Consider the following 60,948-nt stretch of genomic DNA (forward strand, 5'->3'; position numbering starts at 1 on the left):
AATCCTTTATAAAAGTTATATAATTAACCTTCCGTCGGTTGCAACTTACTCTTGTATAAAAGCTGTCGCAATGTATCAAAATGATACATCTAACTTTGACTTAAAATTACAGTAGCAGCAATAGTTTTTGGATCAAGCGTAGTTGTAGATTACATCCAATAATTCATTATGTTCCTCCTTTTTTGTTTGTGTAAATATATTATGATAACAAAAAAACTATTTGTGTATGTAAATCCGAAGACGTGACTTACAGGTAAAAAGCTATTGACAGCAACGGTCGCAATGTATCTGTTTGATACGTGATTATAAAATTGACTACCACGCAGTCAGATATATATATATATATATATATATATATATATATATATATATATACATATATATATATATATATATATATATATATATATATATATATATTAATTTATAGTATCAGCAATCGGTGGAAATAAAACTCTATTTGTTCAGTCTCAATATCTCGTCACGATTTTGTGACTTCTTCAGGAGAAAACTGTAAATTTATTAGAATAATTAATTATTATATGTAAACAAAGTGAATATTTTAATACTTACAACTATAAGAATAAAAATTTAAATTTTTTTAGCATATCTAAATAAATGACATTTTTGTTTGATTTTATTTAGGAGTTATGACAACCGCAATATTTTATAGAGTGAATTCCCATTGTACAATTTTTAGTGAGTAGGTTAAAATAACAATGACGGACCGAGAAACAAAACAGGCACAGAACAGGGACATGAGCAGATCTAGAGATAATAACACAAACGGAAGTAAAAACAAATTGAAGTACAACTTAAACACAGAAAAGAACAAAACAATTTGGAAAATGGCATCATGGAATGTGAGAGGTATAAATGGGAAGGAAATAGAACTGGGGGAAGAAATTAGAGATAAGAACATTGAAATAGTAGCTATAACAGAGACAAAGAAAAGGAGACAAAAGAAAAAGGAAAAGGATCAATAATATTAGAAAACGGAATGTTACTAATATACAGTGGAGTGGAAGAAACGAAGAGAGCTCAGGCAGGAGTAGCGTGCATGATAAAGAAGGAGAGTATCAACAAAATAAAAAATTGGATATATTACAATGAACGTATACTAAGAGTAGACATAGATATGGATACAGAGGAAACCAATACAAACCTAATCATATGTTATGGACCAGATGAAGACGCAACAAAAAACGAAAAGAATGAATTCTGGGACAAATTACAAGAAGTGATAAATGATTGTACAGAGAAAATTGTTATCACAGGAGACATGAACAGCAGAGTGGGAAAAGAAACAGAAAAATGGAACAATGTCATCGGACCTTATGGGGAGGACAAACTAAACAAAAATGGAAAATTACTACTCGAATTCTGTCTAGACAATAACCTGGTGATTATGAACACACACTTCCAACATAAAAGGATATACAAGATCACAAGAGAAGTCAAATCAAGAGACGAACAATCAATTATAGACTATACTATAGTGCAAAAAACAGAGAAGAACTGGATAAGAGACGTAAGGGTAAAAAGGAGTTACGAAATTGGTAGTGACCACTATCTACTAGAAACCACATTCAAAAGCAAAAGAAAAGAAATAAAAAGAAATGAGAACATAAACAGAAAACACAAAGAAATAATAAAAATTTATAAACTTAGGGAAGAAACAACGAGAATAAGATACTCAGAAGGACTAGAGAAAGAGATGGACAATGAACATGAAATAACAGAAACAATAGAAGAAGAATGGGGAAAATTTAAAAATGCGATGATAAAAACAGCTAAATCAATATGTGGAACCACAAGAAATAACAACAGAGGGAAACGAACATCTTGGTGGAACGATGAAGTGAAAAGAGAAATAAAAGAAAAAAAGAAATTATGGAAAGAATACATCCAAGACAAAACACAACAAAAATATGAAAATTATAAGAGACAAAGAACAAAAGTTAAAGAGATAGTTAAGAAAGAGAAAAAGAAAAGTTGGGAAAAATTCGGGGAAAAAATGGAAGAAAACAGCAAAGAAAACGTAAAATTATTTTACAGAACACTGAAAAACCTAAGAAGCAACAAAGAAACGAAACTGAAACAAATAATGAACAAGGAAGGAACAATAATAAACGACGATAAGACAATAATGGAAAGATGGAGGGAACATTTTCAGCTGATACTGAATGGAAATCAAGCGAATACAATGGAGAAGGAAAGCCACAACAGGAGAGTATCCATGAGAAACACGGAAAATCCAGAAACTATAGAAAAAGAAGAACTGGAAGAAGCAATAAGAAAGATAAAGATTGGAAAAGCACCAGGAAGCGATGAAGTAGCACCAGAAATGATAAAATATATGGGAGTAAAAGCAAAAGAAAAATTGTTATACATATACAACCTAATATGGAAGAGAAAAGTAATACCCAGAGAATGGACAAATGCAGTAATTATACCTATATACAAGAAAGGAAACACAAGATACTGTAGGAACTATAGAGGTATATGACTACTATGTGTAGCAGCAAAAGTATACGAAACCATAATAGAAAGGAAAATTAGAAAAGAAATAGAACATAAATTAGAGGATGTACAAAGTGGATTCAGAAAAGAACACAACACACAAGACCATATATTCACCATGCAACAAGTAATAGAAAAAGCCTTAAAGAAAAATAAAGAAATACATCTGAGCTTTATAGACATTGAAAAAGCATTCGACTCAGTCAAAAGAAAAGATATATGGGAAAGCCTAAAGAAGAAACAAGTAAGTGAAGAACTGATAGAAGCAACAAAGAGTATATACATGAAAATAACAAATACAGTAAGAATGTTAAATATACAGTCAGAACCATTTGAAACAACCCAAGGAGTTAGACAAGGGGGAAGTCTCAGCCCAGTACTATTCATAAATGTAATAGATGAGATAGTGAAATAATGTAAGAAAACATTCAAAAAATACTGCATCGGTTGGAACAAAATGCAAATGATAAATGCTGAGATGTGTATATTTGCAGACGACATAGTATTAATTGCGGAAACTGCAGAAAAACTGAAATACAACTTAGAGAAATGAAACCTAGAAGCAAGCAAATACAACTTAAACATAAACAAAGAGAAGACTCAAATAATGAAAATATCAAGGAAACAAGGGACGGACGATCAAATAGAAGTAATGATAGACCAACAAAAAATAATACAGACAAATTCATACAAATACTTAGGAACAGTAATCAACAACAAAGGAGACATCGAGGATGATCTTAACAACAGAATGGAAAACACAGGAAAACTATTCCAAGCACTAAATAGAGGATTCCTTAATAACAAAGAAATATCAACAAAGACCAAGATGACAATATACAAAACAATATATAGACCTACAGTGACATATGGAGCAGAAAATTGGATATTAAACAAAAGACATCAGAGCAGAATTCAGGCAGCAGAGATGAAATACCTCAGAAGAACGATAGGAGTAAAAAGAACTGATAGAATCAGAAATGAAGAAATAAGAGAAAGACTCAAAATCAAACCGATACTCGAGTCAATCAAAGAGAAAAATTGGCATGGTTCGGACATCTAACCCGGATGGACAATAATAGATAAGTAAAAAGAGTGTGGGACGCCAAACCAATAGGGAAGAACAGAAGAGGAAGACCCATTAAAGAATGGAACAGTGACATCTCGCAGATACTGCAGAGTAAAGGTAAGACTTGGCAGGAAGCAACACAGATGGCATCCAATAGGAAGGAATGGAGAAAGTTCGTTAAGAGCTAGGACACCTCAGAAGACTGTCAAATATTGTAATTTAATGAATTGTATTGTAAACGGCCCAACACCGAAAGGTACAAATGGGTTCTACTGATTAAGTAAGTTAAGTAAGTAAGGTTAAAATAAACAATTACTATGACAGTATTATCCATATTATAAAGTGGAAAGATGAAATTAATAGTACAATATATAATATGATATATCTTAACCTTTAAAAACAAACTTAGTAATTCTCTAGTAACTGTACCTATAATTTTATTACATTACTAAATATCAGTATTACAATAACTGACTACATACCATCAATGACATTTTATAGATCCATTTATCATGTTCCTGATTCTTTCCTATCCAAATTGGCCTGTGTAAATGTCCATGTCTGTGCACCGGTATTATACAGGAGTTATATACCTTGCTTCGTAAGTATAGAGGGATTGTTTGATTTTTTAAAACGTAACAAAGTTTGCCGAACGCTGATATATATATATATATATATATATATATATATATATATATATATATATATATATATATATATATATATATATATATATATATACATATATATATAAATGTATATATATATATATATATATATATATATATATATTGAGTCTTTCTCTTATTTCTTCATTTCTGATTCTATCAGTTCTTTTTACTCCTATCGTTCTTCTGAGGTATTTCATCTCTGCTGCCTGAATTCTGCTCTGATGTCTTTTGTTTAATATCCAATTTTCTGCTCCATATGTCACTGTAGGTCTATATATTGTTTTGTATATTGTCATCTTGGTCTTTGTTGATATTTCTTTGTTATTAAGGAATCCTCTATTTAGTGCTTGGAATAGTTTTCCTGTGTTTTCCATTCTGTTGTTAAGATCATCCTCGATGTCTCCTTTGTTGTTGATTACTGTTCCTAAGTATTTGTATGAATTTGTCTGTATTATTTTTTGTTGGTCTATCATTACTTCTATTTGATCTTCCGTCCCTTGTTTCCTTGATATTTTCATTATTTGAGTCTTCTCTTTGTTTATGTTTAAGTTGTATTTGCTTGCTTCTAGGTTCCATTTCTCTAAGTTGTATTTCAGTTTTTCTGCAGTTTCCGCATATATATATATATATATATATATATATATATATATATATATATATATCCCGCTATCATTTAGAGCTCTTTTCACGTTGCAGTAATTTAGCATCACCAAGAAATGCTATCATTTTCTATTTATAAGTCGTGTATGTTCGTTTAGTGCACCTTTGTAGGCTTGGCACCGTTGTCGGTTTTTCAATAATCCGATTTTTTTATATATTAAATTTTTTACATCAAACCCAGAGAGTTGTGTAGGGGAATATTTTACATATTTCAATTTCCAAGCTGTTTAATCGAAGCTATCAGTGAATAGTTTAAGATAAATATTAGGTTTTTATGGGACAATTATTTAATGTTTGACATTTTGATTTCCATTCAGGAAATCGTTCTCAAAATACGTTTTTTGTACAAAATGTGTATACACATTTTTACATAATTTGTACAATAAACAAGGTTAAATATTGGAAATTGTATCGTTAAATATTAGTTAATTAAAAATGAAATTTTCATCTCAATATCGACCAATAATTGTGGCTTAATCACATAAAAAAATAATATTTGACTTTGACCATGCCATAAGAAAGTAGTTCACGGAACCTCGCTAAATAGTTAAAAAAAAATCTTATACAGAAATTTAAATTCTAAATAGTATGAGGGGTAGCCGACGAAAAATTCGTAAAGACGTACAGTTGATTTTGCTTTGTTTTTTTAAACAATCTTAAAAGGCAAAAAAAAAATATTTTTTTGCTTATAAAACGTTTTGTATACATTCTAAAGAAAAATAATTCAAATAAAAGTTGTAGACCATAAAAAGTTTTTTATGTAGAGAAATACCAAATTTAAATATATAAATAATTGAGATAATTCCAAAAAACCGTAAACTCTAAGATATTATGTTTGTAGTAATTTATAAATGTTGCCTAACGACAGGTAATATAGCTACTTGAAATTATGGCAATTGATGAGTTATTAAAGTGTGCTAAATATCAAGCAGATCAAAAAATATTTTACAATTTATTCAATTTGTTTATCACAGAAAGCGATTATTTCAACAACTGTACTTGTCCAAGCAGTATGACTCTACAAGTATTTTGTAACTTTTGCGCTTTCAGTTTTAGGGTATATTAAAAAAACTTTAACATATTAAATTTTTTATTAAAAACCAGTTTGAATAGGGGACTTTTTAGTTTTTAGACCACTTCACGTTTTTTTAGTTTCTTTGACAAGTGAGGATTGTCTATTCGGTTATTTCTTAATATGGGCTATGAGCAATTATCTAGTCAAGTCAACACTATTATAGAAGTTACCCATACTTTTCCAGTAGTCATTCAGACGGTTCATCTTAATTGTCCCCATATGGAACATAAGCCCGAGAAAAGTCTTAAATTCTGTTTGTGTTGTCTCTTTCCAAAACGCAATCCTCGATTTTTCTGAACGACTTTGTGCAAATATTTCGTCAGAGTCACTTCCACCATTAATTTAATCTACATCGTCCTCGCCAGATGCTTCTAACAATGATTGTAATTCAGCAGTGGTCAATCTACGTTTATGTCCACATCTAGTTTTTTAGATGTCGAAGGCATATTATCTACATCCATTTTTTTATAAATACTATAACTCACTTTTACGGAGGTAATTAACAATAAAAACGTTCTACTAGAAACTATTAACTTACAACTTCCAATACTATAAGGCCACTTGAGGCACAATACGTTTTTACTCAATAATAGTTCCTGTATAAGTAAAATTGTTTTTTAATTTGCTTCATTGAAGCACACTAGACATATTGCAGTTTTGCCATCACATTCTTCAGAGTATTTTTTAACTTTTTTATCGGCCTTTCTACTAGTCATGCATCTTCTTAAAATTTTGTAACATCTTGTACACTTTCTTCTATTTGTATTATCTACATCGCTTTGCCTGAGATGGTATTTTTGGGTGTAACTGGTCGTGAGGGTTACAACATTTCTTTATTTGCAAATGCCTTCGCGAACTCCAGTCTGAACTCAAGGATAGGTTGTCGCTTTTTTTACGTTTTCTATTATTTAGCAACTAAGCATTGACTACTGCGGTATTAAATATTAATTCCACTGCCACTTTCCGGTACCATTTCAGAATTTTGCGTATTGGGCTTTGGTAAGAAGCTACTTGATCACTAAAATCAACACTCTTTTTCACCAAGTTATAATCGAGAATAGTTTGTGGTTTTAGTACTTGTGTATAATTTTTCTTTTCATTTGATTAAACCAAGATACAACTATTATGTTTAAATGTTGTAAGGATTAAAACTGGTCTTTTGTCGACCCATTTTATCACTTGTAAAATCAATAATGGGGTTAAGTTTCATCGTGAGTAACTGGTTGCAACTTTTTTAATCGAGATTTTGGTTTTACATGTTTTTATAGTAAAACATCTGCACATGAATAATTCGTTTCTTGAACAATGATTTCAATTCATCGACCAATATTCTAAAATAAGGTGTTATTACGTCGTCCGGAATATTAAAAACTGGTTCTCTTTCACAAAGCATTGGAAATATGGTTTAGATTCTATATTTAGAAAAATCTTTTACTGCAACTCTTGTTCGACTAAACTAAACTAAACTAAATTAATACACAAAACAAACTAATCTATTTCTTTTTTAAGAAAATGCAGATTCCTGTCGGATTTTTATCAGTGCGGCATGAGTCACTGGTGTCTCGTATATCCGGACCTCTTATCGCATTACAAACATAATTCTCAATTAGCAGTGCGGTACAAGATACATTTAGGTCGTATAATCTTAAAGCCGTAATAAGACCATAAGACCGTATGTTATAAATAAATATATCCCTATAAGAATTATCTTAAAAGATGAAAAAAATACAATAAAAAAGTGCAAAAGTGTTATTTAAAAAATGGTCATTCACGGGCGTACAGTTAAAAACAAAAGTTTTCAGTGTTCTATTGCTTGAATATTATTATCTGGTATTCTGAAAATTTTTCCCTGGTCTGATCTTCCTCAACTAACGTCATCTTTCTTAATTGGTGGGTTGTGTTGTTCAGGTCTCTTTAAATGTTTTTGTTGCTATCCATACTGAATGATCTTCTTTAGACAATGTACTAATGTAGTGTTCAAATGTGGCATTGCGTGCATCATGTAGCGCTGATCTTAATTGTCTGATTAGTCGATTATATTTGTGTTCGTCATTAATCTTGGTCATTTACCTCTTGCTCTTCATTTTACTCTCGACTGCTCTCGACTATTAGTTGTATAATATAATTCGGAGTGTTATTTGTGTTTTCTTGATTTGGAATTGTTAATCGTGTAGCTCCATATGAAATAGTAGAAGATGAAAACGGCAGCATATTCATCCATAAAAAAAAGGAAACGCGATAAAGATAATCTGAAACAACTGTTTTGTGTTATAAGAGATGAAATAGTCCGAAATTACCAAAACAGGTGAACAGGGCACTATAAAGAGGAAGTAGAATTATCTATGAAACAGCTTGAATGGGGAAATGAAGTAAGCTTAGACCAAATACCAGCAGGAATTATTCAACTAAGGAAAAAAATTTAATGGATAACAATATTCACTCCATTTACAGAAAAGAAGGTGACCCGCAAAAGAAATTCTTTAATAGCCTCCAAAAATTACAAACCACCAACTGGTAAGTACCAATCTAAGGAGAATCAAGGTAAAACTAATAATCTTTTATTTACTGCTACCTCTATGTTACCTCTCTGTCTATGTTTGTAAGTTCTCCAAATTCTAAAGATTTGTATCTTGATAGTTGTGCTAGTGCTAGCATATACCAAAACACATATACCAAAACGCAACAGCCAGTGTTAGAGTGGGTGATCGTCAAACCCAGAAATTCCCGATACAACGTGGAGTGCGCCAGGGGGACACCATATCGCCGAAACTGTTCACTACGCTTTTGGAATATATAAGTAAAAGGGCAAAACTGACCGACAAGGGCATAAACATAAACGGAGAAAAGCTTAGCCATCTAAGGTTTGCAGATAATATTGTACTAATAGCTGATAGGATAGATGAGGCCAAAGAACTTTTAAATCAGCTCTACCTTTCCTCGCTAGAAGGGGGATTGAAAATAAATATATCTAAAACCCAGATGATAACAAATCTTGTAGTCAGCGAAGATATATGCGTAGGAACAAGATCCATAGACCAGGTAATGGCCTATAAATACCTAGGTCATGAGATTCGCATAGGAAAAGATAACCAAACCGTTGAGCTTCTCCGTCGTATAAGACTGACTTGGGCAGCCTTCGGCAAGCTGAACCATATTTTCAAATCGTCTGATATACCAATATGCCTTAAAAGAAAAACGTTTAATCAGTGTGTTTTGCCAGTGTTAACTTACGGTTCGGAAACGTTGACCATGACAAGGAGAACAGTTCAAAAGATCCGTGTGTGTCAAAGGGCGATGGAGTGTGCTATGTTGGGCGTTTCACTACGAGACAAGATCCCAAATCGCCAGCTACGACAAAGAACAGGAGTGGCTGATGCAGTAGAGAGAGTAGCAACACTGAAATGGAACTGGACAGGTCACGTGGCTCGAATGACAGATAATAGATGGACAAAGCGGATACTGGAATGGAGACCAAGAGATAATGCCTACCGAAGCAGAGGTCGTCCACCAACACGTTGGACTGACGATCTAAAACGTTGTCATAGGAATTGGATGCAAGAGGCACAAGATCGAAATAGATGGAAAATTATGAGGGAGATCTATGTCCAGCAGTGGATAAGCGAAGATTGAATGATGAGTTGTGCTAGTAAACATGTATCTAATAATAGAGAGTGGATGGTAGAGTTTGATCCAGACAAAAATTCTAAATTTTGTACAGCTGATAAGGGTATGATAGAAAGATGGGCTGAATATTTTGATGAGCTCCTGAATATCCAAAATTTCACTGATGAAAACAATGAAAATGATGGAAACAACGGAGAACATGAGTATCTAACGGTCGAATTAGAAATACCCCCACCAAGCATGGAAGAAATTACGTATGCCATAAAAACGCTTAAAAACGATAAATCCCCAGGTCTGGACAATATTGATGCCGAGCTAATTAAAACAGGCGGTCATGAACTCATAAGTAAAATCCATCAATTAATAGAAACGGCCTGGCAACAAGAAATAATGCCGAAGGAATGGTGTGGTATTATTGTACCAATACACAAGAAAAGAAAAAAGTAATCATGCATGAATTACAGAGGAGTCTCACTAATCAACACTACATATAAAATATTGGCTTCGATATTATTAAAAAGATTAGTACCATACGCCGAAGAAATAGTTGGTGACTACCAGTGTGGTTTCAGGCCTGGCAGATCGGCTATTGATCAAATATTTACAATAAGACAAATGCTTGAAAAGTATTGGGAATATAATCACGACGTGCATCAGATTTTTATAGACTTCAAACAGGCTTATAATTCAATTAATCGTGCAACATTATGGAAGGCAATGATCGAGCTCGGCGTACCCAAGAAACTAGCTGCGGTAACACAAATGTGTGTAAGTAACTCTTTTGCACAAGTTAGAATAGGGGGAAAATATCAAATGCTTTCGGCGTAAATTCTGGATTGAGACAGGGAGATCCGTTGTCCCCATTGTTGTTTAACCTGGCCTTAGAATATGTCATGCGAAAAATATATCCAAAAATCAAACCAGACATAACCGCTCGGGGAGCAAAAATCATACTCGCCTTTGCCGATGACGTAGACGCAGTAGCACAATCAACATTAGAAGTTAAGGATATTTTCTCGAGCTTTGAAGAAGCTGCATTAAACATCGGTCTAAAAATAAATTAAGACAAAACAAAATACATGCCGTCTCAAAACAAGAACGACAGCGAATAAGGCAAAACATTACTATAAATAATCACAACTTCGAAGTGGTTAAAGAATTTAAATATCTAGGAGCAACAATCACAAATGACAACAAATTAGAGCGAGAAGTTGAAACGAGAATAATGGCAGGAAACAGATCTTTCTTTGCAATGCAACATCTAATGAAGTCAAAACTTCTTTCACGAGGTACAAAAATCCGGATATATAAGACCATAATACGAAGAGCAGTCGCGTATGGAAGCCAAACATGCTAACAAAAAGAGAAATAAATAAATTGCTGGTGTAGGAACGTAAAATTCTTCGAATGATATATGGCCCTTGCAGAGACAGCGTGACAAACGAATGGAGGGGCAGATACAATAACGAGCTAGAGTCTCTATTCGGAAAAGAAAATCTAGTCAGATATATAAAGGCCAATAGACTCAGATGGGCAGGGCATGTGATACGCAGTAACGATAATCGCCTTATAAACAATGTGTTCTGGGAAAGGCCAGAGGGAAGAAGGTCTGTAGGGCGGCCTAGAAAAAGGTGGAAAGATTCAGTCAAAGAAGATCTAGAGAAAATGGGAGTGCGACAATGGGAATTACTGGCACAGGACCGACAAACATGGAAGGCAATAGTAAACGCGGCAAAGACTCACGAAGAGTTGTAGCGCCATTGATGATGATGATGATAAGGGTACCTTATTGGCCACAGGAGTTGGAAACATTCCAATTGATTTAGTTAATTCACACAATAATTCTATTAGTTCTGGTACAATAACTAATGTTATGTATGCACCCAATGCGGCTGCAAATTTATTATCAGTTAGTCAAATAGCATCTAAAGGTCATATCATTGTGTTTAGTCAAAAAGGTTTTGATGTATATGACCAGGATAAAATTAATATTAACGGGACTGTAAAATTTACAGGATCTGAATTTGGAGGAATTTATAAATTGAAGACTGTTTCTAATACAGAAAATTTTGATAATGAGAATTTTCCTAGTACATCTAAAGAAACTGTTAATAATTATAACAATATTGTTGGAGATAATTTAATATCTGTTACTACTAAGAGTAATAATGTTTCTTTATGCCATAAACGCTTAGGGCACTTGTGCATAAAGAGTCTGAATTTGTTAACTAGTATGGCTAGTGGTATTGATTACAAAAATACTAAAATGCTTCCCTGTACTACATGTATAGAAGCAAAGCAGACCAGAAAAAGTTTTCCGAAAGGTCAAGCTAGACGTGCTATCTCCAAGATAGAGTTAGTGCATGGAGACTTGGTAGGTCCCATGTCTGAAAAAAGCTGGTGAGGAGCAAGATTTGTTTTTATGTTAACTGATGATTATACTCGTAAAACTTTTGGATATATGCTCAAATCTAAGAGTGAAACCTTTTTGAAGTTTCAAGAATTTAAAATACTTGTTGAAAATCAAAGAGGGCTTAAAATAAAACGCTACAGGAGCGATAACGGTTTAGAATTTTGTAATGCTCAATTTAGAGCTCTATTTAAAGATTCAGGAATAATACATTAAACTACAGTGCTATACACTCCTGAACAAAATGGTGTGCAGGAGCGTGCCAATCGCAGATTGGCAGAAGCAGTGGCTACTGCAATATATTTAAAAAATCGTAACCCTACTACAGCTGTTAATGGGACTCTTCCTGAAGAATTATGGACTGGTTCCAAGGTCGATTTGAGCCACTTAAGAGTATTTGGATGTCAAGCTTATGCCCATATACCTAAGAATTTTAGAAGTAAATTTGATGTTAAATCTAAACCCATGATTATGGTAGGGAATTGTGAACATACTAAGGGTTATAGATTGGTTGATCCCAATATATAATAATATTGGTTGAATTGTAGAGGAAAAATAGAAAAATTCAGAGATGTTGTATTTTTTGAACACATAATGTATGGAAAGAATTCAATTTCGACTCAACCTGAGGTTATAATAGAATCAACTCCTTTTATTGAGGAATTTAATGGAAATATTGGTGATGAGTCTATAAACGATGAATCATTTACCATCACTCATGATTATTCAAATGATTCTGAAAATCAAGAATCAATTGATGCATACGTTACACCTTTCTCTGATTCAGATGTAGATTATATTGATGAATTGGAGGATAGGAAAAGGCCACTCAGGGAGAGGCGTCCACCGGATTGGTTAACAGATTATGTTACCTATCAATTAGTTAGTTCTGATGAGGAACCTGTTACAGTAGAACAAGCTTTAAAGGGTAACAATCGTGAACAATGGTTTCAAGCCATGCAGTCTGAATATAATTCACTTATAGATAATGAGGTTTGGACTTTAGTAAATAATCCAAGTAATAAGAATATTATTTCGTCTAAATGGGTTTTTAAGTTGAAAACAGATGCACAAGGCAATATTCGATATAACGCTAGATTAGCAGCTAGAGGTTTTTCTCAATCTTACGGAATAGACTATTTCGACACATTTTCCCCTGTGGCTAGAACCTTAACCCTAAGGTTATTATTTGCTTTATCAGCTCAGTTAAATCTGTTTGTTGAACATTTTGATGTAACTGCTTTTTTGAATGGGGAGTTAAAAGAAGAGGTCTATATGATGCAACCTGAGGGTTTTATCAGAGAGAGGAAGAAAAAGTGTGTTTCCTCAAACGATCAATCTATGGATTGAAACAGGCTTCTAGGGCCTGGAATGTTAAGATTAATCAAGAACTATGTAAGTCTGGTTTTCAAAGATCAAAAAATGAACCTTGTTTATTTTTTAAAATTGAAGGAAAGTATATTATTATAATAATTTTGTATGTTGATGATTTCTTTGTAATTCATAATAATGTATCTATGAAACAAGAATTGTTTAATGATCTGCAATGCAAATTTAAAATAAAGGACTTAGGAGAAGCTAAACAGGTTTTAGACATTCAGATATCTAGATATAATGATACAATTTATCTAAGTCAAAGTAAGGACATTCACAATTTTTTGAAGAGATTTTCATTCTTAGATGTCAAAGAAGTATCCACTCCATTGGAACAAAATGTAAAATTAAGCAAATGTAAAGATACCAAATCTCATTTAAATAATGTTCCATATCAAAGTATTATTGGTTGTCTTATGTATTTGGCTGTGACCACAAGACCCAATATTTCTCATGCCGTCAGCATGTTGAGTTAATTTAATAATGGTCATACCATTGAACATTGGCATCAATTAAAGCGATTAGTTCGTTATGTAAAAAATACAGCGAACTTGGGAGTTTCTTTTACAAAAACTGATTATTTTAATCTTAAAGGTTTCTCTGATGCTTCTTTGGGTGATGATCCTAAAGATAGAAAATCTTATACCGGTTTTGTGTTTAAATTAGCCTCAGGACGAATATCTTGGCAAAGTAGAAAGCAAAGAACTGTTGCTCTTTCATCTTCAGAAGCTGAGCATATCGCAGCATCAGATGCTTGTAAGGAAGCTGTATATTTAAATCGCTTACTACATGAAATTTGTAAAGATTACAAAAATAATGTTACTTTGTTGACAATCAGAGTGCAATTAAAATTGCAGAGAATCCAATGTTCCATGGTCGGACCAAGCATATTGGTATCAGGTACCATTTCATTAGAGAGGTGGTAGCTGAAGATACAGTTGAACTATTGTATAAGCCAACTGATGAGATGGCTGTCGATGTATTAACCAAGGGTTTGCCTAGAGTTAAGCATGAAAAATGCATTTCTGACATTGGCATGCAGATAATCAGAAACTAAACAATTTGTTATATATAATATGCATCTGTGTATTTCAATTTTTTGTTTAATTTCTTGATGTTCTAACTTTACAGTTTAAGGGAGAGTGTTGGAATAAGTAAATTTACTAATAATATTGAAACTGTAAGGTTCAGAAACATTTTTTGTATTATAAGAATATATATACTATATTCTTTGGTAATATGTTGGATAGACGGTTTTAATTTTTAAGTTCACGCGCACTGTGTGCGTATGTTGTTGTTAGATTTTAAGCGCCATGTTGACATGTTGTATGTTTTTTATTAAACTCATTAATATAAATAAATAAAAACGTTTGTGATTTTATTTATATATTAAATTTAAAATCCTAATACAACCTAATGCTTGAAACATCAGATATTTCTCCTTTAGTTATATTAGCAACATTTCCAATAAAATATCTAAACTTTTTACTAATACAATTGACAACATCAAAATTTCCTTCAAGTCACACAACACTTTAGGTTCCTTTTTAATCAACACCAAAGATAGGATGAACACACTTGACAAAAGTGGTATTTATAAATTAAAGTGTGCTGCCTCTTATGTAGGTAGAACCATTAGAAAGTTATCTACTAGCATTTCAGAACATTTGAAAAGACCAAACTCTTCCAGTTTTGGTCAACACTTATTATCTAGTATATACAATTTTAACATCAATACTGGTTCGTCTATTTTACATGACATTAGTAGAAAGAAAAACTATTTGGAGTTGGATTTATTGGAATATTTGGAGATTACAAAGGAAACAAATGGAAACTCTCACTGTCTTAATACTCAAATTAATTTAAATTGTACTAAATTTAAACCTATTTTTTAAAATTTTATTGCAGCTTCAGCTCGTAGTGGACCCAGCTCGACTGTTTAGACTTCCTGCACTGAGTATACCCATTAAGAATATATTAATTTCATACTTTGTTCAACATTACTATTTTATTCTTCAACAATTTACAAAACTAGCTTGCTCAGGTTCAATTGATCTATAGTTGGCGTTAATTACACTCTCCATACCTCTGCGTAATTTAGATATACCATCTCCACAGTTGTATATTTCAACATCTCCCACTGTTGGTCAGTTGGTCTTGAGTAACGCTTTTACATATTAATTTTATAGTTCTCCCAATGACTGGGGGTTTAACTGAATCATTGATTATAAACCACACCCTAGATAGCTCACCTCGTGGTAACCGAAAGACGTATCAACAACTAGATGGCGCCATTCGAAAACCGTATCGAGATTTCTCATTCTCTCTCTGACTTGCGAGGAGATAGGAGTAGTGTCAGGGCCGAACTTACCCTATGGGTGTATTATCTGTGATTAGTGTTGTGAGAAGTTATAGCGGAATTTTATCAAAAAAAGGATTTTAAATAAAATGGCCTCTGTAACGCAAAAGTGTGTTTACGCGGGATGTTTTGAAAGAAACGATGGAACAAATAATAATATATCTTTCTTTAAATTTCCCCTGAAAGATGTAGAGCGCACAAAAATTTGGCAAAGAAATTGCGGGAATATTGATATTTTATTGATGGATATCAGTGACCTGAAACAGAGGGTAATTTGCCAGCATCATTTTGCAGTGGAACATATTTACCAAAGTGGCCAAAGAAAATTATTAAGGAAAAATGCAGTTCCTCTAAAATTTATACAGTTAGCAACTGATTTAGGTGAGTACTCAACTTTGGAAATATTTTTATGTTTGCCTAATGCGCTTTGTCAATGAGAATAATACTGTTAAAATATATTTTATATAAAATCAGTTAATATTGAGTGATTTATATATTTTTTATACAATTAAATCAAAAGAGATTTTTTTAATATGAATGCGTTATTAGTATCATCATCATCATCATCATCATCACTGGCTCGACAACCCTTTTTGGGTCCTGGCCTGTTCCAGGATTCTTCTCCATTCTGATCTGTTTCGTGCTTTTTTTCTCCAGTTTTTTATTTTTAAGGTTGTTATATCATTTTCTATTTGTTCTAAGTATCTCAGCTTCGGTCTTCCTCTTGTTCTTTTTCCTACTGGCATCTGTTTGAATATTTTGTTTGGTATTTCGCCTTCTTCCATTCTTTCTACATGTCCTATCCAATGCAGCCGTCATATTTCCTTATCTCTACACATCGTTGTTCTCGGTTTGAAGTCCTTTCTGCTTTTGTTTAGTCTCTGATAAAATTTTCTTGTCTCTGTTGATTTACTTAGTTCTTGTAGTTCTTGAAGTTCTTTGTTCATATGTTCTCTCTTTTCTTCGGTGAGTTTTCTTTTTTCTTTGTGTAGTCGTTAGTATCACTCCAGAAATAATGGAGATGCTTGTTTTGCTTTAATTAAAATTACACATACATTTCAATGATTACCTATTTTAGGTGATACCCCACCAGTATGCTCTACATACGTTTATTGCGGTACGAAACGTAAAAGATCTACAAGTGGCGATTATATGGTTAGGTCAACTCCATCGCCTAAGAGATCAAGTAGTAGTCTCAGTGATATTTCCAGTTTTGAAATTAATTTGACCACAAAACTTAAAACTGAATTGACGGAGAAGGTAAAAAAATTGGAGTATCAAGTAAATGTTTAAAAGAAGAGGTGCCGTCAGAAGAACAGTCAGCGTTGTAGAAGAACAACAAAAAACAGAAAATCGGCAACCAAATTCATGTTACAGGTACTGTTAGAAAATAAAAGCAAATACGTGCACACTTATGTTAATATGCAGTTTTCACACAAAACTCGTTCACAATGGAGTCACAATGAAAAGGATTTAGCTCTGGCTATTTATTATAAGTCTCCTAATTGTTACAAATTTTTAATTAGATCTCTTAACTTTGTATTACCTTCAGTAAAAACAATTCAAACTTGGTTAAGTGTCATAAAATTAAGAACTGGTTTAAACACTTCCTTAATTGACAAGTTGAAGAAAAAAGCAGAGACAATGGACGAGTGGGAAAAAATTTGTGTGTTAATGTTTGATGAAATTTCTTTGAAAAAACAATTGGAGTACAATAAATTAGATGACATTATAGAAGGGTTTCAAGATTTAGGTGCTTTAGGAAGAACAAACAAACTTGCCAACACAGGTCTGGTTTTCATGATGCGCGGCTTGCTACATGACTGGAAGATTCCTATTTGTTATTTTGTTACAGGTGGTTCAATACATAGCGACAACTTAAAAAGCCTTGTAGTTGAAGTTGTTTTAAAATTAAAAAATATTGGGTATATACCAAAAGTGTTAGTGTGTGATCAAGCATCTAATAATAGAGCTTTATTTAAGCATGTAAGGATCAGCCTGCAATAGAAATAGGAAATCAGAGGATTTTCACTGTATTTGATACACCCCACTTATTAAAAAGTCTAAGAAATAATTTTCTTAACAAAAAGTTGACGTTCATATAAACCCTAATAATTTTCAAAAAATGCGTGTAAAATTAGCAGCACAAATTTTTTCCAACTCAGTTGCCTCAGCAATATCAACAGCTATAGCTGTAGGGCAGTTACACACCAAAACGGCTCCTCATACTGCTGAATTTTTGAAAATTATAAATAATATTTTTGATTTTTGATGGTCTTAACAGCAAATATTGTAGTGATAGTAATCCAAACAGAAAACCAATGTCAACTTTAAGCAAGTCAACTCAAAACTTAAAAGCAGGTTTAGAATATTTTAAAAAAATTAAAGTTTTTGAAAATCAGAAAGAGAGAAATAATATTCACTGTCTACACGGCTTTCAGTGGACAATTTTGTCAGTTTTATGTTTGTGGGAGGAACTTCAAAAATATAATGTGTCATATCTTTTAACATCTTTTCTGAACCAAGATCCTCTAGAAAAATTTTTCTCGATTGTCCGCAATAGGGGTGGTTACAATCCAACACCTAGTGTTAGTCAGTTAAGAATTGCCATTAAGCATAACACAAATATTAAACTAAAAATTGCTTTAGACAATGGAAATTGTGAAATAGCACAAACTGATAATTTCGATTTAACCCACGAAGTAACCAGCGTCGAAATGTCTGACAAGTCCATTGAAACCCAAACAGTTCATGTAGAAAAATCTTTAGACAAGCAAAAGGAAAATAATGACAACCAAATTTTAAGCACGGCAAATTCCAGCAAATCTAGCATAACAAATTTAGAAACGTGTGCTGTTACATATGTCGCTGGTTATATTTACTATAAGATTATAAAGAATTTGAATTGTATTAAATGCCAGGAAGATTTGCTAAAAGACAATAAAATTCTATTACAGAAACACGAACTAATGTTACTTTTCAGAGATTATGGCGCAAACGAAGAAATAAAGTTTCTTCAGAGGCCATCAAATTTGTTTGTTACTATTACTCCAATATTGTTAGAAAAGTTTGACGAGGCTTTTGATTTATTTAAAGTAGATAATATAGTTTTTGAAAAAATTTAAACCTATGTGACTAAGCATATTTTATTAACTACTAATTGGCTTGAAAGCTGTGAAGACCATAAAAGAAAAATTATAAAATTCTTGGTAAAAATCAAACTTTTAAAAACTTGTCAGTGGTATAACGTTAATGAAAGTAAACAAAAAACTAAAAGGGAAAAGATTCACAGAAAATTACTTATTTTCGATAAAAGTAAAGGTAAATAAACTTCAAAATGTAAAAATTTGACAAATAAACATCAAAAAATTCAACAGACTGACAGCCACAAAAGTAAACAAACCAGAAACATCACAAATTGTACTTAAAATAAATATGAAAACGTCTTTTTTCTAACTATATCTTTGATACATGTAAATCTAAACTATATCAATGTACTGAGTCTAGGGCGTTCATAAAAATAACATGTGTTTTTACTTAATTATAGCTGATTTTTCTTTAGTTTTATGCGTGCAAGAGAATGATGCTAGATCAAAAGTATGTGTTTTATCTACAATAAGATATTAACAAGATATAATATAAGATATTAACAAGTATTTTATAATATCAGTATATCTTAAAACCTTGGAATCATATGGAAAACTTTTTTATTCAGTTTAGGGAAAAATGTATTATTGATAAAAACTTGCATGTCCTAAAACTCAAAATGAAAGAATCAGATGTCAAATATTATGAGTCGTATACCAAGTTTGTTAAAGAATATTAATTCTTCTCAAGAGTAATATACCTTTATTTTTATAGCACTTTCATATAAATATGAACGTGGTTTTTAATTGTTCTCGACTTTTAATAATAAATTGTTTCGATATTGTCAATAATGAAAGTACTTCTTGAGAACAAGAAATAATAAATATTTTTTTTCCTAAAATTTTATTTTACAATCTTAGTTTGAAAAGAATTGACATTCAAATATATTTATTTACTTTGTTTTGAAATATGAACTAATTAGTGACGCTTTAAACTTTCTAATCCTGTCCGTTTATCAGCTTTTACCTATTGTTCCTAGGCAGATGGCCCTCAACTATTTATATGTTGGAAATTCCCTGTCATTTAATCAAGATAAGCACTTGCATTATTCATTTTTAACGTTGGTATTTTGTGGTATTTTGTCAAAGTTAAAATTGCATTTGGTACTCAATACTACTTGCTTTTAAAACCTCGATGACGTAATTCCAGATAGTCCTCAGAAAATTTTTAAATGTAAAAAGTATTTGATCGAACAGTAAATCATATTTATTTTAGTTCACCTCTATACAATTTCTTATTTTGTACAGAATATAATTGACTTCTATATTGCCATTTCTAGATAAATTGTCAATTTTTTATAGTACAATGTTACTATCAGAACAAAATTTATATCCTCTTCTTCTTGTCGAAGTTCCTTCTGCTATCGAAGGTTGGGCATCACCACAGCTATCCGTACTTTATTGGCGGCTGCTCTGAAAAGATCTATTGAGCTGCAACTATATCACTCTCTTAAGTTTTTCAGCCAGGAAATTCTTCTTCTACCTATGGATCTTTTACCCTTAATTTTACCTTGTATTATGAGCCTAATATCTCCTTCGGTAATGTGACCTAAATATTCCAGCTTTCTTGTGTTGATGTTCTTTATCACCTCGCAATCCTTTTGTAACATTGTAACCTTCTTAACGCTTTTGCATTTGTAACTCGTTAGATCCGTTAGATCTCGTTAAATCGTGAATAGACTAAATCTGGAAATAAATTCTGTATATTAGCTTGAAATATTTTAATTTGCATCAATTCTCGAAATTAATTTGTTTGAAAAGTTACAAAAAAGTAATTTACATGAGATGTAATTTATCACTGCTAATTGTATTATGTATTTTATATTTTGTTATTTTTTTTTGTAGTGTATTGATAAATAAATAATTTTTAGAAAACCTCTACTGTTTTCATTAATCAATTTTTAGCGTTTTTTCTGAAGTAAAATCGGAATTCAATAATATAGATTACAAGCACGTTAAAATTCTTTGTGAAAATGGTGAATGCCATCCTTATATTGTCATCTATTGCACTAGACGATTACCGGAGCAGGTAACTCAAATGTATTTTTCAATCTTGGCAAAGATTTAAATTAATGTCGCCACCATACAGTCTGGTAGTACTTAGGCGTGACGGGCAAAGAGTTGTAAGTGGGCGGAGTTTAACACTGAATTCGTTTTTACCTTAGAGTGAGGTATCTATGTGTGGTTTATAATCAATGACTGAACTACTTGAATTATACTCCATTTATACATTGCTTTCAATTTTGGTTTTTTAATATTTAGTATTTTAATTTCATAGTCAGATTTCTTCTTTTCTACAATATCGATAGTGCCTGGCAGACCCTTTTATTGTAGTCAACCACCCACTGTCTAATAGATTGTTTAGTCTATTCCGTGCATTCATACTTTAATTCCAGTTTAATTGCTCTCAAACTAACACCCTAATTATTATAGAGAGGTTTAAGTGTGAGATCTGGATTATGCAAAATAGTTATAATATTCTATATGTCATATTTCATCAGTTGATTTCCTATAGTAGTATCAGTTGGACCTTTGGTCAATGCTTAGCTACATAGAATTTTGAAATGTGCAGATCACATCTACATGATTGTGACTGCCCATCCAAGCTGTCCCATTTCCCTTAATACCGGGAGCCGTTCTCTCTCCTGTTGCCGACCAGAATGTAGCTTCGCCTTTTTAAATAATTTAACTGTTTGTCCTTGTTTAGTGTAGTGTTATGTTCAACTATATATTTATTTTTATGTTTATGACATTCTGGGATTGTCGGATAGCCCAAAATTGACGAAGTTATTCTAAAACGTTAATCACAAAAAACTTTTATCATCCATTAACTTCGAGTTTTTATCGAGGTTAATTAATTTCTTCATTTAAAAAAACGTTTTTTCGCTTATTTCAGATGCCCCTGAAGATGCTCTAGTGAGCGAAAGTACTTAAGCAAGATTTAATTAATAAAACTGTGCTCGATATCTGCCTTTATTTTATCAAAGTTTATATATATATATATATATATATATATATATATATATATATACAGTAAGCGCCACGCGACTAGACACACGGTCACCTAATTGTTTGGCTTATTTGATCCACTGAGCTAATCCGGCCCGCTCTCACATGTGACTTCAGCCGTCGTCGATCACAGATAGGGGCGCATGGCATTTCATTTATGACTGATTTCTGCAGAGAATCAAGTGGGTAGCGAAACTACTCAGAATTGTTTTTCCATTTAAAAAAAAAATACATTTTTAATTATGGAATATTCAGCTGCGGAAAAAGTTCAAATTGTCAAATGGTATTACCAAGGTAATACGCTTCGACAAATTCAGGAATTATTTGCCGGTACATTTGAAGACCGTCCAACTCCTGCATTAAAAACGGTATCGCGTGTAGTAAATAATTTTGAAAGGCAGGGAAGCGTCAACCCTCGCAGTCACAAGCGTGATCCTGTTTTTGATGAAAATCAGGAACAGAAACAAGTGATGAGTTGTGCGTTTGTTAATGAAAATCCTACCATGTCCTGCAATGAAGTTGCTGCGGTAGTATGCACAAGTGCTACTACAGTTAGAAGAGTTTTGAAGAAAAATGGTTATCGATCATATGAAATCAAAAAAAAGTCATGAAATATTTCCTGAGGACAATATTCGACGCATGTTGTTTTGTGAAACGGTAATGGAAAAGGCTAACCATGACGATAATTTTCTCAAAAATATTGTTTTTACGGATGAATCGACATTTCCAGTACTAAATCGTCATAATTCATCCCGCGTACGTTATTGGTCTCGGGAAAATCTACATCGTTTTTTCGAAGTGCGAACACAGTATCCCCGAAAGTTAAATGTATGGGGTGGAATTTTGGGAGATAATATGATTGGACCATTCTTTATAGACGGAAACCTAACTGGACTGGAAAGTATTTGGACCTACTACAGCAGCAAATTGTTCCTGAAATTCGTAGAATCGCTGGCGACAGATTTGATGACATCTGGTTCCAACATGACGGGTGCCCTGCACATAACAATGCTTTGGTGCGGCGATATTTAGATATTACCTTCCCAAATTGTCTAATATGCGGAAGACAAGGAATTATCTTGTTGCCGGCGAGATCACCGGAATAGTCACCCAATGATTTTTTCTTATGGGGACACGTCAAATCATCCATTTATGGTCATGACAGAGCTACTAATTTGGAAGAACTTAAATTAAAAATTGAACGTGCGTTCCAAAATATTAGCCCTAACACGCTTGCTAATGTACGGTCAAGTTTTTATGACCGTTTGGGTTGCTGCCTTGCCCAGGAGGGTGTACTTTTTGAGCATATTTTGTAAATATTTTGTTTGTATTATTTATTTATATTTATGTATTATTTTATATTTCTTAAATTATATTTTTTGTTTGGAAGAATTTCGTTGTTTTTGTTTCAAAAAATAAACTTATCAGAAAGCTCATTTTCATATTTTTTTGATTAATTACTTGTAATTTAGTATAAAATAAATCACCTCGAAAATATTTTTTTTTATTAAAATAGTATAAAGTACACATATTTTACAATACACAATTTTGAAGTATCATTAATAAACTCCTGGACAAAATTAACGCACCACTCATATTTTTCTCAATAATTTTTATTTATCGATAATTTACTGTACGACAAGTTGCCTATGGACCTTGTTTGACAGTGACAGTTGTTATGTAAGTTAATAATAGTCTTGTTTTAACAATAATTTGTATTAAACTTCGTTTTAGACTAAAAGTGAGTTAAATTTTTCATTAAAAGTGCCGATTAAATCAAAGTGCTTGTGACAAACAAGCTTTTTATTGTGATGTTTTTCATCATATGCATGTTTGGAAGTTCATTTGCATAAAAATCAAATAAAAAAATGAACCAAAGAAATTTGTCAATGGAGGAGGCAGTGCGAGCATCGACTCTCCTAGATGAAGGATATTCAATGCGATACGTTGCAGGTTTGTTAGGAAGACATCATTCCAGCATCAGTCGCAAGGTGAGGCGATATAATCAAACAAGGTCGTACCATCGAAGACCAGGGCAAGGGCGAAAACGTTGCACTAATCAAATTGATGATCGTTTTTTGAGACAACGTGCTCTCAGAGATAGGAGAGTCACCAGCAATTTGCTAAAAAATGAACTAGCAGATGTTCGAAATGTCGCGATATCATCTCGAACAGTTAGAAGACGTTTACATGAAGTAGAATTGAGCAACAGGAAACCGGCCAAAAAACCCTTGCTTACCAGAGAACACAGAGTTCAGAGATTGAATTTTGCAAGATTGCATCAAAATTGGACCATTGACGATTGGAAACGAGTTCTTTTCTCCGATGAGACTAGAGTAAGCCTAAAAGCTCCAGATGGTCGTGAGCGTGTCTGGCGAAGGCGAAGAGAAAGGTTTGCCAGCTGCAATATCTCTCCTAAAGTACCTTTTGGTGGTGGCTCTAAAATGTTTTGGGGGGGAATTTGCTTTGAAGCTCGTAAGGAGTTAGTCCCCATACGTACGAGGTCTATGAATGCACATTATTACTTAGACAACATTATTATCGAACATGTAATGCCTTTTGCTCCGTTTCTTGGACCTAATTTTTTATTCATGCAAGACAACGCTCGTCCTCATGTGGCCCGACAGGTTATTGACTACCTAAATGATGTTGATATTCCATTATTAGAGTGGCCACCTAACAGTCCGGACATGAATCCTGTAGAGCATCTATGGGACTATCTCAAAAAAAAGATTCGAAGTCGTAGACCCCCTATTGCCAATCACAACCAACTCATTGAGGCCGTTATTAAAGAATGGGAGAATATTCCGCAAGCTTTTGTTGAACATTTGATATCAAGCATGCCTCGACGCATAAATGCAGTCATAAGAAGTTGAGGAGGGCCTACACGGAATTAGTATAGATCCAGATGCATTTTATGGTGTTACTTTACTATTTTTTTTCTTTTTGTAATTTGGAGTTATGCTTACTTATTTACGCATTTCTGGCAAAAACAAATTTTTAAAGAAACAATAAGGCAAATTAAGGTCATGATGGACTGATTTAAGTCATGTTGGACTTATTTGTAGGTGTTTATTATTATTTCAATGTAACTTAGTTCTATTTTGTGTTCATATTGTAAATATTTAGATTAATTAAAGTGGTGCGTTAATTTTGTCCAGGAGTTTATTTGACGCATTTTGTTAAATTGACATAAATAATTATATTAAATTAGAATTGTTTTTCTGATAGGTTTTAGGAGTAAAATAATATCAAAACATATTCATAGCACTTTTTTTACAAATACTCGACCTGCATTGAACTGAATTAAACTAACTAAACAAGTTTTGCTAGTCTCATTGTTTACTTTTATCATCTGTCCCCTTTTCGGCATAAACAGTGCAACAAGTGTTTCGGCCCAGGATTGTATCAGCTCAATGTGCCCGTGTGATATATATATATATATATATATATATATATATATATATATATATATATATATATATATATATATATATATATATATATATAGAAATGTTTCTTCAACGTCGATATTCCCAAAAAAAATCTTTATTTCGAAAATAAGTTACAATTTTTGAGAAATTCTACAAACTACTACATTTAATGATTTAAACTTGACTATTGAAACATAATAATTACAATAATAATAAAAATATTGATTTCTTCCTATTTATAACGTCGGATATCGGAATCTGCTGATTCTTAATAGTAAGGGAGCTTATGGCTACATTTCTCCTCCCTCCATTGGTTGGGACTTCGTCCTCGAAGTTTTGGTTACTTCGGCTATCAGCTCGTCTAGTATCTGGATCTGGGCAGGATGCAATTTTTCTCCAAATAGGATTTTGGAAATTCGTTTTCTTTTCCTAATTAGGAAGATTATTAGGAAAGCTAAAATAGTTAAAAAATATTATAACAGAAGTGGTGCTCAGTCCTATGGATAATCGGGGTAGTACTTCTATGGTATCTATTGGTTGAATTTGGCCATGTGTCTCTGGGATTGTTAATTTTTCAATTTTCATCTCATGGTTTGGTATTAATTTTATTGGAACAATTTTTGGAATGGAAATATCTTGAGACGTCTTTTTATTAAATTGGATACCTTCAATCATTATTGGTACATCTGTCGTCAAGAGGCTGGTTGAATTAATTTCTATCTGCTGGATTCTCATTGGGTGAACTATTCCTAGCAATATGACTTTGCTGGTTTCTTGGAAAAAGTTCTCTGTGATTAATGTTTTTGTGCAATTATCTACATTGGGTATGTTACATTTGGATTGTACATAGTTGGAACAAACTATGTTATCGCCTTGTCCTATACAAGTGTTGAACCATTTATTATTTGTATAGTAGCTTGCAGGTGGCAGAATCATAACATGATCTTTGTTTGGAATGGGATAGATTTTATAGGTAGTGTAAGGAGTTTCATGGAGTATAGGGATTTTAATTATTATGAGCATTGTATTTGAAGTTACACAAACTAAAGTTTTTGTTGATTCTATAAGTTCATAAGGGTGTTCATTACTATTGGGAATTGAATTTCTGGGATAAATTTTGAGAAGGTTCTCTTTAAGATCTATTATTTCCTTTAAAGTGAATAATTCTATATTAGAGATATTAAGTTCAGATAAAGTAATGGTTCTTATAAGTTTCATTAGAAATTCGTTTATATTTTGGAGATTTATTATCTCATTGTGTAGAATGATATAGCTGTCAAAATCAGCTGATAATTTGTTGAGTGCAGATATGAGAATTGAATTATCAGAATTCAGTTTTTCTAAAAGTTTATCGAATCTCGTGTTAAAAGAGTTTCCATAAGATATTTGGTTATTAAATTTTTTTATGATTTCGTTTTGTTTATTTTCTAAAGAGATTATGTGTGATTTTAACAAGTCTAAGTCAGAGTCGTCTGGATTTCCATCACGTATTTGATGGCTGTACCTAGAAAATTAAAAAGTCCGCGTTTCTGTTTTCGCGTAATCTTGTGTAGATCGTCTTTTGTTTGTTCTTGTATGTGGGTGTATTGGGAGTACAGTAGCGAGAGAGGTGCATTTTTGAAGTGATCTTTGAAATAGCTTGTCGGACTAGCGTCAATACTGTCGGATAATTTGTCTAGTGGAATGTGAAGAAAATGTCTGTGATAGTGGGAGATTTCTCTTGATTTGCCTATCTCTTCAGCATCTTCTTCTTAAGGTGCCATGCATTTCTGCGTAGGCGTCCACCGTACATCGTCTTGTCAGGTGAGATGTTAAATAGTCAGGATTAAATAATTCTGTTTTTGGCAGCATTGCGAAGCATTTCATAGCTGTGGATTCCTGTCCATTGTCGAATATTGCGCAGCCATGACATTTTTTTACGTCCGAGACCTCTCCATTAGTAACCACAGCATAGTAACCATTATTCGGAATCTCCTGAATATTGAGTGGATGGACCAGGGCGAGGATTGTCCTGTGAAAAATTTGGGTCTTGAGTAGGTTTATCTACATGTTTTCGTATTCGTTTTACATATTTAAGGTGAGTGCTTGTTAAATTTTGTTTATCTGTTTTACCGATTATTTTTGTTTTGTCTTGCGTTTCTGGATGAATAGTGGAGAAAGGGGCTTGTAATTTGGACTTATGTTTTTTCTTAGAAACATATAGGGATTTTGTAAGGTCTATTTCCGGAATATCTTCGGCATTTTCGTTTTGTCTATCTAAAAGTTGTTGTCTTTTTTGTTTTTGTTTATTATATAGTTCTGCAATAAAGGGTTGGAGTTCTTCTTTATGTCTTTGATTATATGTTTCGTATATCGGAAGATCAAAGTCGAAATGTATTTCTTCTGCATAGGGTCCGTACAGAATTGAGAACGGGGAATAATCTGTGGAACTGTGGATTGATTGGTTGTAAATAAGAATGGCGTGTGTTAGAATGTCATCTAACGAATCATTTGGATTTTGGGCTTGTAAGGTCCTAAGTTTTTCAATAAGAGTTGAATGAAAGCGCTCTACTGGAGAGTTTGAGGAAGAATTGTTTACTGTTGTAAAATGTATTTCGATTTTGTGGATATTTAGGAATTCTTTAATGACTGCGGAATTAAATTCGGTGCCGCTGTCGCATACAATCTTTTTTGGGTAATTGTGGTGCGAAAAGTAGTGTCTTAATTTATTTAGTATCGAAATGGAAGTTTTGTCGGTGAGCTTATAGCATTGACCGTATTTGGAAAAAGAATCTATTATTGTGAGATACAGGTTTTTATTGCAGTGGAATAGATCGATATGTAATATATCAAAAGGTTTTTGACCTAACAACGGTCCTAATTGGGGAAGTTTATAAGGGCGTCGTTCGTATTTATTTTTTAGGCAAATTTCGCATTTATTGATAAAATTAGAAATAGTTGTCTGCATTGAGGGCCAATAAAATTTTTGTTTTAAATGTTTGTAGGTTTCAATTATTCCGTTGTGATTTTCTACGTGATATTTCTTTATGCATTCTATTTGTTGGTTTTCTTCTTCTATGTCCTGAAGTAGTATATTGCAAAATATTGCTTTGACTGTGGAATTTATTTTTTCTTTAAAATAGTTACAGATAAAAGGTCTAAATTCGTGAGGGATTGTTATTGCAAATTTTTGATTTGGTCTAAGGATATTTTGGAAGGTATTTGCTATTTCTGTTTTCCAATTATTTGTCAAAGTGACAGTGTAACGGTGTTTGTTAAAAATTCTTTTGTATTTAATTTCAAAATTATTTGACTCTGGTTTAAAAATAATTTGGTTTGAGGATAAATTAATTGGTTCAGGTGAAATCTCTATTCCAGTGATAGGGTTCTCAACTGATGTATGTTGTGTGTTAGTACTGTTTTGTAAGTTGTCAAAATCGGCAAGGAAATCGTCTATGTCGAAATTGTCGGGTGGTTCAGCACATTCTGAATTCGGGGGTTCAGCACATTCTGAACTCGAGCTTAGGGCATTTATTTGGACTCGGCTAAGAGCATCAGCAACTTGATTCTCTTTGCTTTTTTTATATTTAACTTCAAAATCATATTCTTCTAGTTTAAGTCTCCATCGGGCTAATCTAGAAGTGGGGTCTTTAATTTTGTAGATCCATACGAGAGGATTGTGATCTGTTTCTACAGTGAATTTTTGGTTGTATAAATACATACGGAAGTGTTTACAAGAATCTAGTATGGCTAAAAGTTCTTTTTCAATAGTGGAGTAGTTTCGTTCTGCGGAATTTAGAGTTCGGGAATAGTAGGCAATAGGGTGATTATTTTGAGATAATACTGATCCTATAGCTATATTAGAGGCGTCTGTAGTCAGTACAAAAGGCTTTTCGAAGTCTGGATATTGTAAGACTGGAGAATTAGTTAACAATTGTTTGCATTTTGCAAAACATTCTAAATAATTTGGATTTGTGGGGTCGATAGTTGCTCCTTTTCGAGTACATCTCGAAAATGGGGACGTTATTTTTGCAAAGTTGGGTATGAATCTTCGGTAGTAACCGATTAAACCAAGAAATGATTTAATTTCTTTTACTGTTTTTGGTAGAGGATATTTTTGTATAGCTTCGATTTTTGCTGGGTTAGGTTTGATTCCTTCGGTTGTCACTACGTGACCTAAGAAAGAAACTTCTTTCGTGAGAAATTCAGATTTGTCTAACTGAATTTTTAAATTATTTTTTCTGAAAGTGTCAAAAATAGTCGCAATATGAACTAAGTGTTCTTGCAGTGACTTGGAAAAAATAATGACATCGTCCATGTAGACGAAGCAAAACTTATGAATAAAGGGCCTAAGAATATTGTCCATTAACCTTTCGAATGTTGCTGGGCTATTCTTTAAACCAAAGGGCATACGTAAAAATTCAAAGTGACCATGCGGAACTGAAAAGGCTGTTTTCCGAATAGAATCCGGATGAACTTCAATCTGATGGTAACCTTGAGCTAAATCTAATGTTGTGAAATAACTGGCTTTTCCTAAGTTATCCAGTATCTCATCTATCTGAGGAAGTGGGTAGCGATCACTTTCAGTATGATCATTGAGCTTCCTATAATCAATTACTAATCTAAATTTTTTCTGACCTGAGGCATCAGCTTTTTTTGGTACTATCCAAACTGGAGCTGAGTACGGTGAAATTGACGGTCGAATTATCTTATTATCTAATAAATTATTTATTTGTTTTTTTATTTCTTCCTGCATTGCTTTGGGATGCCGAAATCCCTTTACATAAATTGGATTTTCATCCGTAGTTTTAATTTCGTGTCTAACAGCTGACGTGAAAGTTAAATTTTTATTTTCGTCGTAAAATACGTCTTTAAATTTTTTGCAAAGACTTATAATTTTATATTTTTCTTCGTTATTTAAGTGCGAAGTACGGATTTTGTTTTCGTTAAAATGCGTCGTTGGAATTTTTGCTATATTATAATTACAAAAGTTCTCAACTTCAATTTTCTTATTAAATTTCATAGGCATAGGTAAGTCGAAAGTGTCTAGAAAGCCGTTTTTTGCAACGTGAATAGAATGGGGAATTTTGATACCTTGAAAGTGTCTTTCGCGCAATAAGACTTCGCCATTATGAACGCTTACTGGAATTTTTTGGTATAAAGTTTCAAATGGAATGCTAACGTGAGGATTCTCAAAGGTTAAAGTATGAGTTGCGTAGCTAATTGTGGCGTGGAATCTTTTCAGATCGTAAGTTCCAAGGAGGAGGTCAAAGAATTGACTAAAGTCGGCAATTTTTACGTCGAATGTTTGTGGAATTCCATATTCTAGGAATAGTGGCGTCTTAATATTTAAGTCGTGCTTGGAAGTAATTTTCATTGACGTTAGCGAAAAAGGTTTTCGATAAATATGATTTTTATCAAATAGTTTGAGAGCTCGCGGATTTAAAATTGAATGGGAACCGCCGGTATCGATTAAAACGCGTAGATGTGTTTTGGGTGTAACGAAACAGGGTAACCCAGGGGAACTTTCAATATTATGTAGGTTTATACAGGGGGTGGATGATCGTCTAACGGGATGGCTTGAAAATCCTGATGATTTTCATCGTGCAAATCGGGCTCTTGTTCGGATTCGTAATTTTCGAAATCATTTTCGAAATATTGGGTATCATTTGAGTCTATGTGAAAATTGTGGCTTCTATTAGTTGTAATTGTCATGGGCTGATGGTTTCTGGTTGTGGTAGTTTGAACACCGCTCATTGGAGTAGCAAAATTTGGTTGGGGTCGAGGAGCTTTATATTTATTTAGTCTTTGTTAGTTGTTTTTCGGAACATTGTTTCGTTGGAAGGATTGATTTTGTTCGTGAGAACTGAAATTTTGTCTCTGAGGAAAATTATAGTTCTGTTGTGGAGTAAAGTTAAAATTGGGCTCTGTGTTGTGAGTTGAAGGTCTCACATAATTCGAATGCGTGGGTTGGAAGTTTGAGTATGTGGGTTGGAAGTTTGAGTGTGTGGGTTGGAAGTTTGTGGATCTTTGATTATTCGAAGATTGATAGGGTTTATTTTTGAGTGGGGCCTTTTTGTTTTGTTGGCTCTTAAGGAAGTTCATGTATTGTTGTTGATTTTTGTGGTTATCGTAGGCAATACACTTTTGAAGGGCTTCTTCTAGGGAATTTAATTCAAAATGCGATAAGTATTCGCAATAAGGCTCGTTGATTCCGGTACAGAAAGTTTTGAGGGCAATGTTTTTGAAATATGGAGTTTTAAATGTTACTGTCGCGGGATTATCGTTTAGGGTGATGTGTTGGAGTAAGTCGTTCAAATTTGTAGTTATTCTCTGATGATAATTGTCGTAGGATTCACTATGTTTTTGGACGGTAGTGGATAGTTGTGTTACTAATATGTCTTCGGAACGTCTGTCTCCGTATTTAGTTAATAATGCTGGACGAATTTCTGTCCAATTGGTTTTATTAGAATAGTTTAAGAAATTTCTAGGTTCTCCTTTAACTCGAGATACGATATGGGAATTTAAGATAAATTCTTGGGACGGATTTAAATCTTGGGTGCCTAAGAAAACTATTAAATTATCTACTGCTTTGATAAAGGTGGAGAGGTTGTCTCCAGAAGAGAATTCGGGCAGAGTTGAGCAAAGGCTAGCAATATCGCTATTGGTCATCGGCATTTTGGAACGTAATTTAGATGCAGGCTTAGATTTAGAGGTTTGTAGATTTCTTTTTATTTTTAGATTTAAACTGTCGAATAGTAAACTTAAATTTTCGATACTATTTTGGGAAATATCATTCAATGTACTCATAAAATATATGCAAAAATATAAATGCAAGTATATATAAAAATTCGTTGAAGTAAAATGTTATAAATAATATAAATTCAATAAACAATAAATAATAAATTCAATGTAAATGTTTAAGAATTCAATTAAAATAATAAATGCTCATAAACAATGGTAAAGAAAGGAAAAACTTACGCAAGGATGATCGTGTTTGATTTCCAATACATTTTTCTCTTTTACCAGGTTCTTCAGGATTTCATTAAACTAATGTAGACCAGGAAACGACTATGTTTCTGTATGAAATATCCTGTGGTTCGCAGCGCCAGAAATGTTTCTTCAACGTCGATATTCCCAAAAAAAATCTTTATTTCGAAATAAAAGTTACAATTTTTGAGAAATTCTACAAACTACTACATTTAATGATTTAAACTTGACTATTGAAACATAATAATTACAATAATAATAAAAATATTGATTTCTTCCTATTTATAACGTCGGATATCGGAATCTGCTGATTCTTAATAGTAAGGGAGCTTATGGCTACATTTCTATATATATATATATATATATATATATATATATATATATATATATATATATATATATATATATATATACATCCCGCTATCATTTAGAGCTCTTTTCACGTTGCAGTAATTTAGCATCACCAAGAAATGCTATCATTTTCTATTTATAAGTCGTGTATGTTCGTTTAGTGTACCTTTGTAGGCTTGGCACCGTTGTCGGTTTTTCAATAATCCGATTTTTTTATATATTAAATTTTTTACTTCAAACCATCACTGTAACCTCGGGAGGTAAAATTACTGTATTTGGTATCATTTTAAAGCCGATAGATGTTGCCATTGTTAATACTTAGAATAATATTTGAAAACATAAAAATATCGATCCGTTTGGGTCAAGTTCAAATGAAGACATTGAATCTACCTGCCTGCCGGCTGGTTTCAGGTGGCTGGGGTCAACCAACAAGTTTTTTTATATCAACGTTCAGTTGTTTTTATTCAATTTAGATATTTTTTCCCAGAGAGGTGTATAGGGGAATATTTTACATATTTCAATTTCCAAGCTGTTTAATCGAAGCTATCAGTGAATAGTTTAAGATAAATATTAGGTTTTTATGGGATTAAGTCAAAAATATTGGTCGTGATTGTAATGAGAATCACATTTTTAATTATTTAATGTTTGACATTTTGATTTCTATTCAGGAAATCGTTCTCAAAAAACGTTTTTTGTACAAAATGTGTATACACATTTTTAAATAATTTGTACAATAAACAAGGTTAAATATTGGAAATCGTATCGTTAAATATTAGTTAATTAAAAATGTAATTTTCATCTCAATATCGACCAATAATTGTAGCTTAATCACATAAAAAAATAATATTTGACTTTGACCATGACATAAGAAAATAGTTCACGGAACCTCGCTAAATAGTTTAAAACAATCTTATACAGAAATTTAAATTCTAAATAGTATGAGGGGTAGCCGACGAAAAATTCGTAAAGACATACAGTCGATTTTGCTTTGTTTTTTTTAAACAATCTTAAAAGGCAAAAAAAAATTTTTTTTGCTTATAAAACGTTTTGTATACATTCCAAAGAAAAATAATTCAAATAAAAGTTGTAGACCATAAAAAAAATGTTATGTAGATAAATACCAAATTTAAATACATAAATAATTGAGATAATTCCAAAAAAACCGTAAACTCTAAGATATTATGTTTGTAGTAATTTATAATGTTAATAACTTTGTTTTTGCCTAACGACAGGTAATATAGCTACTTGAAATTATGGCAATTGATGAGTTATTAAAGTGTGCTAAATATCAAGCAGATCAAAAAATATTTTACAATTTATTCAATTTGTTTATCACAGAAAGCGATTATTTAAACAACTGTACTTGTCCAAACAGTATGACTCTACAAGTATTTTGAAACTTGCAATCGATTCTTTGCACTTTCAGTTTTAGGGTATATTAAAAAAACTTTAACATATTATTAAATTTTTTATTAAAAACCAGTTTGAATAGGGGACTTTTTAGTTTTTAGACCACTTCACGTTTTTTTAGTTTCTTTGACAAGTGAGGATTGTCTATTCGGTTATTTCTTAATATGGGCTATGAGCAATTGTCTAGTCAAGTCAACACTATTGTAGAAGTTGCCCATACTTTTCCAGTAGTCATTCAGACGGTTCATCTTAATTGTCCCCATATGGAACATAAGCCCGAGAAAAGTCTTAAATTTTGTTTGTGTTGTCTCTTTCCAAAACGCAATCCTCTATTTTTCTGAACGACTTTGTGCAAATATTTCGTCAGAGTCAATCAGAGTCACTTCCACCATTCACTTAATCTACATCGTCCTCGCCAGATGCTTCTAACAATGATTGTAATTCAGCAGTGGTCAATCTACGTTTATGTTCACATCTAGCTTTTTTAGATGTCGAAGGCATATTATTTACATCCATTTTTTTATAAATACTATAACTCACTTTTACGGAGGTAATTAACAATAAAAACGTTCTACTAGAAACTATATCAACTTACGACTTCCAATACTGTAAGGCCACTTGAGGAACAATACGTTTTTACTCAATAATAGTTCCTGTATAAGTAAAATTGTTTTTTATTGTGTTTCATTGAAGCACACTAGACATATTGCAGTTTTGCCATCACATTCTTCACAGTATGTTTTAACTTTTCTATCGGCCTTTCTACTAGTCATGCTTCTTCTTAAAATTTTGTAACATCTTGTACACTTTCTTCTCTTTATATTATCTACATCGCTTTGCCTGAGATGGTATTTTTGGGTGTAACTGGTCGTGAGGGTTACAACATTGCTTTATTTGCAAATGCCTTCGCGAACTCCAGTCTGAACTCAAGGATAGGTTGTCGCTTTTTTTACGTTTTCTATTATTTAGCAACTAAGCATTGACTACTGTGGTATTAAATATTAATTCCACTGGCACTTTCCGGTACCACTTCAGAATTTTGCGTATTGGGCTTTGGTAAGAAGCCACTTGATCACTAAAATCAACACTCTTTTTCACCAAGTTATAATCGAGAATAGTTTGTGGTTTTAGTACTTGTGTATAATTTTTCTTTTCATTTGATTAAACCAAGATACAACTATTATGTTTAAATGTTGTAAAGATTAAAACTGGTCTTTTGTCGACCCATTTTATCACTTGTAAAATCAATAATGGGGTTAAGTTTCATCGTGAGTAACTGGTTGCAACTTTTTTAATCGAGATTTTGGTTTTACATGTTTTTATAGTAAACCATCTGCACATGAATAATTCGTTTCTTGAACAATGATTTCAATTCATCGACCAATATTCTAAAATAAGGTGTTATTACGTCGTCCGGAATTTTATAAACTGGTTCTCTTTCACAAAGCATTGGAAATATGGTTTACATTCTATATTTAGAAAAATCTTTTACTGCAACTCTTGTTCGACTAAACTAAACTAAATTAACACACAAAACAAATTAATCTATTTTTTATAGAAATTCAGTCACTGGTGTCTCGTATATCCGGACCTCTTATCGCATTACAAACATAATTCTCAATTAGCAGTGCAGTACAAGATACATTTAGGTCGTATAGTCTTAAAGCCGTAATAAGACCATAAGACCCGTATGTTTATAAATAAATATATCCCTATAAGAATTATCTTGAAAGATGAAAAAAATACAATAAAAAAGTGCAATATTAAGTGTTATTTAAAAAATGTTAAGTCATTCACGGGCGTACAGTTAAAAACAAAAGTTTTCAGTGTTCTATTGCTTGAATATTATTATCTGGTATTCTGAAAATTTTTTCCTGGTCTGATCTTCCTCAACTAACGTCATCTTTCTTAATTGGTGGGTTGTGTTGTTCAGGTCTCTTTAAGTGTTTTTGTTGCTATCCATACTGAATGATCTTCTTTAGACAATGTACTAATGTAGTGTTCAAATGTGGCATTGCGTGCATCATGTAGCGCTGATCTTAATTGTCTGATTAGTCGATTATATTTGTATTCGTCATTAAGATTTCGGCTTCTTGGTCATTTACCTCTTGCTCTTCATTTTTCGACTATTAGTTGTATAATATAATTCGGAGTGTTATTTGTGTTTTCTTGATTTGGAATTGTTAATCGTGTAGCTCCATATGAAATAGTAGAAGATGAAAACTACAGCATATTCATCCATAAAAAAAGGAAACGCGATGAAGATATCTGAAACAACTGTTTTATGTTATAAGAGATGAAATAGTCCGAAATTACTAAAACAGGTGAACAGGGCACTATAAAGAGGAAGTAGCTATGAAACAGCTTGAATGGGGAAAAGAAGTAAGCTTAGACCAAATACCAGCAGGAATTATTCAACCGAGGAAAAAAATTAAATGATAACAATATTCACTCCATTTACAGAATAGAAGGTGACCCGCAAAAATTTTAAGAACTTCTTTAACAGCCTCCAGTCAACAATGTCCTAATAATGTTTGAAACATGTACGGAATGCACTGTATATACTAACCCAAATCGTCAACATACTTGTTGTTGCAGTTATGTATTACGATCAACTTAAAGGTTATGCACGGCTCCCCTTGTATAGGTATATAGGTATGCACCCATGCGGGAGAAAAAAGATTTGTCATACCGTTACATTATGTCACATTTTAACGTTGAATATTTTATGGTCCCCTTTGGGTTATAAAACGAATGATCGACTTTTCTCGCACATATCCCGCCTATGTTACTTTACAAAGCGAGTCGTTTGCTGGTTATTAAAGAACCGTCTATGGCCATCATATAATTTTACGCTAATATTTCACGTTCTACGACGCATTCCACGTTTGACACACTGTCTTGTTTAGTTTTCTGTCATTCTATTTGTTAAATCCTATCTCATTCTCGTCACAGCATCAAGGAGCAGTAAATGTGTGCACTGAACGGGAGACATATGTCTAACAGTGAACGTTAGAAATTTTTCGAGTTTATCATATCTTCTTCTTTGAGTGTCTCTCCTATCGGAGATTGGATATCATTATGGCGGTTCTAATTTTATTTACTGCTGTTTTGAATAATTCGTTAGTGGTACAGCCAAACCACTCTCTTAAATTTCTTATCCAGGACATTCTTCTATGGCCTGGATTTCTGCGTCCTTGGATTTTTCCTTGCATTATATTTTGTAGGAATGTGTACTTTTCTCCTATCATCTGGTGGCCAAAGTATTCAAGTTTTCTCTTTTTTATATTCAGTATAACTTCTGGATCGTTATTTATTCTGCGTATTACCTCTTCATTTGTAATTTTATCCACCCAACTTATTTTTAGTATACGGCGATAGCACCACATCTCAAAGCTTTCAAGATTTTTAACATTCTTCTATTTAAGAGTCCATGTCTCAACACCGTAAAGCAAAGTACTGAATACATACTAAGTAGTTAACTAAAAGTGAACGTATGCAAAGAGATGTACGACGTAATCGTATGGTATTCGCTAAATCCTGTCAAGTAATATGCCACACACCTCTCTGGGTTAATTCGTTTTATTGCTGCCAGTTTAAGGTGTTATTAGATGCCGCCATGTTTAATGTCTCTCCACCATCGTATTATCTCCGTTAAATCCTATCAGTTTAGGCTCCATATGTCATGATTAGACCTTTAGGACCGGAGATACGCAACTAAGGCTCTTTTGACATAACATATATAGGAGTTTGCTCCTATATATACCTAAGGTCCTTTTGACGTGTTAATGTATTTGATTTCTACGTCGTAGTATTCTATTGGTTAAATGGTACCATTTGAGGTACTGTACGTCACGATTGGACTAATAGGATCGAAGATACATAACTAAGGCCCTTTTACCAGGCTACTCTATTCAATTTTTATATCTCATTGTATTCTATTAGTTAAATTCTATCATTTGAGGTACGAAACGTCACGATTGGACTAATAGGACCGCAGATACATAAATAAGGCCATTTTGACAAGCTGATGTATTTTATTTTTCTATCTTATTGTATTCAATTGGTTAAATCCTATCATTTAAGGTACTGTACGTCACGATTGGGCCACTAAAAACGAAGATACGTAACTAAGGCCCTTTTGACGTGATGTTGTATTTGATTTCTATGGCATTGTATTCTATTGGTTAAGTGCTATCATTTGAGGTATCGCACGTCACGATTGGACTAATAGGACAGAAGATACATAACTAAGGCCATTTTGACATGCTACTCCATTTAATTTTTATACCTCATTGTATTTTAATTGTTAAATCCTTTCATTTGAGGTACAGCACGTCATGATTGGACTAATAGAACCAAAGAGGTACACAACTAAGGCCCTTTTGACATTGTTCTGCATTTCATTTTTCTATCTCATTGTATTCTTTATGTTAAATCCTATCATTAGAGGTACTATACGTCACGATTGGACTAATGGGACCGAAGATACGTGACTTCGGCCCTTTTGACATGTTTCTGTATTTAATTTTTTTATTTCATTGTTTTCAATTGGTTAAATCCTGTCATTTGAGATACTGTACGTCACGATTGGACTTATAGAAACAAAGATATATAATTAAGGCCTTTTTGACATGCTGCTATATTTGATTTTTCTGTCTTATTGTATTTTATTGGTTAAATCCTATCATTTGAGGGGCTGTACGTCGCGACTAGACCAATTGGAGCGAAGATACAATAGGTAGTTGCAATATATCATAACCCGTTACTTTTAACCAAACATGATGCCAGAATGATTTGTGGATGAAAAAAATATATATATATTCTTAAATTTACTATTTCGTTGTGGGTAATATTATATTCAACAACGATGCCAAATTTCTGATGCTAAAATGATTGATAATGAAAGTGGGATATACATTTTCATGTATATAATGGCAGCGAGGAAACGGTAAAACCCTGAACTAAATATATATAATATTTTCACTGTACCATCATTTTAGACTCAAATATTTTCTGGAATAAACTTATATAACTCAGTAAGGGATAAAAAGAGAAAGCGGATATTTTAAAATACCAACACGGTATCAAAACTCTACTCAATGAGATGGTTAAAATTCTTGTAACAAGTACAGGAAAAAAGTTATTAAGGTCTTGTAAAGTAGCGTCGATATACAGATGCTACTTTGCAAGACGATGCTAAATTGATGGTAAAAGCATAATGCATCGATGCGAAAATGATAGTAGGATGTATATATATATATATATATATATATATATATATATATATATATATATATATATATATATATATATATATATATATATATATCTATTTGCCCAATACAAGGGCATATTGGACAGAAAAATTGGCCTTGAGAAAATTATCCCGTGAAAATCCAAATTACGAATTTATAAAAGTAGACCAATAATTGACCACCCCAATGAAGCATTTTCAAACGGAATTCCATTGGAACAATATTTGTCCGTCGATGAGCAAATTTGTTCTACCAAAGCTAGGCACTACATGAAGAAGTACCTACCAAACAAGCCACATAAAATTTTTAAATCTTTAAAAAAGGGTTTTAAATTTTTTGTCTTATGCGGTAGCTCTGGATATGCATATCCTATAGAATTATATACAGGACAAGAGAATGATCAAAAGTGGTGAGATTGGATAGAATTATTCCTAGGAATATGAGTCACGCTTTATTTTGACAATTATTACTCTTCTATACCTCTCGTTGTATATATTTCCAAACAAGGTATTCACAGTTTAGGAACAGTAAGAAGGAATATGATTCCAAATTGTAAGCTTTCGGATGAAAGGGCTATGAAAAATGGGGAAAGAGAAATTAGTGTAGAGTTTATTGGTACCTGCGATGGTGTGGAAATAAGTAGCTTAGTGTGGAAAGATAACAAATTAGTCACGTTTCTATCGACTTTCGCTGGCGAACTTCCTAAAACTACTGCCAAGAGATATGACAAGAAAGAAGAGAACAAAAGAAGTAAGTTTTCCATATCTTGTACAAGAATACAACCGACATATATGTTTAACCGACATATATGTGTAACCGACTGGCAGAAGCGTTTTGCAGGACAGGGGAGCGATTCACCATTGCAAAAGGAAATGACCTTCAGCAAGTGATACTGAGGAGGAGCTACAAATAAAGAAGGGAGAAGGCGCAGCACAGGTTATGCCAGTAAAGGATGTTTGAATGGATGGAATTCACCATTGACCTGTATAGACCGAAAAACAAATAAGGTGAAAATTTCCAAAAAGCAATGGCTATACACATGTTTTGCGAAAAGTGTGGTGTAGCATTTTGCTTCGCTAAAACGAAGAACTGTTTTAAAAATTTTCATTTTTCCTAAATATTGTTTTAAGTATATCAGTATTTGCATAATGTTGTTCATAAACAAAACTTATATTTTTCCAAAATAAACATAGTTGTTCAGAATTTTTTTTATTTTTTCCCGTAAAAATAACGAAAATCCAGTCTGCCAACTTTTTTGTAACGAAAAATAAAAAATCATACAGTGAAGGGTTAATTAACCGCATTAACTATACCTTGTTACTAAAAAAGTCGGCTTCATGGTCTCTATAAAGACGTTGCTTGTTATATTCGAACGACCGATCTGGTACCTCGGGCGATTACGATCTGACAAAGATAATATTTTTTTAATAAAAATCATCTTATGTCGTACTCGAACTCACGATCCCTGAGAAAATGAGTTAATGCTCTTACAACTACGTTAGGGAAGCGTTTTCATAAGACTTAAAGCAGGAAATTACTTTAAAAGGTTAAAGTCAAGAAAGATTTCAAATGCGTGTTAAAAATTTGACTAACAATTAGAAAAGACGTCGCATTAACTTTTATAGTCTAGCAAACATAAAATGAAATTATTCATCACGCGTGGTAACTGGTCAAAAATAGTCGAAATCACGTATCGATCATACACTCTCGGAAATTTTGAATTCGGTCATTGGCGGCGCGTAGGAAAATGTGTTTCTTTGCTGGTCAATGGTTACATTGTAACAATAGAATATTATATTTCTGTCTAAAATATCCTCCTTCTATAGCACCTCATCTCAAATGATTCCAACTTCTTTATATTATCCACTTTTAGTGTCCAGCTTTCCATTCCATACAACAAAGTCGAGAACACGTAGCATCTTAAGGCTCTTATCCTCAGCTCCAGAGGAAGGTCTCGATCAACAAACATTGTTTTTAGTTTTATAAATACTTGTCTTGCAATTTCAATGCGTGTCCTTATTTCTCTACCTTGGTCATTGTTTTCATTTACCCAGGTTTCCAGATATTTGTGGTTATTTACTCTGTCTATTTGTTTTCCCTCGATATCTAGCCTTCCTACTGTATGTTGCTTAGAAATAATCATGCACTTGGTTTTAACGTTCATTTGTAGTCCATATTTTACACTGACTTGATGTAATCTGCGTTAGGCTTTCACGGCCATCGTCTAACTTGTTAAACTGTTTGTTCGGGCTGTTAGGCCGTTGTCTCCTGAGATTAAATCTCGACGTTTCGCCAACACTAGGGCTTGGCATCTTCTGGAGATGTTATTGCTTCGCTTGTTTTTGGCCTGGATGATGATTTGAGTTCCTGTTTAGGTATCTGTCCGTGTGTGTAGGTTTTCGATACGGTTTTTCACGCTTTGGGAAGCGGAGAACATCGGATACTGTTTGAAGAAACGCAGATGCTGGATAAAACATCACAGTACTACCCACGGTTGTATCGGGAAGCGGTGGAGATATATAAGCACACAAATAATTTTAATCGGATAGAAGAACTAAAAATCAACAAAACATGGATACCAATATGTAGGCAGACATATCCTGGTTCATATCTAGTCGTCTTTGCCCGAGAACATTAAAAGCGAACAGAGCCTCGTTCCTAGTCCTTCTCTGAATTAAAGCTGGGTGTCATCTATATCTTCTCTATTTCTATAGTCTTCCATGTATTATTTTGAGAAATACCTTAAGTATGTGGCTTATTAAGGAAATTGTTCTGTACTGGGAGCATTCTCTCGCATGTACTGACTTGGTAGTGTTACAAACGTGGACAGCAACCAATCTTCGTTTATTACTTCTGTTGTATATATTTTGTTGAACAGATCTAAAAGTATATGCAGTGTTTCTTCGTCAATGCATTTAATTAGCTCAGTGGGTAACTGATCTGGGCCTACTGATTTTAATTCGCACATTATTATTTTCGATCCTGTTTGTTCCTGTGGTTTTTCTTGTATTTTTCTATCATCGTCGAATAGTTTCATTATGTATTCTTGCCAAAATCTTAGTTTATCTTTAGATGTCTGCTATGAGTTTACCATTATCATCTTTGAGTATCCCATAGTGTGCTCGCTTTTTGGGATTTGTTGGTTTTTTTATTTTTTTATGCACATTAAAGCTGTCGTATTTTCTGTCATACTCTTCTATTTCTATGCATTGATCTGTTAACCACTTTTCCTTGGCCTTTTTTATCTCTACTTTAATTCTACTTTGTAGTTCTTGATATTTTCGCTCATTTCTCCCTTTGGCTTTTCTCCTCTCTTCCATTAATGCTAGAATTTCAGGAGTGGTGCACTTCTGTTTTTTCTGTTCTTCATTCTAATTTTCCTGGCTGGTACAAGCTTCTTACATTCCATGTTGCAAGTCTTATTGGTCTACATTTGTGTATTCCTAGAAATGGAATTTTATTATCTAAACGAGGATTTTGCTTTCAATCGACCTGGAAGGCCTCGTCTTTTACGTGATCTTTTCCTTTCCTGCCGGATCTTGGTGTCCGGAATCCATGATCAGTAACGGTTTTTTTTTTGTGTATTTGCCATGATGAATGATTACCGACACGGACAGCTAAATGATACGATAAACTTAAGTGATCAGGCGTATGACTCATTTCATTTTTATTTGCTGTGGTATAGACGTGTTTATATGAAAAAGTTTTTAGACTTAAGATAAGTTTCGCGAATAGCCCTAGACGGCCCGTTGAGCATTAAAAATAAATAACTGACAGGGATGCACAAAAAAACTAAATTAAATTGCTGTTTAATAAATTCAATATAATTTTATTAAATCAACATATTAACAGTATATAAAAATACTTTGAAGTAAGTTGCAAACACCTTAAGGTACAATAATTGCCACTAAAAGTCTTTTTGTCAGTAAAAATGCCGCACATATAAATTAGAACTAAACTTGATTTTTGTTAATAAACATTGTATTAAGCATATTTGGCGCTGAGTGGCTGGTGTTAATCTGCATTGGCATGCTAGGCTGCTGGTCATTTTCGTTAATTACAAATTCGATCGGTCTCGTGACTTGTTCCCTAGGAACGTTATTAAGACTGAGCGATCTAGAAGTACGGCCGATATCAATATTGTTAAGCATGCGCAAAGTACCAACAGTTACGTTAGGATTAATAGTCTCTGCTTTTTTCGTACCGTGCAATATTCTCGGGAAGTCACACTGCTCACATTTATCCAATATAGGGTGGTTAAGGAATGTACATAACTCACAGTTCCACTTGGGACCTTCAAATTTGGGAGTTGGTTGGTGATGCAAACGTCGTCTGGTGTTCTGTCGCAGTCTTGGAATTGGTATGGAAAACTCATTTATACCCTGTCCTGTATATATGTTGTTATAAAATGCTTCACCTAGAAATACATAATAATTTAGTATTAGTAAAAATGAGATTCAATTGTTATCAGGTATTAGGGAAAGTTATTGTTTTCTAAACTGTAACTGAAATAAAAACAAAACAGATCCTACCGTTGACTAAAGATGTATTAACAAATGTTACCATCAATTTAAGTAAACCCAGCCTGTGAGACATGTTCACCCCTAAGAATTACGTTCGGGTGTAACAATTCATTGGAGCGAGGTGTATTAACTCAAGTTAAAAACAGGAGTCACTCCACCGCGCTCCAATGCTCCACGCCATCCGTTTCCCCCCTACAGCACTCTGATGTGCGATCAGTCTGATATAGATGATACAGATGAACCATCAGCCAAATGTTTTTCGTGTGGAAGTCCTGGGTACAAGAACTCCAACACGATATCCTAACGCGATCAATGCAGGCTAGCGTGACGCGCTCTTTTCCTGCTTTCTCTAGTGATGTATCATCGAACTGAATTTGCTTGCTCGGGCCTCTAGTCTACGCTCCGGGTTGCGCTCAGTTCGGCGACTCAATGTCCGAGGATCTGGGCCCTTCGTGCCCAGGTTTTGGGGTTTTGTTAATTTTTTTTCTGGATGACTGTCGCCTTTTTATTAGTACTTTTTGTTTTTTTGGTGGCCAAAGCCTTTATTTATTTATTTATTTTTTTCAAGGTTGTCCTGAAAATAAACATCAATTAATAAAATTTCCAGTGCTGCGTGCTGGGGCTTCTTCTGTTGGTAGAGCTACGAATTATCTAGGCTTTATGTGTTTGCCAGGATTTGCTGTTTTAGTCTTTTGTGCTTGCATCGATGGAACGCATCATATCTTATTATCTCTCGCAGGATCGGGCTTGGATAATTCTATAATTCTAGCAGTTGAAGTTCTCTAAACAGAAAGAGTTCAGCGATGTATCTGGGTACATTTGCCGCTTCTCTGAGGATGTTATGGTGGGCTGCTTGTATTTTTTTTTATTTGAATTGTTTGTGTCCCCATGCGAGAGATGCATATGTGATTATTGTAAGTATGATGCTGTTTATCAGTCTTATTTTCATCTTTATGTGCAGTTTGATTTTTCTGCCTATGCGTCCTCTTATTTCTGCTCTGGCTGTTGCTGTTTTTTGGATTGTTGTGTCCACGTGTTGCGTGAAGATTAAGCCTTGGTCCATAGTGACTCCTAGGTATTTCGCTTCTCTTTTTCATTCAATGGGATTATCTTGCACTAACAGCTGATCCTCTGGGGTTTTTCTTTTTTTTTAAATATGATTGCTTGTATCTTTTCTGAATTGATTGCTACTTTCCATTTGATACACCATTCTTCAATGTTATCCATTGCTGTTTGTCGATTGTTGACGGCTACTTCTAAGTTTCTGTGTTTGGTCGCAATCGCTGTGCCGTCTGCATAAAGGCTAAGTAGTGTCCCTGGTGTTCTTAGAACATCTGCGGTGTATATTGTGTACAATATGGGTGACAGGTCTGCTCCATGTGGCACTCCAGCCTCCGGAGCTCCATGCTCGGACAGTACTTGTCCTATTCCTACCCTGAAGCTTCGGTTGCTCAAGTACGAAAAGATCAGTCTCGTCATGGCCTCACTTTATCCGTATCCTGTCATTTGGATATTGGGCCTTTATGCCAGACTCTGTCGAAGGCTTTGTTTACATCCAGGAACGCTGCTCCTGTGTACTGTTTTTCGTTAAATTCAGCTGTTATTTATTCTGTCAGTCTAAGTGGTTGTAATTCGCTAGAGTGTTCTGCTCTAAATACGAACTGAGCTTCTGGGATTAGTCCTATTTCGTATGGTATGTTTCAGCTTGTAGTCTTCTTAGTATTACTCTTTCTACAATCTTGCTGACTGCTGGCAGTAAGCTTATCGCCCTGTAGTTTTGCGGAAACATGGTATTCTTTCCTGGCTTCGGAATCATGATAACGTCCTTCCATCGATTTGGGAAGAGCCTGTATCTAAGGATCGCGTTCGTTATGTTGGTTAAACGTACTATTGCTTTTGCTGGTAGATACTTCAAAGCTCTATTTGAAATTTCATCTAGACCAGGTGCTTTTCTCGGTGAGCTATTTTTAATTAGTTCGTTTATTTCTTGATGAGATGTAGGTGTGATTATCTCCTCTGATTCTTCGGGCATTTTTTGTTATTCCTCGACTTCTTCGATGAAGTCTACATCTTCATCTTGGTGATAATTTAATGTACACTCTCTCTCGAGAGTTCTCCTCATCACCTCGGCTTTTTCATCTATGGTGTAGACAATTCCATTTTCACCGTGTAGTGGAGGTATGGGTTTTCTATTATTTCTTAGTATTTTTTGTAGTTTCCATATGTTTTGCATGTTTGGACCTTTTTCTTTCATTTCTTGAACGTGTTTATCTCATTGTCGGCTTCTGTGTTCTGCTAGTGCTATTTTCACTTCTCTGTTTAGCCGATTTGCCCTGTTTTTATCCTCCTGGTTTCTTGTCCTTCTAGCTCTCTTTTTTCTTTTTGGCTGTGTTCTTTTCCCTTATCATGTCTTTGATTTCCTGGTTTACATCTCACAACCTTCCCATGTGTATGTCTATTTCTTCGTCAGTAGTGCTATTCCTGAGTGCTTCTTGTATGATGTTTTCGAACTCTAGGACTCTTTCTTCTATTTGTTGTGGACTGTTTATCACTGGGACGTTGTTGATTCCAATACTCACAAGACTTTTGTAATTTATCCACTTTGTTTTCTTTCTTTTTCTTGTTGTTGTGTTGTTTTCTTCCCATGTTTGTAAATGATTATATCACACAGAAAGTTGCTGGCGTAGTTAAATATTACAAAAAGTTGCAGGAACAGGAACATAGCTGGTATCACATTGTGCTTTAAAAATAAAAACAATTTTATTGTCTATTTTAAAGATTTTGTTTCTTTTCCATATTATGTTCTAAATATCTAACTAACCAACTACTCCATATTTATATCAAACAGTTTGATTGACATATTTTGAATTGCAATTATTTAAAGTGTGTATTTAATCTTAATATACCGTGAATTTTGAAAATTTTATTCAAGTGCTTGGATTAGCCTTTGTTTCGTTTTCATTTTTTTCATTAGATGTCAGCGTAGCTGGAAATTGTACGTATGAATTTTGCAATATATTTGGATGTAAAAAAGTGTTTTATTTAATTTATAACAACTTTCGCTGCAGTTCTACAAATTAGTAGCACCTACTTTATAAAGGAAAACGACAAATATACTAATAAAAATCAGAATGAAATTTAGAAAAATACTAAATTGCTTACCATCTAATTCTAAGTCATTACATTGAAATCTAAGATGTTTAATTTCTTTGATTAAATGTTTCTCAATTTCTGCATTTATCTCACTTTGAAGTCTACTTTTCTCTAATTCTTGAATTTCTTGCTTCATTAAAAGTAATTTAGCCTTTTCTGTGTTTAGTTCTATTCGTAATCTTTCTATTCGTGCTTGTTGCTTTAAAGCTAATGGAGCTAAAAAAATTATTAGACATAATTATCAGAATTTATTCGACATAAAAGTACATATTTATTGGATATAAAGATTAGCACTAACACGATTGTTAAAAATTGGAAATTATTAAGTCCGGTCAGAAAAAAAAACTATTGTATAAAAAGTTGGTTTGTAGAAATGTTCGTATAAGCACGTTTGTCAACAGTGAATCTCGTGAAAATCAAATCGACCAAAATTTATAAAATATATCGTGTATATATTTCATGTAATATTAAGCCCATGATCGAACCTTCGCGGCATTGGGAGAAGCGCTACTACTGGTGTCCTGACGCGAGAACTCAACTGTGTTCTATAATGTCGAGAGAAATTTTAGATGTCGAAATACTTACACTGGTTTCTGGAACAACTGAAGCGACTATATATTTACATATATATATATATATATATATATATATATATATATATATATATATATATATCTAATGAACCATATTACCTTCTTTTATAAATTTCAATTACAGACAAAAAAGATTATTCTCACTACGTTAGAGAAGCTGATTGACAGACAGTGGGTATTGACTTACAATGAAGTATAGTACAGGAGCCATAGAACATATATAGGATATATGCTCTTCTGTCAACATAGAACAGAATATTTAGTCTACCGGACTGAAAGAGAGAGAGCAAATATTTATTCTACCGGAAAGAAAGAGAGAGAGGGCGCCAACTACTTTTTTTAAGAAAAAATATTAAAAAAGAAACTGAAGGTAAATGAATTAATAAATTAATAAATAAATTAATATAAAATAATTATTTAAATATAAATTAATAAAGATGTGACGTTTATGACGTTACAGGTTTTTAATATTGGGGTTTAGAATAAAAGATTTGATACAGCGAAAAATATAACGTTGTTTTTCGCACGTGAAAAATGGAACAGATGCTGACAATACAGTGTGTTATAATAGGAAATACTGAAAGGGATTTCGCACAAAAACTAGAACAGTGGAGATATGTTCTTGAAGAAAAAGGTTGAAAACTTAGTAGAACAAAAACAGAGTATCTGGAATATTGATTTAAATATGGAGTTACGACTACAAATACGTCTCTAATAAGATATCTGTGGTGGTATATTGAGAAATATAGTAGACAAGGAGTCACCTTGTCGTATGCCTCCAGTGATATTAAAGCTGTCGAAGACACGACTTTTTATCATAACTTTACTTTTGGTTTTATTCAGAAGGAATTTAGTTAATTGTATTATTTTATCTGAATCAAAATATTTAATGTATCGATCAATTTATGTCTGTTTATTGTGTCATATGCTTGTCGAAAATCAATAAACAACATGTTTAATGATTGAATTAATAATTAGGATCCTAGCCAGGATCTGTTTAATTATAAAAAATTGGTATATAACTGATCTGTTTGCTCTAAACCCAACTTGGTATTCACCCAGGTTATCTTCAATGTTTGCAATAATAAATTCTATTTCTGATGGATATAGCTAGAACTTTATACGTTGTGTCTTGTAATGCTATACCCCTGTAGTTTTTACATTCCGTAACAGTTCCTTGTTTGTGTATAGCAGGGCTTCTCTTCACTGTTTTGGTATTTTCTCTTTGGTCCATACTTTACTTAATACCGTGATTTTTTCCTGTAGGCTTTGACCATCTTCCTTAAGGAACTCTGCTATGATGCTATTTTCACCGGGTGCTTTATTTGTTTTAACTCTTTATTATGTCTGTTATTTCTCCTTTTGTTGGTATTTCATCATTGTTATTCCGGTTTATTGTTTCTTTTAGTGGCTGCTCACTATTATTGTCATTGGTACTGTTCTTCATCGGTGTTAAATACATTTTTAAAATATCTGCCATCTGCCCAGTTTTCCATCTATTCCCCCTACTAAATGCCCGTCCTCGTCTTTATAATATTTTGTTGGGGTTTTATATTGACTTCGTTCTCTTTTTATTTCTTGTTAGAAATTATTTACAAAATCTTTTCAATATTACTTAATTTTTCTTCCAGGTACAACCTTCTTTTTGTTCTGCATATTTTCTTTGCCTCCCTAATCTTTTCAGCATATAGTTCTCTATTGTTCAAATTATTCTTCTTTATGCTATTGATTCTGGCTCTATTCCTCTTCTCAATCGCTCTCTTGCATTACCATAATCATTACCGTACTAATATTTTTGTCTTATTTGCGAGGGTTTTGATGGTGCTAACTCAGCTGCTTGTTGAATCGTTTCTCTGAGTCGTTCCCACCTCTGAGCGTACTCAGAGGTTAATGGTCTCAATTTTAAAGAAAAAAATAGATGACACTAATAGGTTATGTGGGTTATATAAAACAATAATAATTACGTTTTGTGCTTATATATAATTTAAAATGTTGCTTATTTAGCATTATTATCATAACTATTAAAAAAAATGTATTAACAGTGAAACGCCTGAATTTGTTATATATACCATTTTTCAAAGTAAAAAAGTTGCACGTCACAATTTACATAAAGTGACGTCACTTATATTTAAAATTTCCAGAGCGTCAACATATAGCATAATAAATTTCTTAGTATAAAAATTTTGTAGTACACTCCTGGACTATATATAAATTTTGGTGTCTTTGTTTACATTCAAATCCCCCAAAGAAAGAATCCGGTTAAAATTCTACGAAGTTAAAATAATCAATATAATACGTTTTTATTTCTACAATTTGAAAAGTTTTTTAATTCAAGGTCGTTTTGCGAGATAGTCTGAAGCGGTCTAAAACAAAAATTCCGGTTGTGAGTCCTTACGACTGGATGCGGAGACGCAAAACTGGCCCCAGCCGATATCGAGGGTCGAATGAATTCAGGTTCAGGTTGAAAGATTTGGTCAAAGGGAACCGTCGTTATGTAGCTTTGCGAAAACCGGCAAATTTGTCGAAGAATAAGCGATGTACACCCAAAGTAATGTGTCAACTCTGATAGGGGTAATCACTGTTTTTTTTTTTTAATTGTAAGCCGTCTCTCATCGTGAGATATTTGAAAAACGGCGTTCTCAAGGTGTGCAGTGCCCAATTTCAACCTCAAATAGTCAGAATACTTTTCCAGTGGATATGAATTTGTTCGTGTGACAGGGAGTTTAAATTCCAGTTCCCAATCTCAGAAATTTAAAGTTATACAGTGAAATCCATATAAATTTTTTGTGATCAAATTTTAAAGTAAAGATAGATATTTTTTTAAGTAATAATTGCTTTCATACAATTTAAAAGTTTTAATAATTAACATTGTAAATTTTAGGGTGTGGCCACTGCTGTCGTTTTTTTGTTCTCCTTTGTAAGATTTTATGTTAACATATGACAGCTGGCTTTATTATTTTTAACATTGGTTTCTTTTTGTTTTTAAAAGAAGGTTAACCTCAATACATAGTTTATCTAAAAAGATATCTTTATTTGTAATATTTTTTTGCCACAGTTTATTTATAGCATAGTATTTTTTTATAAGTTTTGTAGCATCTCCCGAGTTTGTAAACGGATGACATGTAAGTTTTCTTTGTTATTTTTGGTATAAATCTTTGTAACTATTAATATAGTATTTTGTAATACTGTAACTATTTGTGGTGAGACAGTAATAAATGTTTAATTTATTTCTCTGAACCATTTTGTCTTTTTATTTTAGAAAAGTCTCCTAACCTCTATTGTTTTTTTTTTTTTTAGGACGGAAGAACCTTTTCTTTCCTCCAGCAGGAAGTTTTCTCGAAGCGGCGTCCCATTTCAAATAGCTAGAGGGAACTCTTGTGTTTTGTTTGTCTGTCTGTTTGTTCCAGGAGATTCATGTAAGTACCCTTTTGTTTCATTTTTTGTAGTTGCCCCAATCCAACCCCCTTGCCATTCACTTATCCACGACCCAGCTACTCCAAATAAAACCTGAGAGCCGTTCGCACAGTTTCGTTTATTTTGCTTGCCCTATCTCTGCCCCAAGAACACCCAATGGCAAGATATGGGCATCAATATAGATGGAGAAAGATTAAATCATCTGAGGTTTGCAGATGATGTCGTATTAATCGCAGATAACTTACAGGATACGGTTTCTATGCTACATTCGCTTAAAAGTCTGTCTGAAAGAGCAGGATTAAAGATAAACTTTGAGAAAACTAAACTTATGACAAATCTCGTAATGAGTGGAAATATAACTATCGACAATAATACCATACAACAAACAGACACTTACAAATATCTGGGACACGAGATCAAAATAAACAGAGACAATCAAACAAATGAAATACAGAGGCGAATAGGCCTGACATGGGCAGCATTTGGCAAACTAAGCCATATTCTAAAAAGTTCAATTCCCATGTGTCTCAAGCGAAAAGTTTATAACCAATGTGTTTTGCCTGTACAAACTTATGGAGCAGAGACTTTAACACTCGCGCAGAAATCTGCGAATAAACTAAGAGTTACACAACGAGCCATGGAACGTGCAATGCTGAATGTGAGCCTCCGAGACCACATAACAAACCGACAAATCAGGCAAAGATCAGGAGTTCAAGACGTCATCGAAAGAACCACGAGACTTAAGTGGAACTGGGCAGGACACTTAGCCAGAACACCAGATGGACGATGGACAAGACGAATTATGGAATGGAGGCCCAGAAATTATAAAAGAAGCCGAGGACGACCACCGACTAGATGGACCGACGACATAAAAAGAGTAGCGGGAAACTGACTACAAGCGGCCCAGTGTAGAGAACACTGGAAAGAACTGAGGGAGGCCTATGTCCAGCAGTGGACGGGATTGGCTGATTGATGATGATCTCTGCCCCAATAATTTCTGTCCCCAATTTTCAACCCCTTATAGCAATACCCTATGTGGTAGGTAAAATATTACGTTACAAACCTTAGAGTTAAAATTTTCCTAACACAGCTAATAATACGAAACCCATACGGAACTGCTCGATCTTTCATAGGCGTCAACATGGTATAATATTCAGAAAAATGTAAATATCATCATATTGGGAATTTTAGAATTACATTGATTAAATAACCAACGACATTTGTTATTATTAATAATATAAATTTTATGAAATAACCCTTTAAGTCTAATATTCCACAATATAATAATTTTAATTAAATAGATTAGACAATCGTACGCAACTGATACGGGAATACTTCAAATTTTAACGACGGTTCAGCGTGTGGCAAAATTGTATAAAGCGTTGCCGCTTTTTTAGAGTAAGAATTTTGTTTATGTTTTGATTTCTTACACAATTTGATCATAATATATTATATATTAATAAATTGTAATTATAAATACATATTAAATTTAGATTAATAGCTTTAATAACTAATTATTGTTGAGTATTGTGATTGTGCTATGCCAAAACAACTAAATAGTCTGTAGAAAGCTAATAAGCTTTCATGTAAAATAGATTATTTTGAACGATAAATAATGGCGGGGCGTTTTTACTATTAATGCTCTAAAAGAGGTAAGTTTAAAATTTAGAATATATAATTTTGTATTAAAATGTTTTCTTATGTATTTTAGTGTGTTGCAGTAGTCTTAAAACTAAGTGTATTTACTGTTAATATAATAGTTTGACAAATAGTTGACATTTTAAAAATTCCTTACTAACCATTCTGATGTTATTCTGATTGGCAACGCTGTGTGGTTCTGACGTCGTAAATCTTGAATGACGTGCAAGCATTTTTATATGAAAAATTATAATATTATAAAGAGAATTTTAGAATATTAGGTACAGGTAAGTTTTTCAGGTACAAAATATTTATTTCTGTGTTTCTGGTTGATAATAATATAAAAAGTTTGGTAAACTTTAGTGATCTTATTAATTTTCAAATTTCTTCTATTTCATTTTACTGTAATGTTTATTTTCATTTATTTAGGGGAGGGTGGTATATAACGGGATAGTTTTCTATAATTTTTAATAACATTTTAAATTCTGGAGATATTTTATTCTATTTAGGTACATAGGTAGGGGGTAAATATTCGTTTAAAATCTATTTTTTTTTTAATTTTTGCTTTGATATTTTACGCAAAAAACTGACTGTCCCATTATGTACCCCATGTCCCATTGTATACCATCACTGGTATATATTGGGACGTCCTATGGTTCATATTGGGACATAAGAAAATAATGTTTTTAAAATGGTTTATTATATTTCTAAATAATCAAAACAAAAGCAAAACCAACATATTCGATAAAAATTTAATCAAAAAGCAAAAACTTAAAATTGGAAATAACCAGAAATAAAACATATTCGGTAAAAAAAATAAAAAACTCAATATGAAGTACACTAAACTAACTAATAATTCATGTTATAAGAAGATAGATCATAATCAAAACTAAGCTTTTTCATAGATCTCTGCGTTCCTCCAAAAATTGCAGGTTTGGGTAACTTTTGAATTATTTGTCCTATTGTAACAGTGTCTTCCTTCGTCTCTTTCATCAGGGAAAATGAAGTTAGTTGAAGTAGTCTTGCATTTTTTTATGGTTTATGGTTTTAAGTTTATGGAATATTCATCTGCCTCTATTTTTTCTATTTGTCCTATAAAATGCTTGTATGATTTCTTGGTAGTATATTCAACTATCATAAAATCTTTGATCCTTGAAAGTTTCATCCTGAGGAATATTTTGTAAATCTTCGAAATCATCCTCCAGATCATTGTCATAGTCATCAACTACTGCCTCTGCAATATCACTTTCGGAAGATGTTTCATCAAAAAACTTCTTTTTTGCATTGTGAGCAACTTTCTTCCGTGCTTGTTTTTCCGTTTCTTTCTGAATTCTCTCCTCCTCACTTCTCTTTTTCTCATCCATAAAAGGTGAAAGTTTAGGCCGGCCCTTCCTGATATTTTTTCTCTGCTCTGCCTTTGGAGATAAGGTTTAACTTGCTCTGGCGAAAGAAATTCATCTGTTTGATTTACACCATGATTACTAGTGGAAGGTTCTGGCTCTGAATAATTTTGTGGCTTTTCATTATTGTCATCGGTCTGTATGTTAGCTTCTAATGGTCTATCTGTAACATAAGAGCTTAGAAAGTCCTCCTTTGAAAATTTCAGAATCTACAGATGATATTCCAGTTTTTCTAAATGACGACAAAATATTAGTAGGGTAGTATTTTACCCACAATACCAACAACATCATAAATAGTAACAGGAACACCTGGATGGTTAATCATCCAATTATCAGTATCTTTGTTATAAAAAGTCTTGAATGGACCTAGACATCCCACGCCAAGAGGCTGAAGTTTATGGCTGCAGTGAGGTGGTATTGTTAGTAATACTATACCATTGTCTTTGGAGTATTTCATAATTTTATAATCACAGTGAGCTTCGTGATTGTCCATGATTAGTAATATATTTTTTCTTTACTACATCTTGTAACGTCTAATAAATGTTTAAGAAAATTAAGAAAATTATCGGTCGTCATCCAACCAGTTTTGAATGCGGCCCCTTGAGATCCAACAGGTGCTCCATTTAACATATGGGATTTAAAATTTTGACGAGGAAATATAAAATAAGGAGGACAGTAATTTTCATTGGCACAAATCGCTACACACATTGTTACTAACGTACCTCGTTCTGCACTTGTTACTTTTCCCACTTGTTTCAGTCCTTTGGGTGCTATAATTTTTGGTGGTCTGTGCACCGTCGTGATTCCGGTTTCATCGCAGTTGAATATTTCGTTTGTTGAAAATTAATATTTTAACATAACACTTTTTAAATTATCGAAAAATGCCGATACGTTATGAGCATTAAAACTAGTAGCTCTGCTTAGGCTCGTTGCCTCAGGTGTTCTTAATGTCAAGTTGCTGCGAATTTTAAATAGCCGCATCCAATCAATACCAGCAGATTTATTTTGCTCCCATGAGATTGGAATTATTTTATTGTTTGCCACTGCATATTGGTACGCAAACTCACAAGTGGCTTTTACAGTGAGTCCATGACAAAGCCTACATGCTTTTATTAAATAATCAGCCAGAAGTTTTTCTTCTTCATCTGAGAATATCTGCGTAAAGCCATGATTCCGATTAAAATTAAAAGATTTTTTTTCATCTTCACTACATCCCTTAAATTTTGAAACCATTCTTTGCAAAGAAGATTTCGTAACTGCAAATTTGTCTGCTGCTGCACGTATTGACAATTCTCCAGCTACAACCATCTCACTGGCTTTTATCATTTTTCTTATATACTCTTCATGATCTTCTTTACTTTTCTGAATGAATTTTAACTGATCCTTTCTACTGTGTTTTGGCATCTGTAGATTGATTATCTAAATATCTTTTTCGTAAATACTAAATATACAAAGAAACATCAAATTATGTTATGGTACATAGTGGGACACGTCCCTGTATATACCACATACTAGTGTCCCACTAAGTACCATTACATTAAATTTATAAAATGAAAAAGACAGAAAAGATTTGATTTCACGTTCAAAGCGTCTATAAGTCTCATCAGAATAGTTATTCATAGCCGTTCTTAACGTGAAAAATAATCTTCTCTGTCTTATAAGGAAGCAACAATAACATGGCTTCGTTATGGAGGCAATAGCGACATCTGATAGAAAAATCGGTAAGATAGTTTCGAAACAAATTCAGATTTCTGCTATAATCTGGAGCCTTCTAAAAATTGCAAGGCATGGCCAGACGATGATAAAGATGTTAATAGAGACATGGGGAATCTAAAATTTGCATTCCACGACATGTCTATTCATCTAAGCAGAAATCCTTAACGAATTTGTTTCTCGTACTCATACAGAGTAGATTCGAATAAAATGAAAAAGACAGAAAAGATTTGATTTCACGTTCAAAGCGTCTATGTATCTATTGATACGTATTTCGACTTAATAAGTCTCATCAGAATAGTTATTCAGAAGCCGTTCTTAACGTGAAAAATAATCTTCTCTGTCTTATAAGGAAGCAACAATAACATGGTTTCGTTATGGACGCAATAGCGACATCTGATAGAAAAAATCGGTAAGATAGTTTCGAAACAAATTCAGATTTCTGCTTTAATCTGGAGCCTTCTAAAAATTGCAAGGCATGGCCAGACGATGATAAAGATGTTAATAGAGACATGGGGAATCTAAAATTTGCATTCCACGACATGTCTATTCATCTAAACAGAAATCCTTAACGAATTTGTTTCCAAATTAAAGCAGAAATCTGAATTTGTTTCGAAACTATCTTACCGATTTTAAATTTATAAACATTACTATCAGTTTGCATAAATCGTTTTTAGGAAAAATATACCAATACACATACCTTTTACATTCTTTCCAGCACCTAACTGTGAAATTTCAGAAACTTTAATAGTCTTGTTACGGAATAATAAGGCATACAAAGGATATAAAAAAGTTACTTTTCGTCTATGGAAACTTAACCGCAGCCATTACAGTCATATACTAAGTCGGTAAATAGCAACCTGCAAGTCAAAAGAACTCTTCTATTGTTGGCTTTTAACGTTTAATTCAACTACATCTACTTTATCATAGATGGTGAGTCATTTCAATTGGCCCATTATGTACCACGTCCCAGTATATACCACCGTCCCCTACCTGCTTCTAACCAAAATTAAAACACAATTATTTGATTATATCACACGATACATTCATTTACTTAACCGTATAAATTTATATTTTAGACTGACCGCTGAAATCTAATTTATCTTCATGTGTGTCAACCAAATGGAATAAATTAGCTAATAAATAAATGAGGGAGTATTCGAAAAAAAATTTAGATTCCTCAGATCATTTTAGAAATTTTTTTATCTCCTTTTTTGAATATTAGAATTAGTTCGCTCTTCTCCAATCTTCCAGTATTTTATTGTGTTTTATAATTTTATTAATTAATGTTGTGAATTGTTCTGTCATTGCTGTTCCACAATATTTCAGTAATTCATTTGGTATCCCGTCTTTACCTGCTGCTTTTCTGTTCTTCAGCTTTTTTAAGTATTTTCCGAACTTCACGTACATTTATATTAAGTTCTTCATTTTTGGTAATTGTTGGTGTTTTCGGTTCTAGCGTCGTTTGTTCTTTCTCTGGATAGAGCTTTTTAGGTAGTCAATCCACGTATCCTTTTCTATGTGTTTTGGTTCTATTAGTTCCTTTACCTCCGTTCTTGGATCTCTTATGAAGCGCCCTATTTCCTTTTGCAGACAGGGAAAAATCATGTTCCATTTCTTTCGAAAAGCGTTCCCAGTGATCTTTTATTTTTTATTTTTCTTACAAGTGTATGTTTCGTTTCTAATTGTCTTGTAATTATGGTATGCCTCTTGTGTTTTGGTTGACATGTATTTCAGGTAATCTTTTTTTCTTTTCTTTACATTTTCCCTTCACTTCTGTACAAAACCATGGTGTTCTTCGCCTTGGGAACGATTTATTTTTATTTATATTTTTTTCAACAAGAACTTCCTTGGCCGAGGATAAGAGATTAGACTTAAGTTTTGCCCAGCTTGCTTCGACTCCACCACTTTCTGTGATGTGTTTCTGTTTTTTTGCTTTTTTTTACCAATACCATTCACATTTCATACACTCAAAATTTGATGAATTGTGTTCCTTTCGCCGTTTATTTTTATATATTCGACGTGTCAATTCATCAAAGCCGTAGCAAAACTCTTGCTGAAATTTGTACATCTTTTACACATTTCGTACAGCTCAAAAAGACACAAAACGATAGTCGTTTTCGTTTAAGGCTACCAAAATAGGCTGTTGCAGCATTACACTAGAATAGTGAAAATTGCAGGACACATTCGCTGGCTTTCCGTGTTTGAGTTTGTATCTTCCCGACTGTCTGAAGACGTAGGGCATACAGAAATAACGTTATAACAGTGTAGCATTTCAAATCACCTTGTATATGTTAAAACACCGAAATATTTTCTCAATCCTTTTGCGTCATTGGTATTGATAATATAAACATTTCTGGTTTGTCTATAATAATTTTAATTGAGTTCTTTTGATATACATGCCGCTTAATATTACGCGTCAAATAAACATCCACTTAGATTGCTGAGAAAGTTATGCGGGGAAGAGAATTACATCACTCTGCAATAGACCACGATATGATTCAGGACTTGAGTTCGGTTTTTCTTTACTAAATTCGTAATGGTTTTTCTTTGTTCGTTTTTGTTATGGAAAATGTGTAGTATAGTAGCAGTGTGAATTTTAAGTGAAAGTTGAAGTTGGGATTAAGATCTCGAAGGGAAAAGATTTGGCGTGTGTAGTCAAAATGCCGGCAATTTTTTTGTGGTAGGTGAATTTAATTCAAAAATGCGATCTGGCAGTTTTTTGTTGAGTTAATCACCGATTTGTTCGTGCTGTGTATTATTTTAAAGATTTGAAAAACAGCGTTACAACAATTTAAGAAGTCCACATGGTTTAAAGCAAGAACTTGAGAAGCCGAGCTTTGAAGATTACAGTTTCTTGCCATCCAAGATAATCCGAAGCCCTAATCCAGTGCCCAACTTCCAAAGAATCGTCTATTTGGTTTCCCTGGTCATTTCAGACCATTTTGCAGCTTGAGTGAGACGCATTTGTGTTTGTTTGTGCTTTAATCCAATTCTAATCCCAATAATTTCTTAAAGAAAATACATCAGCCAGTGATACAAGGTACTTTTTCTTAAAATTTTAGTAAGTAAAAATAGACATTTTTCATTAAAATAAAAAAAAATTGCTTTCATGACAAGTTGAAAAATTGTAATAAATAAAATTATATAATTATTTAAATAATTACAACTAGTTGTTGGAACCGCTACAAAATGTCGCCCAAGCAGTTTAAATTCCTATAGTGTCCCCAACGTCTAGAGTTTGTTGTAAACCGATAGCACCATTGTAAGCTGTTTTTAAATTCTGTTAATTTTATTTGTATTAACTGTTTATGATAAAGTAATAATAAATGTGATGTTTCTCCCTAAACTAAGTGTACTATTTCCTTTAAAAAGATTCTAACCCTTTTATATTTTTTAAGAAAGAAAAGCCTTTCTTTCCATCCAGCAGGAAGATTCTTGTAAACGGCGTCCAATTTAAATAGTTTAGGAACCTTCTTGTGTTGTGTTGCCAAGGAAATCTATGTGAGTATTTTTTTTATTTTCTTCCTTTCCAGTCCCTTTTATTCACTTACTTACGACCCAGCTCTCCAACCAAACCAAGAGTAGCCGTTGGCAAACGTTCCGGTTTGTTTTGCTTACCCTATCTCCAGCCCAGTAATTTCTGTCCCCAGTTTCAACCCACTTTAAGTGATACCTAATGTGGTAGGCAATTATAAAACCGCTACAACAGTATTCATACCAATTCATACACGAAAAGTTTGACGAATTGTGTTCCTTTCCGTTTATTTTTATATATTCGGCGTATAAATTTATATACATATATATATATATATATATATATATATATATATATATATACAATAACTTACTTAATAAATATTTCAATTTATAGTTACTTACGGTCCGTATTGACTGACAAATTATTAAGGGATCCAGCTCTTACTGAAACCACTTGTTTGTGATGTTCTTGTGGATGGTAACTTTTTGGTCTAACTCGGAGTGACGATACACTTCCATTGCTAGGCCCTACAGTAATCTGTAATCTACTCTGTAGTCCCATTTTGTGAGTCATAACTACTGGTAGAATATGTTAAACTGGAATTTTGTGATGTTATATCAATTGGATATTGAGCACTAGAAGTTGGGGGCCTCAATGTGAGATTAACACTGGTAAAACTTCTTGGTGACGTAGGTACTTGCAACCAAGGTTGGAAGGAGTTACTTGTAGTGCTGTTGTACGCTTTGGTTGAGTTGGACTTTGTACTAAGTCTACCGAACAATTGACGTTTAAAGAGAGATTTACGTTTTGATTTCCTATTAACGTATCTGTAGTTTGGGTAGGCGTGGAACATGTTTCCATTTTTATATCACCTACTAACTCAGTATTATGCCGTCCTTGCAATTCAAGAGGTTGTTCTAAATTTTGACTGAGACTCTTTAACCGTAAATTGTTTGATGCTTTGAGGAGATCGTGGTGGTTTCTCACTAAATTCGGAACTAAGTAATTTGGGACATCTTTGCACTTTCTGATAGCTGAATATTAAACGTCTTTTTAGTTTCACTTCTGTTACCTTCAATATTAAGATAATTTGGTCGTTTTGTTACAGTTTTACAAAAATCTTTGGCGTCTATATTTTCACTATTTTGCTTATTACCACTTAAACTTTTCGTCCATTTCGGTTTGACCAGTGTTAAACTTTGCTGTTTCTGAAACGTCCGCTTGCAGCGTGGAAGATATATCTAAAGGAGTAATTCCAATTGTTGAGAGGATCGTCCATCTGCGCTAAATTATAATCTGCTAATGTTTTTTCTATAAATCGACAATATTCTTTTGTTTCGAATTTGATTGAATATATGAAGTTATAGAAGACGTTACCAGATGGTCGGGAATGTGGGAAATTGTTGTTCATTTCATGAAATAGTTGCATGACTTTCACGTTTGACGATCTTCGATTGTTTCCAGCAAACATGACCGGCCATATTGATTAATCTAAACAATAGAAGTATAACAGCATAGGCATATAAGCGACTGTTGATGGTGTACAAATTTAATTAATTAAAAATACATATATATATATATATATATATATATATATATATATATATATATTTATATGTATATATATATGTATATATATATATATATATTATATATATAATGTATATATATATATATATATATATATATAT

The 60,948-nt window shown here is 33.1% G+C and overlaps 1 pseudogene; it reads right to left on the reverse strand.

Moving 5' to 3' along the window:
* Positions 1–43,150: 43,150 nt before the first annotated feature.
* On the reverse strand, positions 43,151–60,450 carry LOC140436876 (uncharacterized; annotated as a pseudogene).
* Between the last annotated feature and the right edge of the window lie 498 nt (positions 60,451–60,948).

Source organism: Diabrotica undecimpunctata, chromosome 3 (genome assembly GCF_040954645.1).
Source record: "Diabrotica undecimpunctata isolate CICGRU chromosome 3, icDiaUnde3, whole genome shotgun sequence".
NCBI classification, from domain to species: domain Eukaryota; kingdom Metazoa; phylum Arthropoda; class Insecta; order Coleoptera; family Chrysomelidae; genus Diabrotica; species Diabrotica undecimpunctata.